This window comes from Hyaena hyaena, unplaced genomic scaffold, assembly GCF_003009895.1.
Source record: "Hyaena hyaena isolate Hyena2069 unplaced genomic scaffold, ASM300989v1 scaffold_906, whole genome shotgun sequence".
Taxonomy (NCBI): Eukaryota; Metazoa; Chordata; class Mammalia; order Carnivora; family Hyaenidae; genus Hyaena; species Hyaena hyaena.
In genome coordinates this window covers 631,572-703,660 of record NW_024081532.1, presented here as the reverse complement: position 1 = coordinate 703,660, position 72,089 = coordinate 631,572, and the positions used below count along the sequence as shown (strand labels likewise).

At 43.5% G+C, this 72,089-nt stretch overlaps 1 pseudogene; it reads left to right on the top strand.

The window, feature by feature from the left end:
* Positions 1–38,960: 38,960 nt before the first annotated feature.
* On the top strand, positions 38,961–42,382 carry LOC120222667 (annotated as a pseudogene).
* The last annotated feature ends 29,707 nt before the right edge of the window (positions 42,383–72,089 follow it).

Genomic DNA, 72,089 nt, shown 5'->3' with positions numbered 1-72,089 from the left:
CACCCACATTTGATGTTGTTGATGTAACAATTTACATGGTTTGCTATGGTGTACTCATTAATCAAGTATTGTAGCTATAGTTATTTTTAACAGTTTTGTCTTCTAACCTTTGTAGTAGAGTTAAAATGATTTACACTCCACCATTCAGTACAGAGTATTGTGACTTTGAGTATATATTTCCTTTTACCATTGAATTCACACTTCTATACATTATCATGTCATTAGTTAGTGTCTTTTCCTCTATGTTTGAAGATATCCATTTAGCATTTCTTGTAAGGCAGGTCTAGTGGAGATCAACACCCTTCATTTCTGAAAGACAGTTTTCCTGGGGAAAATATTCTTGTTTAGCAATTTTTACTTTGAGCACTTTCAATATAGCAAACCTGCTGTCATGGCCTGTAAAGTTTCTGTGTTAATATCTTCAATCTTGCTGAGCTTCCTTAAAATAAGTATTTTGAATTCCTTTTCAGGTAACTCACAGATCTCCATCCCTTTGGGATCGGATGCTGGAAAATGATTGTGTTCCTTTGGTGGTGTCCTACTCCCTGGTTTTTAGTGTTTTGGGGCTTTGTGTCATGCATTGCAGGAGTAGTCATGTCTTCCAGCCTTTTCAGACTGACCTCAGTGGGAAAAACTTTCTTTCTTTCTTTCTTTTTTTTTTTTTTTTTACAAATAGTTTATTGTCAAATTGGTTTCCACATAACACCCAGTGCTCTTCCCCACAAGTGCCCTCCTCCACGTCCATCTCCCCCCTCCCCCCCACATCCATCAGTCCTTAGTTTGTTTCTCAGCATTCAAGAGTCTCTCATGGTTTGCCTCTCTCCCTTTACCCCACCATTTCCCCCCTTCTTCTCCCCCATGGTCCTCAGTTAAGTTCCTCCTAATCCTCCTATATGTGCAAACATATGATATTTGTCCTTCTCTGCCTGACTTATTTCGCTCAGCATAACACCCTCAAGGTCCATCCATGTTGCTACACATGGCCAGATTTCATTGTTTCTCATTGCCATGTAGTATTCCATGGTATAGATAAATCACATCTTCTTGATCCATTCGTCCGTTGATGGACACTTAAGTTCTTTCCATGTTTTAGCTACAGTGGGAAAAACTTTCATGAGAAAGTAGTGCAAGAACACAGTCTAGGTGGATGCAACCTTGCAGACTCCATCAGCTGAGATCAACGTCTACAAAGACTAAGTGGGGTCCTTGGTTGGCAAAGCTGTCATCTGTCTGTAATGACAGTGGAAACTGGGGCTGTTGGGGTCCTCAGTAGAAGGTTGCTAGGGTCCTCCCCTCTTCTTGTCTGTGGGGAGAAATTGTAGTCAAGGGGATTCCTCCCAGTACCAGGTCTGGTGTGCTGGCACTCAGAGTGCAATGGAGCTGGAGTCTCCATTTTTCTGTGGCAATGGCACCAGGGTCTGAAGTCTGGGCATGGGCAGATCACCCAGAGAACCAGATATTCTGTGGCTTTCAGCAGTGCCTCAAGATCTAGGGAGGGAGCAAGACACAGTAGTGGCAGGGGCCCAGGACTAACAGGGTATGGCGGTGCCTGGGATTCAGAGGACATGGCCCAGAAAGGCATACCTCAGTGATGGGGGGTAAAAGCCTCACTAGATACCATAGGTGGGACACAGAACATTAGCACTATGACCTCAGTGACAGTGGGTCAAAGCTGTGACCCAAGACCCAGTAAGCAGGAGACAGCACAGTAGCAACATTACCATAGTGATGGTGGGTCAAAGCCCCGATAAGGTGCACAGAGCACCTATATAGGTCATTGCTTCCATTCAGGACTCAGCGGGGAGGGATGTAGAATAGCAGCTGCATGGCCCTAGTATTTGTAGGTCAAACCTCCAATTCTAGAGCAAGGGGTGGAGCACAGTGCAGCTGCATCTCTAGTCCTTGTAGATGGTGAGGTTTTGTGATGTCCTAATCCTAGAAATTGGAGCACAGTAGGGACTTGGACACTGGGGGCAGGTCTCGCCGCAATAAGAGTTCCAGTGCTGGGAAGGAGATGAAGTGGCAGGGACTCCGGGCATCTCTATCAGCTGTGTTCAGCAATTGTCAAGATGTGGGGGTTCTTGGCAGCAAAAGATGCAGATGTACAAGGGAACAGGATGGCTACACTCCTCATGTTCTCTTCTCCCTGCAGGTGAAATCCTTCAGGAGGCATTTTCCTTGGTACTGAGCTGCTCCAGACTGAAATATGGAGTGACACAGGAAAAAATGCTCCCTGTGCTTTTCTATGAATCTATCTTTGATTTTTGTGCTGCACAGGGTTCCTCTCTTTCCTTTTGATAGTCCAGGGTTTTCCCAGAGCCATTGTCTTCAATTTGTGGTTATTTATTTATTTTTTGCATTGATGTTTTTTATAGAAGTAAGGATGGGGATGTCTGTGTGGCTCAGTCAGTTAAGCACCTGACTTCAGCTCAGGTTGTGATCTCCAAGATTCGTGAATTTGAGCACCGTGTCAGACTCTGTGCTAAGAGCTCAAGCCTGGAGCCTACTTGGGATTCTGTGTCTCCCTCTGTCCCTGTCCCTTCTCTGCTTGTGGTCTGTCTGTCTGTCTCTCTCTCTCAAAAATAAAATAAAATAAAATAAAATAAAATAAAATAAAATAAAATAAAATAAAATAAAAAACATTATAGAAACAAGAGTGTACCCTATTTATTTGCTTATTGTCATATTTTTACATTTTAATTTTTTGCTTTTGTTGTTTTTCTGGAGAAGCAAGCATTGGGAGCTCCAAGTCTCCATCTCTTAACTTCAGCTTGATTGCTTTAACGTGAGTAGGTTTGCCATCTGTTCTTTCTCAAAGATTGATTTTTTCCTTTCAATGGGTCGTACTTTCCTGTTTCTTTGTACGCCTGTGGTTTTTTTGTTTTGTTTTGTTTTGTTTTTGATAACTGGACATTTGAATTTATATGGTAACTATAGAAATCAGACTCTTTCCTTCCCCAGAGTTTGTGTACTTTTATGGTTATTGTTTTTTGCCTTTGTTTTTTGGTCTTCCTGTTGTGTAGAGTGTGTCTGTGCAAGGAATTAACCTAAGATGTAAATTTAGGAACCTCCCAGATCAGGGAGAGGCCAAGAAATCAGGGCAGCATGGATTTTCTCTTCTTCTCTCCTCAACATACAGCTAAATCAACATCAAATCATTTTGTACACCTAGAAAATTGATCTAAGGATTAACACAACAATCTGCATAACTTGAGCCAGAGAACTCTGTAGGTACATGGCATGGAGAGGTGAACCGGAGGAGAGAGAAGCCACAGAAGGTAGGGAATGGTATTTGTGGAGAGAGGACAGAGAAAGGGGCAAGTGTAAAGGTAAGGCACTCTCTCCAAAAGTAGCTGGAGAAAAATAGAAAAAGTGGAAACACTCACAGTTGCCTGAACAAGAAAGCGAGAAAGGAGAAAGGAGAGGGTTTCAGCATCGTTTGAACTCTATAAATAGGACAGAACAGCATCAGAAATTATGCAGCCCAATACCTGGCAGTACTCTGGTGGGCAGGGTGATCTGGCATTGAGATCTGAGTGGGGGTCCCCAGGCCACATGAGAAGTGGTTCCCCTGCTACCCTGCTAGGAGGGCATTTAGTAGAGGCTGTACAACTTAGAGGCAGAGAAGGTCGCCTGGGTGGCTCAGTCAGTTAAGCGTCCAACTTCGGCTCAGGTCATGATCTCACAGTTCATGGATTCGAGCCCCACATCGGGCTCTGTGCTGACAGCTAACTCAGAGCCTGGAGCCTGCTTCAGATTCTGTATCTCCCTCTCTCTCTGACCCTTCCCTGCTCATGCTGTCTCTCTCTCTCTCTCAGAAATAAATAAAACATTTAAAAAAAATTTTTTTAAAAACCCAGCTTAGAGGCAGAGATACCAAAAGACCCCAAAGAACACAATTGCTGGTATTGGAACAAAAACACCAAGGTACAGTGAAACCTAATGCAGGTTGTGTGTTGTGATTTACCATAATCCCTGAAATGCTGTCACTATGAGATCACATGAAATTATTATGGAGCAAGCCGGCATCCAGTCATAACCTCTGAGTCTCTACAGCAGTGCGGTCATAGGAATGTTCCCAAGGGGCAAGCCAGCATCAGGCCATTGCTCCACAAGACCCTCCCCTAGAGGGCAGGAACAGTTCCAAGCTGCAGGGCCCTCAAAAGAGAGGGGTTTGGAAACAGAGCCCCTTTGAGCTAAAATTAGGGAGCGAGGTGTTGCCTGGCACACTGATGGCTTGAACATGGACAGTGTAGAAACAGGGAGTAGATAGAAGCCAGAGACAATGGAGGGGTGCTTGATTCCCTGTGTGGTGGAGCACAGAGTTCTGATGCTAGAGACTGGGAAATTGGGTGACCCCATTTTCACCTCTCCCATGATGCGCACACATGTGCTGCACACTCACCACACCAACCCACCCCAGTAAGCTAAGCAACGACACCTAGTGGAGAAGAAAGCTGTTACACCAAGCCCTGTCCAACTGCACCAGCCAAGCCCCAGAGAATGACCACAAGTCTCTCCGCCTGCTTAGTGTACAGACTATAAAGTGCTTCATAGTTTGATTTCTAGGGGAAATTGGATGTAATTTCATTCATTCAGATTTCATTCTCTTCTCTGGTCCATCTATTTCTTCTTTTTGTTGTTGTTGGTTTTGTGTTTTCCTTTATTTTCTCTTCTTTTTTCTTTTCTTTGTTTTATTCATGTATACAGAGAGAGAAAAAAATTATTTTTATTTTCTGTTTTTATATAAAGTTATTTAAAATTTATTTACTATATATTTGGGGGGAAATTTATTTTTTATTCTATTTTACTTTCTCCAATTTATTCTATTCTATTCTATTCTATTTTAATTTTCTTAATTTTTAAGGTTTTTTTCTTTTATTTTCTTTCCCATTTATCTCTATTCAATCAAGCTTCTTTCAACAACCACACCAAAACATTCCTAGGATCTAGCTTCCTTTATTTGATTTTTTATGTTGTTTTTAATTTTTTTAATTTTCTTTATTTATTTTATTAATTCTTTGTCTTCCTCCAAAATGACAAAATGAAGGAATTCACCCAAAAGGAAGAACAGGAAGAAATGACAGCCAAGGTCTTAACACAGATAAAAGCAAGATGTCTGAACTTGAATTTAGAATCACAATAATAAGAATACTAGCTGGGGTTGAAAAAAGCATAGAATCCCTTTCTGCAGAGATAAAAGAAGTAAATTCTAGTCAGGACGAAATTAAAAACACTATAACTGAGATGCAATCTCATATTGATGCCATGGCAACAAGGATGGATGAAGCAGAGCAGTGAATCAATGGTATGGAAGACAAAATTATGGAAAATAATGAAGCAGAACAAAAAGGGAGACTAAGGTAAAAGAGCATTATATAAGAATTAGAGTACTCAGAGGTGCCAGTGTGGCTCAATCAGTTGAGTGTCTGACTTCGGCTCAGGTCATGATCTCCCAGTTCAGGAATTTGAGCCCTGTGTCAGGCTCCCCAGGGCCAGAAGCCTGTTTCAGATTCTGTGTCTCCCTCTCTCTGTCTGCCCCTCTCCCACTAGTGCTGTCTCTCTCTCTCTCTCTCTCAAAATTAAATAAACATTAAATATTTTAAAAAATAGGGGCACCTGGGTGGCTCAGTCAGTTGAGTGTCCAAGTTCAGTTCAGGTCATGATCTCAGTCTGTGAGCTCAAGGCCTGCATCAGGCTCTGCGCTGACAGCTTGGAACATGGAACCTGCTTAAGATTCTGTGTCTCCCTCTCTCTCTGCCCCTCCCCCACTCATACTCTGTCTCTGTCTCTCTCTCAAATTAAATAAACATTTAAATTTTTTAATTTAAAAATATATTTAAAAAAAAGATTTATAGTACTGAGTGACTCACTAAAAAGTAATAACATCTGAATCATAAGAGCCCCAGAAAATGAAAGAGAGAAAGAGGGGTAGAAGGTTTATGGAAGCAAATCATAGTGGAAAACTTTTCTAACCAGGGAAAAGACACAGACATCAAAATCCAAGAAGCACAGAGGATTCCTATTAGCCTCAACAAAAACTGACCGTCAACAAGGCATATCATAGTCAAAATACACAGACAATAAAAGAATTATGAAAGTAGCAAGGGAATAAAAGTCCTTAACCTATAAGGGAAGACAGATTAGGTTCCCAACAGACCTATGCACAGAAACTTGGAAGGCAAGAAAGAAGTGACAAGATATATTCAACGTGCTGACTGGGAAAAATATGCAGCCAAGAATTCTTTATTCAGCAACTATGTCATTCAACATGGAAGAATAAGTAAAGAGTTTCCCAGACAAACAAAACTAAATGAGTTTGTAACCACTAAATCAGTGTTGCAAGAAATTCTAAGGCGGACTCTCTGTGAGGAGTAAAGACAAAACAAACGAACAAAAAGACCAAAATCAGCAAAGATTAGAAAGGACCAGAGAACACCACCACTCTAAATATCAGTGGACTAAACACTCCAATCAAAATACGTAAAGTAACAGAATGGATAAGAAACAAGATTCGTCTATATGCTGTCTACAAGAGACCCATTTTAGACCTAAAGACACCTTTAGATTGAAAGAGATGGAGAACTATCTATCATGCTAATGATAGCCAAAGAAAGCCAGAGTAGCCATATTTATATCAGACCATTTAGATTTTAAAATAAACACTGTAGGGGCGCCTGGGTGGCTTAGTCGGCTAAGCGTCCGACTTTCATTTAGGTCATGATCTCGCAGTTCGTGGGTTCGACCCCGCGTCGGGCTCTGTGCTGACTGCCAGCTCAGGGCCTGGAGCCTGTTTCAGTCTGTGGCTCCCTCTCTCTCTGACCCTCCCCTGCTCATGCTGTCTCTCTCTCTCCTAGAAATAAATAAAAATATTAAAAAGATAAAAAATAAAAAAATAAAATAAAATAAACACTGTAATAAAAGTTGAATAAGGGCATTATATCATAATTAAGCGATCTATCCACCAAGAAATCTAACACATGTAAACATTTATGCCCCCAATGTGGAAAAGCCAATTATATAAATCAATTAATCACAAACATACAAAAACTCATTGATAATAATACCATAATAGTAGGGGGCTTAACACCCCACTTAGAGTAATTGAGATGTCATCAAGGCAGAAAATCAGCATGGTAACAATGACTTTGAATGGCACACTGGACCAGATGGACTTAATGGATGTATTCAGAACATTTTATCCTAAAAGCAGCAGAATACTTCTCGAGTACACATGGAACATTCTTCAGAATAGATCACATACTGGGTCACAAACTCAAAAAGACTGAGAAACTATCTTGCATATTTTCAGACCACAATGCTATGAAACTCGAAATCAAGCACAAGAAAAAATTTGGAAAGACAATGAATACTTGGAGATTAAAGAATATCTTACTAAGGAATGAATGGGTTAACGAGGAAATTAAAAAGTACAGGAAGGGAATGAAAATGATAACACAACAGCCCAAAACCTCTGGAATACAGCAAAGGTGGTCATAAGAGGGAAGTATATAGCAATACGGGCCTTCCTTAAGAAGGAAGAAAGATCTCGGATACACAATCTAACCTTACACACTAATGAGCTGGAAAAAGAACAGCAAATAAAACCCAAAAACAGCAGAAGACAGGAACTATTAAAGAGTAAAATGGAAATCAATGCTATCAAAAAAACAATAACAACAACAGTAGAACAGATCAGAGAAACCAGGAGATGGTTCTTTGAACGAATTAACAAAATTCACAAATCCCTAGCCAGAATGATCAATAAGAAACAGGAAAAGACCCAAGTAAATAAAATCAAGAATGAAAAGAGGAGAGATTTCAACCAACATTGCAGAAATACAAACAATAATAAGATAATATTATGAGCAATTATATGCCAATAAATTGGGCGATGTGGAAGAAATGGATAAATTCCTAGAAACACATAAGCTACCAAAACTGAAACAGAAAGAAATAGAACTTTTAAACAGACCCATAACCAGTAAAGAAAATGAATTAGTAATTTTAAAACTACTAAAAACAAGAGTCCACGGCCAGATGACTTTCCAGGGGGAATACTACCAAACATTTAAGGAAGAGTTAGTTTCTATTCTTTTGAAGCTATTCAAAAAAAAAAGAAAAGAAAAGAAAAAAGAAAGAAAGAAAACTTCCAAACTCATTCTATGAGGCCAGCATTACCTTGACACCAAAACCAGACAAAGATCCCACTAAAAAGGCGAACTACAGACCAATTTTCCTGATGAAAATACATGCAAAAATTCTCAAAAAGATACTAGCCAACTGGATTCAACAATGTATTAAAAGAATTATTCACCATGATCAAGTGGGATTTATACCTGGAATGCAGGACTGGTTCAATATCTACAAATCAATCAATGTGGTACATCACATTAATAAATGAAAGAACAAAAACCACATGATCCTCTTAATAGACACAGAGAAAGCATTTGACAAAATACAGCATTCTTTCATGATAAAAAACTCTCAAGAAACTAGATATAGAAGGATCATACCCAAAGGTCACAAAAGCCATATATGAAAGACCCACGCTAATATCATCCTCAATGGGGAAAACTGAGAGCTTTCACCCTAAAGTCCGGAACACAACAGGGATGTCGACTCTCACCACTGTCATTCAACATAGTATTGGAAGTCCTAGTCTCAGCAATTAGAAAACACAAAGAAATAAAAGGCATCCAAACTGGCAAAGAGAAAGTCAAACTTTCACTCTTTGCAGATGACATGATACTCCATATGGAAAACCCAAAAGATTCCACCAAAATGGAATAGAACTGCTAGTTGCTATAACTGATTCATGAATTTAGCAAAGTCACAGGATATAAAATGAATTCACAGAAATTGGTTGCATTTCTATACACCAATAATGGAACAGCTGACCAGGAAATCAGGAATCGATCCCATTTATAATTGCACCAAAACCCATAAAATACCTAGGAATAAGCATAACCAAAGAGGTGAAAAACCTATACCCTGAAAACTATAGAAAGTTTATGAAAGAAATTGAAAAGGACACAAAAATATGGAAAAATATTCCATGCTCCTGAACTGGAAGAACAAATATTGTTAAAACATCAATACTACCCAACACAATCTACACAATCTACATATTCAATGCATTCTCTATCAAAATAACACCAGGATTCTTCACAGAGCTAGGATGAACAATCCTAAATTTGTATGGAACCAGAAAAGACCCCAAATGGCCAAAGCAACCCTGAAAAAGAACACCAAAGCTGGAGGCATCATAATCCCGGACTTCAAGGCATACTACAAAGCTGTAATCATTAAGGCAGTATGGTACTGGCACAAAAACAGACACTTAGATCAATGGAACAGAATAGAGAACTCAGAAATAGACCCACAAATGTATGGGAAAAGAATACCCAATGGAATAAAGATGTCTCTTCAGCAAACGGTGCTGGGAATACTGGACAGCAACATGCTGAAAAATGAACATGGACCACTTTCTTACACCATACACAAAAAATAAATTCAAAACAGATGAAAGACCTAAATGTAAGAAAGGAAGCCATCAAAATCCTAGAGGAGAAAACAGGCAACTTCTCACTCAATATGTCTTTGACCTCACTCGCAACAACTTCTCACTCAACATGTCTCCAGAGGTAAGGGAAACAAAAGCAAAAATGAACTATTGAGACCTCATCAAAATAAAAAGCTTTTGCATGGTGAAGGAAGCAATCAGCAAACTAAAAGGCAATTGACAGAATGGGAGAAGGTATTTGCAAATGACATATCAGATAAAGGGCTAGTATCCAAAATTTATAAAGAACTTATCAAACTGATCACCCAAAAAACAAATGATCCAGTGAAGAAATGGGCAAACTACTTGAATAGACACTTTTCCAAAGAAGACATCCAGATGGCACACAGCACATGAAAAAATGCTCAACATCACTCATCATCAGAGAAATAAAAATCAAAACCACAATGAGATACCACCTCACACCAGTCAGAATGGCTAAAACTAACAACTCAGGCAATGACAGATGATGGTGAGGATGTGGAGAAAGAGGAACCCTTTTGCATTGCTGGTGGGAATGCAAAGTGGTGCAACCACTCTGGAAAACAGTATGAAAGCTCCTCAAAAAATTAAAAGTAAAAATACCCTACAATCCAGCAATTGCACTACTAGTTATTTATCAAAAAGATACAGGTGTACTGTTTCAAAGGGGCACAAGCACCCCAATGTTTAGGGCAGCACTATCGACAATAGTCAAAGTATGGAGCGAGCCCAAATGTCCATCTATAGATGAATGAATAAAGAAGATGTGGTATATATATACAATGGAGTATTACTTGGCAATCAAAAAGAATGAAATCTTGCCATTTGCAATAATGTGAATGGAACTAGAATGTAGTATGCTGTATTCTACTCCTGAAATCATTATTGCACTATATGCTAGCTAACTTGGTTGTAAGTTAGAAAACTAAAACTAAATAAATAAATAAAATTAAAAAATCAGAGAAGCTGGAAGAAAAAAGAACGTCTCGGATCATTTATGAGCCTGCACCCTTCCCTGGGTACATGTAACTTGAATGTCCCTGTACTTGCAGTTGCTTTTCGATGTTCTAGTCCTTATATGCTTTCCTCCCAAAATGGAAAAAAGGGAAAACAAAGTGGGGGATAGCCCCCAGGTTGTTAAATATCCTCAAAGTTACTTCAACCAGAGGAGAAAGGGCTTGTCATATTGGTGGTGGGAATTGCAAACATGGTTGCTTACATCTTTGCTGGATCCCCTTACCCAAAAGCAGCAAGCAACCATCAGAACACTTATTCTGATGTTTGGAGGACACTGTCCTAATGACTCACCTTGGCTTCTACATGCTGTGTTCAAATTGCTGTAGGAATCACTCTGGGTATTTGTAACAGGCCAGGAGGTCAGGGGATGATAGCCTCATCTATGGTGCCAGGCTGAAAATGACTGAAATCAACTGTAATTTACCATCCAAGTCTTCCCTCTGCAAGTTGCAAGCCTTCAATAAACTCTAGCTTTCTGAAATAGTTCTATCAGACAGTTCCATCAGTGCACCTGTTGTCCAGGCGGAGATGTGGATTACTGATGCCTCCAGTCCACCATCTGCCCTGACACCACTTCTTCACAGTCAGTCAGTGTGACTTAGAGATTCTAGTGAATTTAACATATATCTCATTATGGGTTTTTTATTACAGCTTTACTAAGATCTGATTCATATACCAATCACTGATTTAAGTGCACAATTGAGTCGTTTTAGTATATTCACAGAGTTGTGCAACTATCACAACAACCAATTTTAGAACATTTTCATCACCCCTAAAAGAAACCTTGTACTCATTAGCAGCCACCCCCCTTTTCTCCTATCTCCTTTCCCTCAGTCCTAGGCAACCACGAATCTACTTTCTGTCTCTGTAGATTTGCCTATTATAGACATTTATTAATACTGGATTCATACAACACATGGTCCTTTGTGACTGAGTTCTTCCACACAGCATGTTGTCAGGTGCATTCATGCTGTTATCATGGTGATAATCTGCATTTCCCTCAGTGAAGAAGATAAACCACATTTCCATATCCAAGTTTATTAGATTTCTTCTTTGTAACTTTCCCATTCCTCCACTTTCCCATGCTCACAGTGTTACTGGCCACTTATGGAACGGACTCCTGTATCTCGAAATGTTCCCTTGCCTTCTGGCTTCCATTTGAGTGTGGCAAATGGGAAGCGTTAGGTCATCTATTCACTAAGTAGTCTGTGTTGTGCTCACTGATCTCAGCAGTGTTGACATATTCTGTGTACTAGTCCTTGGTGCTAACATGTGTGGCCAATAATTTCTCCTAATGTGTGGTTTGTTTTATCAGTTTCTTTAATGATGTCTTTTGATGAACAGTGTTATTAGTTTTAAGCTAATAACATATAGGAATTTTTTCTCTATTGCAAATGTCTTCTGTGTTCTTTTTAACAAATTCTTTCATATCATAGTCATAAAGATATTTTCTGTAATTTATTTTCTGAAATATATAGATTTTAATTTGTTTTTGCACGTGTATGCTGTGAAGAAATGTTCTAATTCATTTTTTCCTTCATGAATAGTCAATAGTCAATTCACTTTTAGTTGAATTATTTTGTATATTTATCTCTTTCTTCATTGTGTGACAATTTTGTGCTGATTATCCCAGCTCTATACTTCGTGTTTCATTAGATAAAGTAAAGCCATAAATTTTGTGTTCTGGCATTGAGAGTGTCTTTGCAACTTTTTAAGTTTGAGAAGTACTTTCCCAAGTATCACAAAAAAATGTGACCTCAGCTGGGAACGTGTATGTCAGGTGACTAGATATTTTGCTGCTCTGGGCATGTTCCTGAATGATGGTGAAGTACCATGAGTATTGATTTTGGGGTTAATACAATTTTTAGCAAATAGGCAGATTTGCAAATATAGAAACTGTGAATGATGATGATTAACCTAAATGAGTTCTTTGGCCAAAGTAGTTATGTCCCTGATGGATACCAAGGGGCTGACCATGAGGGAGGTGGGGGCTGCTATGATGTTCCATGGCTGGCATGGTCAGATTGTCAATAAATTAAAATTCCAATAGGTAAAGCAAACCTCAAAATATAAAAACTTCAAAAAGTTTAAATTCTTTAATTTTTATTTTATTTTACTTATTTTTTGAGAGGGAAAGTGAGATTGGGTACAAGTCATGTAGGGCAGAGAGAGTGTGAGAGAGATTCCCAAGAGAGGCAGAGGGAGAGATAGAAAGAGAAGCAGAGCTCACCCAAAGTGGGCTAAAGCTCATCTGAAGCAGGGCTCGAACCCACCCAATGTGGGACTCAAACACATGAACCATATGATCATGACCCAAGCCGAAGTCAGATGCTTAATGACTGAGCCACCCAGGTGCCCTCCAAGGATTTAAATTCTTAAAAATCCCAACCTACAATGGCTGTGTTAGAGTTCTTAAATGAGTTTATTTTTTTCTTGTATCACTCCCTGAGAAGAATTCTCTCAGCTTACTGACTGTGGAAATTATTTACACTCTCAGGATTAGAGTAGACCTTAGGTTTAATATTTCATAACAGGGATATTGTTCATGGTTGTTCCAGAGCCTAGTTCCAGTATTTAGCCCTTTTTCATGGAGTACCTCATTCCTGTCTCCTAACATGTCTGCCAAACTTGGTTGCTGTTCTCTGTATCTTCTCAGAGGCCAATCTGCTCATGAAAATCAGAACCAAAGGAGAGAAAGAACGAGTAAAAAAGAGCAAAAAAGTTACCATGTAGTGGAGAGTAAGAGGGACATAGAGGGATTCATGTAGAGGGTGTACTTCCTGAAATCCCTGACTCTGGCACATTGTCTCTCTCCCCTCCACACACGCACCCCTGGGCCCACATCCCCCTACTTTCCACATACAGGCAGAGATCTCTGTAAAGTCTGTGCAGCATTGCACTGCCCTGGCTCAGGACCTGGTGGAGCAAAACCTTCCAGCCATTGCCATCCACCATGGGATGCCTCAGGGGGAGAGGTGAGTCAGAGATGGTAAGATGTTTTGTGTCTTTGAGGAGAAATGAGTTACCTGAGAGAAAAGACTGTCAATATTTTTCTAATTTCTTGGGGCGCCTGGGTGGCTTAGTCGGTTAAGCGTCCGACTTTCGCTTAGGTCATGATCTCGCGGTTCGTGGGTTCGAGCCCCGCGTCAGGCTCTGTGCTGACTGCCCGCTCAGAGCCTGGAGCCTGTTTCAGTCTGTGACTCCCTCTGTCTCTGACCCTTCCCTGCTCACGCTGTCTCTCTCTCTCTTCTAGAAATAAATAAAAATATTTAAAAAAATTAAAAAAATATTTTTCTAATTTCTTTTCTGATATAGACTTTCTTGATAACAGTAGTTTAAATATCTTCACGGGGCACCTGGGTGGCTCAGTCAGTTGAGCTCCGACTTCAGTTTAGGTCATGATCTCACCATACGTAGGTTCAAGCCCTGCTCAGGCTCTTTGCTGACAACTAGCTCAGAGCCTGTCGCCTGTCTTTGGATTCTGTATCTCTCTCTCTCTCTTTCTCTCTCTCTCTGTCCCTCCCCTGTTCGTGCTGTCTCTCTCTGACTCTCAAAAATAAAAATAAATAAATAAATAATAAATAAATATCTTCAATGATGAATTCTTGTGGCTGCTAACCTATGTGGCTGAGGCATGGACATGCTTAATAGCAGGTGAACACTGCCATCAAACTACCCCCTGCCTGAGGAATCCCACACCTATCTTCATCCGGTAAGCTGCACACCTACATGGGCAACAGTGTCCCCTCCCATCCCCCTGATTTCCTATGTCTTCATACCTTACATCCTCATCTCTCCTTTTGGGTGTCTTCCTACTTTGGGGTCTTCCCAGTGCCACCCTCTGTCTACTTCCAGGAAGCCCGAGCAGGCCAGTTTGGCCACAAGGGCTTGGCCATCACATTTGTATCAGATTATAATACCGCCAAGATCCTCAGTGACGTGCAGGGTCACACTGAGGTCAGTGGTAGTGAGCTACCTGATGAGATGGACATTTCCTCCTCCAGTGAGTATTGACCTCAAGAAACTGGTTCCTCCAACTCTTCACAGTCTCCTTGTTCCTCGGTGAGTTTGTCTTGAACCCTGTAGTGCAGGTAATCGTGCCTAATGGGTGCCTGACATGTTTATGTCCGGATCTTGTAGCATGTTGGGGTGTTTTGTTTATTTCTATGTGGGATCCCTTTCCTCTCTCAATCCATTATTTCTTTTTTTGCACCCCCGTCTCTTCTCTGACCCCACACCCCACACAAACTCCTGCATGTATAGGGGTCTTTGTTTCTGCCAATCTCACTTAGACTTACCATGCCTTATTATAACTGTGCATCTTTTCTCTCCAATTGCAGCCATGGGAGAGGATGCACCTATCATATTGAAAGGTAACTGCTAGAGTCCAGCTTCAGCCAGTCCAGGGTTCCCTGAAGGATGAACAGTGTCGGCAAGAGAGTGATGAGAGAGCCCTGAGATTCTTTCTAATCACCAGGCAGGCATCTCTACTCACTCTGGGTTCTCAACTTTATTTATATGTGAAGGTACAGGGAACAAGAAAAGTGGCATTGCCTTAGTATATAATGTTTCCAGCACAGCCTTGAGAAAAACCTTTTACCAAGAAGAAAACAGAATTTTTACATAAAGATCAATCTTTTATGAGTAAGGGTCATTAGCCTGTTTATAGCTCAAGGGAAGTATTGAGGAAAACAGGATCATATCGAGGAAAACAGGATCGGCAGGAGACACAATGTCTGCTCTTACAGCCTCAAAAGAAGAAGATATTTTTAGCATTAGCCACAGGGCCCATAGTCCCACAACATCATCCATGCCCAGGAATAGCGTGTTACTCTATATGGGAATATTTTATTAATTGTTAAATGAAGGGCGGGATCTGACCTTTTGAAGTTATCAATTGCTTAGTTCTAATCATGATTTCCAGGCTACTTCACATTAATGTCTCTCCATATCACAAGTCCCTAACCAGATGCAATCATCATACCAGGGATGAAACAAGGGGACAAGCCATTTCTGATCTCAATCAACAAAGCACTCGGGGGTACGGTGCTCAAGCAGAAATGATAAGAAAAGGGGCAGCTATCAGTCACCACCCGATTGCAGGAGACCTTGCAAGCCTGCCTTAACCTCACAAGGAGTATTCTCAACTAGTGAGTTCAGAATGGCTCCCAACAGGGGCGCCTGGGTGGCTTAGTCGGTTAAGCGTCCGACTTTCGCTTAGGTCATGATTTCGAGGTTCATGGGTTCGAGCCCCTCGTCGGGCTCTGTGCTGACAGCCAGCTCAGAGCCTGGAGCCTGTTTCAGTCTGTGACTCCCTCTCTCTCTGACCCTCCCCTACTCACGCTGTCTCTCTTCCTCTCTCTCTCTTAGAAATAAATAAAACATTAAAAAAAATTAAAAAAAAAAAAAAAAGAATAGCTCCCAACAGGTAACAGTGTGTCCCTCTTCAGGAGATGACAGTAGGCATGGGGGTGAAGGAGGCACTACTGCCACCTGCCCCTGACAACTCCCAACCTTCACCCTATGGCTTCACTCTTTCATGTCACCACCTCTTCTAAACACCCAACTCTTGTATTGTCAAATTTTTTTCAAACATTAAAATGAAAAATGCATGCATTGGTGGTATCTGTAAATTACTGAGTTTGGGGTCCGGTTATTTTAGAGCAGGATTCAGGGTTGGTATCTGTAAGGGCTTGGGACTCACATACTGTGCTGTGGAGCCTGGGTCCAAGGGCAGTGAAGGTGGTTTTCTTTTCTTGTAGTGTCTTTGTCTGCACTGAGGATCTTGGTAATGCTGGCAACATAGACAAGTCAGGAAGTGTTCCCCCCTTTTCAATTTGGAAGACTTTGGGGAGAGTGGTGTTTATTCTTCCTGAAATATTTGGTAGAATTCTCCAATGAAGCCATCTGATCCAGGAAGTGTCTTTGTGTTTTGATTACTGATTCAATCTTCTTACTAGTTATGGGTCTTGTTAGGTTTTTCCATGATTAAGTCCTTGTAGGTTGTCTATTCTTTTTTTTTTTTAATGTTTTATTTATTTCTAGGAGAGAGAGAGAGAGACAGCGTGAGCAGGGGAGAGTCAGAGAGAGAGGGAGTCACAGACTGAAACAGGCTCCAGGCTCTGAGCTGGCAGTCAGCACAGAGCCGACTCGGGGCTCGAACCCACGAACCGCGAGATCATGACCTAAGCGAAAGTCGGACGCTTAACCGACTAAGCCACCCAGGCGCCCCTGTAGGTTGTCTATTCTTACAAATTTGTCTATTTCATCTAGGTTTTCTAATTTTTTCATGTACACTTATTATTTCAGTGTGACTTTTCCTCCTTCATTAATTGTTGGCTTTTGATTGTTAAACTATTTTACTTCACAAAATGTGTAGTTTTTTAAAGTTATGCAATTAAGAGAAGTTTTTCAGGGGCGACTGGGTGGCTCAGTCCGTTGGGCAGTCGACTTTGGCTCAGGTCACAATCTCACAGCTCATGAGTTGGAGCCCCGCATCAGGCTCTGTGCTGACAGCTCAGAGCCAGGAGCCTGCTTTGAATTCTGTGTCTCCCTCTCTCTGCCCCTTCCCCACTCGTGCTCTGTTTCTCTCTGTCACAATAATAAATAAAGGATTTTTAAAAATTAAAAAAAGAGAAGTTTTTCACAGAATGTAAAAAGTAACTGAATATCCACGACCTATTAATAAAAATTGGTATTTTTACAGTTTATTCTTTCTAATTAATTTCCTTATTTTTGCAAGATGCTAGATGATTTAAATTTTCTTTTAAAAATTGTTTCAAAGTTGAATATAGTTGATACAAGATTACATTAATTTCATTACATTAGGTGTACAACACAGTGACTCACTTTCTGTCTACACCATCCTGTGCTCACCACAGTGTAGCTGCCATGTGTTACCACACAATTGTGTTACAGTATGCTGATGACATTCCCTGTGCTGTGCCTCTTTTTCCTATGACCTATTCCTTCCATTATTGGAGCCTGTGTCTCCCACTCCCTTCATCCATTTTTCCCAACCTCCCAAACCCCTTCCCTCTGGCAATCATCAGTTTGTTCTCTGTATTTATAGGTCTGATTCTTCTGTTTCTTTCTTTATTCATTTGTATTGTTTTTTTAGATTTCACATAGGAGTGAAATCATATGGTATTTGTCTTTCTCAGTCTGACTTATTTCACTTAGCATACACACTACCCTATTTGTCCATGTTGTCACAAGTGGCAAGATCTCATCCCTTTTGTGTCTGCATAATATTCTCTCGTGTGTATTTATATATGTGCGTATATACCACACATCTTCCTTATCCATCTGTCCGTGGGGTGACACAGGTTGTATCAGTGTGGCTTTTGGAAAGAACCTCACACCTTCAACATCATCTGGGATGATGGCGCCCCCTGGTGTCCGAGCCCATGTTCAGGTGCTGGGAGCTAAAGGAGACCCTAGGAAGGGCCTGGCTGAGGAGAAAGGGCACCTGGGTCTTCTCTCCTTAGTCCTGTGGCCACACATCTGATGGAAGGTAATAGGACACCCCCCCACTGCTCTGCTCTCAGGTGGATTCGGACTGAGAAGCCTAAGTGGGGTCTGGACTGGAAGTCAGACAGAGATGTCTGAGCAGAAGCCTGGGCGTCAGTAGGGAGAGGAAGAAGTTTCTGAGCAGCGCTGGACACCACAGGGGTGGGGCTCAGGAGTGAGGCAGGATTGCAGGAGAGGAGAGCTCAGGAGCCCTGTGCCATTGTTGAGGTTTCTATGTCCCTGTGCACCTCCTCCTCCAGCCCCTTAATGGTAATACAGGGAAAACTGGAAAGTAGAAACACTTCTTTGAACTCCTATTTCTATACATTTCAAAATTCGGTTAAACAAAACTTATTTCTTATTTGGAAATAGCATCTCAAAGTCTATATAGTACTCTACAGTGTAAACGTGCACACCAGGGCTATAGGACTAAGATGACAACTTCCCTAAAACTCCTGCCAGAAAGTGTAAAAGGGGTCTCTGTGGTTAAGCCACAACCTAGTGCCCCAGAACTCTCTCTCCCAAGGCATGTGAGGCCCAATTGACACCTGATGTGAGTCTATTCCTCCCCTACAAGGGTCAAGAGTGAACCCACCCACTTCATTTAACACCCAGTCTATCCCAGGGATTGCTCCCGATTATCTGGGGGTGTGGGGGGGATAATAGGTCCACACATTAGAACTAAGACCCAACCATTCCAAACCTCCTTGTCCCATTGACAGAGCCCAAGTGAGAGCCCCAAACCCTTGTGCCTCCCCCAGTCATTTCTCACACACTCACCACCACGACCTGCCTGGAATCCACCAGGACTAATCTCATTAAGTCTTTTTCCTCATTTGTACCAGTCACGCATGCTCCCCAGACATTCTACACTCTCTTTCACAAGGCTCTGCACACCTCTACTGTGCCTCCTCTCACACCCCCTTCCTGCTCCAGAACCTTGCACTGCACCCCCTGGAATACCCAGAACATGATCAGCAAGTATCCAGAGTTGTCTCAGGATGTTCCCTCACGTCACAGCTCTGACAGAAACCAGGCCTCCCTGAACAAACAGCTGCCTGTGCAGTCCTCTCCCAAGGGGTGATTCTTTCCCATGGTCCTTGCACCTCTGGGCTGGGTGTACGGGCCTCATTACACCCAACTCCCCTCCTCATGCTCATTTCTCCTAATGATCCTGTATCCTACTTCTCTGAACAAACTGAACACAGTGGAGGACAGTATTTACAGATTTCTACACCACCTACTCATATGCCGTCATCTGAACCTGCCCAATGGGCTCTCCAGTTCCGTAGCACAGGTTACCCATTCATGGTTGGGGCAGCCAGAGCCAATCCTCTGCTGGGGCCCTTCATCTCACCCCTTCTTGTCTACTTACAGGTATTGGTCCAGTGTTCTTCTCCTTATATTGTTTTTATCATCAATCTTTGTTCTCAACCAGACTATTGCAGTGGCTGTAAGAACACACATCCCTAACCCTCAGTTTGAGGAAGAGTAACTGACCCAGGGCCTTGGCTCTGTGTACTCAGATCTGACGCCCTATTTGCTCTGAGATGACACTTCCTGTGGAACTCTTTCAGCCAATGCTTGCAAACAGCAAGGAAACTAAGACAAGACTCTTCCTCTTCTGGAAGCTGACCTAGGCTCTAGGGCTCCCTGACACCCTGATGAACTTGCCTTACTCCACATGTGTCTAGAACGCTTCCAGCCAATCTTCCTTCTCTCTCTCCTTCCCTCAAATTCAGACTTGCATCAAGATTTGATATTCTCCCAGCCTTTCTGGCTCCTTCCCCATTTTTTTGCACAAGGGCTTTTGCTAGCAAATTCCTCACATTATAATACCATACTGGTGTCTGCTCCTCACAGGACACTACACAAGTCATGTCAGGAATGGCCCGACAATGCAGGTAAAAGGATGGGGGTCTGGGACTAACTCACCCCCTGCCTGACAAGCCACAAGGACACCATCCAGGCAGGTAAGTGGGACACAAATGGCAACTAAACTGCTACAGATTTTTCTGGCAGTGACCTGAGAAAATGTGCTGGTTGGGAGAAGGCTATGGCATGTGTGCTGTTAGAGCCTATGAAAAACAATGGGGAGGGTGGTGCCTACAGAACCAGTGGAGTTAGCAGGTTACTGCTAAGCTGTATTGATGCTTCACAGAAAGGTAATGAGAATCTGAAAACAGTTAACAGGCAGTTAGTGGATAACATGAGACCCTCTGCCATATCTTATGGAGGAATTCGTGTCCTGTAGAGGAAAGGCAGATCGAGTTGAATGGCATCTGAAGACATAATTGTGAGAGTCACAGAACTCCAGAGAGGTGTGGACACTCAGCCACAGCAGACCTGTGACATAAAACTCAGGGTCCTGGTGAAGAAAAACTAAGATCTTGAAACACAGATTTTTATCCCAATAGATGCCCTTCAGGGCCTTCCAGAGAAGCAGAGGAGGCTTGCCCTGATCTCATAATGATTAACGCTTCCTGTGCTGAACGGTGATGCAGAAGTCTCACCCCTAGGACCCAAGTGGTATCCACTCAGGTGTGGGAGCCCGACAGTGACCACAAGAAAGCGTGGTTAGGGACGCGGGGATGTGCCTGCACGCGGGGCTCCCTGCCTGGGCAAAGCATGCCTGCAAACAGGATGCTCTGCCAGGAGGCCTGCACACAATATCCAAGTTGAATGCTCCGCTCGCAAACGAGGGAACATGCCCTCCTTAGAAGTAAGGAGAAGGCTGGAATTGTGGGCAGGCCTCTTAGTAAACATGTTGCGGTTGCTTCCTCCCTTCGCTCCCCCCTGTCCTTGACATGGGTTTGCCTACGTGCCCTTCATTGGTAAAGGAATGCATCTTGTAGGGTTCACTTTGTATCCAGTTACCGGGGTATAAAATCAACCGCAAGAGGGGCTTGCGTAGAATCGGTCGTCCGGCCGGAGTTGTGTCTGTGTCTGTCTTGTGTGTGTGTCTTGTCCTTTGTGTCATTCCGTCCGCAACATCTGGCGCCCACACGCGGGGCAGAGGGTGAACGAAACCGAAAGGGTGAGGACCCCTCGGGGACTGTAGGTCCAAGGCAGGGGAACTTTCGGGAAAATTATGGGGAATTCCCCATCAGCAAAGGCACAAAACATGGAGCTACTCAGAGGACTTCTGCACCCCATCGGGGTGAAGGCATCTAGTCGCCGTTTATCTGAGTTATTTTGCCTTGTGGAGCAGCATTGTGACGGGTTTAAGTGCCTACCCGAAGCACAATTAAACTTAAAGGAATGGAAATTAATGCAGAAGGAATTACGGCAACAGCATCAGAAGGGTAACATAATCCCTTTGAAATTGTGGACTCTGTGTAGTGCTATCACTCAAGCCCTTGCATTGCATTCTGCAGTTCAGGAGTTGGTGGCAAGAGCAAGCCCGAAAGCAGGCTCAAATTAATGAGGGACAGAACCCTCCTGGTCCCCTGGAGGAGAAATTGATGGGAGCGAGACAGTTTCGAGCCTTGAGAGAACAGGCTCGGTTTTCCGGCCAGGATTTACAGCAGGTGCGCCAGGGATTGCTGAGGGCTTGGCGCTGTGTTGCACCTACTGGCCACGCTCAGCCTTCTTTTACAAAAAACTTTACAAGGACCCGATGAACCCTATCCTGATTTTCTTGCTAGATTGCGGGTGGCTGTTGAGCGGGATGTTGGACGTGATGAAATCTCGGAGATACTTTTGCAGACACTTGCTTGTGAAAATGGAAACCCGGAATGTAAACGTGTTTGGGGCCCTTTCAAAGGGCAGGGCGCTTCCACAGCTGAATATGTGAGAGCTTGTTCAGGAGTGGGGGGGGACATGAACAGAACGCTGCTGTTTCTGCTACTGCTTTGGCTCAGGCTATGAAGCCCTCCAAGGGTGGAAACGGTTAAAACAGTGCCGGGGACTCAAGTGGCTACGCCTCCCACTCCTCAAGTAACCCCTTTGTTTTTCAACAACCCTTAGAGATGACTGCTCCATCAGGAATCGCGAACTAAACCTTTATTGGTGTCAGATTTACTCTCTGCCACTTCAGGGAGTGTGGCTGCTGATTTACCTCTCGCTGAAAATGTTCTTTTGTCTCAGGGAGGTGGCATTTGTAAATTAAGAACAAACGTTTTTGGCCCATTGCCTAAAGGCACCTGTGGCTTAATATCGGGCCGCGGCAGCGCAGCTTTACGAGGCCTAACCATAATTCCTGGAGTTGTAGACTCTGATTGTGTTGGAGAAATTTGAATCTTGGGGTCTACTTCTATTACACTTTCACGATTGGCTGGAGAACGTATAGCACGAATACTTACCTTCTCTTTCCCACGGGGGCTTCTGTCACCATTCCGTCGGAAAACTAGTGGCCACTGCTCACGTTCCTCGAGCACTCCCATTTGCGTTATAAAGAACAAAATGAGGTAAATCAACTTATCATCTGGATCCTTAAATGCACATGTGCTTCTGTCTGGGGGATTACATGAAAAGCTGGACACAGCTATTTCTCTCCCCCAGGGCACCCCAAAACGTCGCTTGGCCCTTCAGCAAACTCATAAACCTGTCTTGTGGCCACTTCTGTATCTGTTTTGTCCTGTTTGTCATTGTCATTGTGAGTCTTATCTGTAGAATTTCTGTGAGAGGGAATCTAGTAGCCTCTAGGATAGATAGATAGATAGATAGATAGATAGATAGATAGATAGATAGAGGTGAATATGCAATTCTGTCTGGGTTGCCTGCTGGGTTTGATTCTGTGGGTCCGCCGGTGGGCACCCTTAAGGTCCCAAAGAGCCTATGGAGTCTGTCTGTGCCTGTCTGCGATTTTGTGGTAAATGGCATACAGTCTATGGTGGCATCGGAATAGTTTCCAAAGCTGAGACCACTACAGCTAAGCTTCCCTTCAGTTCTTTGGGGACACGACCAAACTGACATCTGACTGGTCTCCTCATTAGAGAGGGCACCCCCAACCCTTTGTCTGTCTTGGTGACATTGCCTCACTAAAAGAGTGCCCAACCAATATCCGGAAAAACCTCATAAAAGGGACCTTATTGGTCTGCCTGAAGAAATTGAGACTGAACGGGATGTTAACTCTCTCCTGTTCTCTGTTCCTCTTTCGAGTAAATGTTGAGGGCTTCTCACTCATTCTTTTCCCAGATTAATGGCTGTAATTGAAGCCAACTGTGGCTGGTGTACCTCGGGACGGGGACTTTAAGGAATATTCCCAAGCAGCTGCCGAAACTCCTTTTGCTTCGGGGAAGTTCCTTGTCTTCTCCAGACTGATATAGACTGCCCAACAAACCTTAAGTCTTCTCCTCTGTCTAATAAGCTCACAAAAGTTAAAACTGCGAATTCTCTTTCTCTGCCTCCTGCTGTCAACTTGCCTCTTCTGCCTTCCCCATTCGTTTTGCTCTGTGCAGCCTGTTGAGCTGTGGCCTATTTACTTAGCTTTGCAAGACTTTCCTCAACTCCCTGTCAACATTGTTTCGGATTCCCGGTATGCTGTTGTCTCTTATCTGCAGCTTCCTCAGGCTTCACTGCCTATAAGTCTTCAAACAGATACTGACAAATTGTTTCATCACGTACGACGATCACTTCTGCGGCGTTCAGAATTAATTTTCTTTCCCCATATCCGTGCACATCCCGCCCTTCCTGGACCCTTGTCATTCGGAAATGCTGTAATGGATGCATTACTTTATCCTATAGAAGCAGCAAAACAAGAGCATCGTCTGCAACATACTAACTCTAAAGGATTAAAAAAAAAAATAGGGGCGCCTGGGTGGCTAAGTTGGTTAAGCGTCCGACTTTCGCTTAGGTCATGATCTCGCGGTTCGTGGGTTCGAGCCCCGCGTCGGGCTCTGTGCTGACTGCCAGCTCAGAGTCTGGAGCCTGTTTCAGTCTATGACTCCCTCTCTCTCTGACCCTCCCCTGCCCACGCTGTCTCTCTCTCTCTCCTAGAAATAAATAAAACATTAAAAAAATTAAAAAAAAATCTTATTGTTCGCTCTTGTTCTATTTGTGCACCTTTTACCTTACCATTTACCCCACCAGGTGTCAACATAAGAGGATTGCAAGCAAATCAGGTATGGCAAATGGATGTAATTTTTATTTCATCCTTTGGACAACAAAAATGCGTCCATCATACTATAGATACATGCACACATTTCCAATGGGCTACTGCATTACATTCTGAAAAGGCTGACGCTGTTATTACTCATTTATTATCTTGTTTTGCAGTTATGGGGGTCCCAATTGAATTGAAAACTGATAATGCACCCGCCTACCAATCTGCAAAATTAGCTCATTTTTTATCCCAATATCATGTAATTCATACTTTTGGTATCCCTTATAATAGTCAAGGACAAGCTATTATTGAAAGGGCTAATCGTACTTTACGTGAGTATGTTGAAAAAATAAAAAAGGGGGAACAGGAGAGATTTATGAAACCAAAAGACATCTTGAATAAAACCTTACTAACTTTAAATTTTCTGAATATTTGGAGCAAAGAAAATCTATCAGCAGCAGAATTGCATTTTCGAAGGAAAGAAGAGGATAAGATGGCTGTGGTTACCTGTCAGGTAATGTATGCGCAAGCGATAGAATATACTTATTGGGCTTATGTTCCTAATCCTCCTCTTGTGAGAGCTGTCTTTTGGGGTGAACCTGAAGTACAGGTATGCACCAATGAAACTGCATTCTTCCCACCACCCGCGTGTGGAGGAATTGAGCATCTGTATCATCATAATAATCAATATAACATAAGTAATGTTACTGTTGCAGTGGAGGGTCTCCCCTTGTGCATCGGAGGACATCCCTTTTGCCTCTCTACAAGAAAGCATAATCATTACTCTTATAATACCTGGGGAGTAACATATAATAATTATCATCCTGCTGTCTTTACTGTACTTGTTTCCACCAGGGGATTCAACACCTCTACGACGCCGATGAGTCACCATCCTGATACCTTTATACCATTATGCCCTTCTAATTTTTTTATTCCTTCTCTAGAATCTTTGGAATGGGAAAACTGCCGAGGTCATCGGCCCTTTAAGGTCATGAATTATTCTGGATTTGTCATTGTAGATTAGAGTCCTGATCATGGTCAAATTTTGGAAAAATGGTCTAACAAAACTTTTAAATGGCATCGAATTAATGGTACTTTAATGGGTAACGGTAATGAAACCGTAAAATGGCAGCAATTTGCATTCGTTCCCCCTCAGTTGCAATTGTTAGGGTATCCCCACTTTCAAGGGAATATTTGGAAATTATGGGCAGTTTCAGGGAATCTCACTATATAGTCAGGAAACTATACTTTGGATAAGACTGACAGTTCAGGTCCCTTTCATGTTAACTTGCATGTTAATAAATCCTATTCTGCTACGGCTTGTCTAAAATACCCCTTTGCATTGCTGTATGGGAATTGGACTTGGAATGCTACAGAGGGATCTATATCATGTAATCATTGTAATTTAACACAATGTGTAAATCAGTCATGGTGGAAAAGTTTTGAAACACAAATCAATAACTCTAATTTTTCATTGGTGATTGTTAAAACTCGTACCGAAGTATGGTTGCCTGTAAATTTGACAAGACCTTGGTCGGACTCTTTTGCTGTATCTCATTTGGTGACTGCTATACAAACTTTGCTTCACCGGTCCCGACGCATGCTTGGACTAATCATAGCTTCAGTTCTTGCAGTGGCTGCAGTTACTGCAACAGCTGCCGTGGCTAGACTTGCTTTGCATCAAGGATTCTAAACAGCAGACTTTGTACGGGAATGGCATAAAGACTCTTATTATGGCAACAACAACGAGATCTGGATGCACAACTTGCAACTGATGTACTCAATCTTCAACATACTGTTTCATGGCTTAGGGATCAATTAACTGTCTTATCCACAAAAAGTGTATTGAAAGGTGATTGGAACTCCTCTCAATTAGTATAACATCTGTGCCTTTTAACATGAGTGAAGGTTGGGAAAAGGTGAAACGGTCATTAACAGGGTATCAAAACCTAACTAAGGAAATTATGGAGTTAGAGCAGAAAATTTTGTCTACATTTAGCAAAACACTACCTGACATTACTGGGTCCGATCTGTTAAGGGATTTACAGAAAGGGATGAATAATTTGAACCCTCTTGGACATGTGTCTGTGTTGCAGGATTCTCGCTCAGAGAGTCGTGACACCGAGACTTTTCTTTCCAGGAAGCAACTTTATTATGCCGGCACCGCTCAGTTGGGTTCGTACCCAAAAGAACTGAGCGGCCCACATCATATGGCATAGGGTTTTTTATGCATTTTCTATTTCTTTGTCTCCCATATATGGTAATACACATAAACATGTAGTCTGATTAAGTTGTTTCAGTTTACAAGAACATGGGGGATGTAGGCAGCTGGACTCATATCTAGGTGACCTTGAAGTCTTCTCTTCTCTCTTCTTCAATTTTTTCTTTCTCCTTAGGGAGGGGTTCCTACCACATCTGCCCTAATTGGAACTGTTCTCGTGAATACTTTATTCATAATACTTTTATGCTGTGTTATTATTTTAGTCTTCCGGTGCTGGCGAAGAAGGCAACAACTAAAAAAGGATAGACAACGCATTCTCGCCGCCTTACAGTTTGCTACCGCTTCTCAGAAAAAAGGGGGAGATGTGGGAGCCCAACAGTGACCAGAAGAAAGCGTGTTTAGGGACGCGGGGATGTGCCTGCACACGGGGCTCCCTGCCTGGGCAAAGCATGCCTGCAAACCGGGTGCTCTGCCAGGAGGCTTGCACACAATATCCAAGTTTAATGGTCCGCTCGCAAACGAGGGAACATGCCCTCCTTAGAAGCAAGGAGAAGGCTGGAATTGTGGGCAGGCCTCTTAGTAAACATGTTGTGGTCACTTCCTCCCTTTGCTCCCCCCTGTCCTTGAAATGTGTTTGGCTACTTGCCCTTAATTGGTAAAGGAATGCATCTTGTAGATTTCAGTTTGTATCCAGTTACCGGGGTATAAAATAAACCGCAAGAGGGGCTTGCATAGAATTGTTCCTCCGGCCGGAGTTGTGTCTGTGTCTGTCTTTTGTGTGTGTCTTGTCCTTTGTGTCATTTCGTCCGCAACACTCAGGAGCTTTGCAAGAACTAACCAGCATGTAGGTGTAGGAACATGAGCAGCACCTCTGGGTTGGATTTTGATGGTGTTTCATCAAGGGGCCAAAATGTCAGGCTGGGTAAGGAAAAATGCATTCACTGAGGGCACTTTCTTAGGACATGGGTTCATCCAGGTACCCAGGGCCTGGGGCAATCTCACTGTTGAGGTGGCTCTACATAGACTGGGAAAAGTGATGACCAGTTCAAAACAATGTAGACATGACTTTGTTGCCCCAGTAGAAACACAGTAAAGGATGGGGTAAAAATTAACAATAGAACTCCCCAATGATCCAGCAATAGCACTGCTAGGGATATACCCAAAGGATACAGGAGTGCTGATGCATAGGGGCACATATGCCCCAATGTTCATAGCAGCACTTTCAACAACAGCCAAATCATGGAAAGAGCATAAGTGTCCATCAACTGACGAATGGATCAAGAAGATGTGGTTTATCTATACGATGGAACACTACATGGCAATGAGAAAGAATGAAATCTGGCCATGTGTTGCAACATGGATGGACCTTGAGGGTGTTATGCTGAGTGAAATAAGTCAGGCAGAGAAGGACAGATACCATATGTTTGCACGTATAGGTGGATTAGGGAGAACTTAACGGGGGACCATGGGGGAGGAGAAGGAGAAAAATAGTTGGGGAGAGGGAGGGAGGCAAACCATGAGAGACTCTTGAATGCTGAGAACAAACTGAGAGCTGATGGGGGTGGGGGAGAGGGGAAGGGGGGTGACGGGCATGGAGGAGGGCACTAGTTGGGATGAGTACTGGGTGTTATATGGAAACAAACTTGACAATGAACTACAAAAGAAAAAAAATAATTTTAAAAAATAAAAAAATATTTGCAAATCAATCAAGATACATCACATTAATTTAAAAAAAGGATAAAAACCACAGGATTCCCTCAATAGATGCAAAAAAAATTTGATAAATTATAGCATCCTTTCTTCATAAAAACCCTCAAGAAAGTAGGGATAAAAGGAACATACCTCAACATCACAAAGGCCATATATGGAAGACCCATAGCTAATATCATCCTCAAGGGGGGGAAACTGAGAGTTTTTTCCCTAAGGTCTGGAACACTACAGGGATGTCCACTCTCACCACTGCTGTTCAACTTAGTGTTGGAAGTCTTAGCTTCAGCAATCAGAAAACAAAAAGAGATAAAAAAGTATCCACGTCATCAAAGAAGAAGTCAAACTTTCACTCTTTACAGATGATATGATATTCTATGTAGAAAACTCAAAAGACCACCAAAAACCTGCTAGAACTGATACATGAATTCAGCAAAGTCACAGGATATAAAAATCAACGTGCAGAAATCTGTTGCATTTCCATACACCAATAATGAAGCAGCAAAGAGAGAAATGAAGGAGTTGATACCATTTACAATTGCACCCAAAACCAAAACCATAAGCTACCTAGGAGTAAACCTTACCAAAGAGGTAAAAGATCTGTACTCTGAAAACTATAGAACACTTATGAAATAAACAGAAGGAGATTCAAAGAAAAGGGAAAACAGGGGCACCTGGGTGGCTCAGTGGGTTAAGCATCTATTATTGAGTTGGGTTCAGGTCATGATGTCACCATCATGAGATCAAGTCCTGCATTGGACTCCATGCTGAATGCTGAAACTGCTTTGGATTATCACTCTCCCTCTCTCTCCCCTCCCCCACTCATTCTAACTCTCTCTCTTTGTCTCTCTCAAAATAAATAAACATTTAGGGGCACCTGGGTGGCTCAGTCAGTTAAGCGTCCGACTTCGGCTCAGGTCATGATCTCGTGGTTCATGGGTTCTAGCCCCTCATCGGGCTCTGTGCTGACAGCCAGCTCAGAGCCTGGAGCCTGTTTCAGACTCTGTGTCCCCCTCTCTCTCTGATCCTCCCCTGCTCATTTTCTCTCTCTCTCTCAGAAATAAATAAGACGTTTTAAAAATTTTTAATAAAGTAAAATAAACATTTTAAAAATGAAAAATATTGCATGATCATGGGTTGAAAGAACAAATATTTCTTAGATGTCTATACTACCCAAAGCAATCTACACATCCAATGCAATCTCTATCAAAATAACACCAGTATTCTTCATAGAGCTAGAAAAAACAATTCTAAAATTTGTATGGAACCAGAAAAGACACAATATAGCCAAAGTAATGTTGAAAAAGAAAACCAGGGGCGCCTGGGTGGCTTAGTTGGTTAAGCGTCCGACTTTTTCTTAGGTCATGATCTTGCGGTTTGTGGGTTCGAGCCCCGCGTCTGGCTCTGTGCTGACTGCCAGCTCGGAGCCTGGAGCCTGTTTCAGTCTGTGACTCCCTCTCTCTCTGACCGTCCCCTGCTCACGCTGTCTCGCTTTTTCCTAGAAATAAATAAAACATTTAAAAAAAAAAAGAAAAGAAAAAAAAAACAAACCAAGAGGAATCATAAATCCATACTTCAGGCTGTATTACAAACCTGTAGTCATCAAGACAGTATGGTACTGGCACAAAAAACAGACACATAGATTAATGGAATAGAATAAAGGACCCAGACATGTACCCACAACTATATGGTCAACTAATCTTTGACATAGCAGGAAAGACAGTCTCTTCTTCAACAAGTGGTGCTGGGAAAACTGGACAGAGAAATGCAGAAGAATGAAACTGGGCCACTTTCTTACACCATACACAAAAATAACTTAAAAATGGATAAAAGGACTAAATGTGAAACAGGAAACCAGCAAAATCCTAGAGAAGAACACAGGCAGCAACTTCTTTGACCTTAGCCGCAGCAACTTCTTAGTAGATATGTCTCTGGAGGCAAGGGAAACAAAAGCAAAAATGAATCTTGAGACTTCATCAACATAAAAAGCTTCTGTGCAACAAAGGAAACAATCAACAAAACTAAAAGGCAATCAACAGAATGGGAGAAGATATTTGAAATGACATCAGATAAAGAGCTAGTATCCAAACTCAACACCCCAAAAAATACATAATCCAAGTTGAGAAATGGGCAGAAGACATGAACAGACATTTCTCCAAAGCAGACATACAAATGGCTAACAAACACATGAAAAAATGCTGAACATTACCCATAATGAGGGAAATACAAATCAAACCACAATGAGATACCACCTCGCACCTGTCAGAATGGCTAAAATTTAAAACTCAGGAAACAATAGATGTTGGTTAGGATGTGGAGAAGGGGAACCCTCTTACACTGTTGGGGTGGGGAATGCAAACTGGCGCAGCCACTCTGGAAAACAGTATGGAGGTTCCTCAAAACTTAAATAGAAATACCCTATAATCCAGCAACTATACTATTTATCCAAAGAATACAAAAATACTGATTGAAAGGGTATAGGCACCCCCTATGTTTATAGCAGCACTATCCAAATTGTGAAATGCCAAATTGTGAAAAGAGCCCAAATGCCCATTGACCGATGAATGGATAAAGATGTGGTATATATACAATGGAACATTACTCGGCCATCAAAAAGAATGAAATCTTGCCATTTGCAATAATGTGGATGGAACTAGAGTGTATTATGCTAAGTAAAATAAGTCGGTCAGAGAAAGGAAAATACCTTATGATTTCACTCATATGTGGATTTTAAGAGGTGAAACAGATGAACATAGGGGAATGGATGGAAAAATAAAATAAGATACAGAGAGGGAGGCAAACCATCAGAGACTCTTAACATAGAAAACAAACTGACAGTTGCTGAAGATGAGGAGGAAGGAGGAATGGGCTAAATGGGTGATGGGAAGTAAGGAGGGCACTTGTTGGGATGAGCACTGGGTTTCATATGTAAGAGATGGATGAATCACTAAATTCTACTCCCGAAACCAAAACTACATTATCTGTTAACTAACTTGAATTTAAGTAAAATCTTGGAAGGAAAAAAAGAAATACTAATTTGGGTTGGTCTTTCAACATGTGTTTTTTCCCTGTCAACTCTGAGGAATATTGTTGAAATTGTTTTTTATCATGTCATACTCTCCATTCGTTTTAAAACTACTATTATTAACTTACTGGAGTCTCTTGATTGAGAACCAAACAGATCTTCTCTCCTGCTGCCATCACCTTCTTGACTGTACTACCTCGGGGAAGTACAACTGTAATCATCCACTTTATTGACTAAATTATCCATTTCTATGGTCATATTTTTTTAAGTTTGTTTATTTATTTATTTTAAGAGAGAAAGTGCAAATGGGGGAGGGACAGAGAGAGAGGAAGAGAGGGAGAGAAAGAGAATCCCAAGCAGCTCTGCACTATCAGCTCAGAGCCCAATATGGGGCTCAAACCCACGAACCACCAAGATCATGACCCAAGCCAAAATCAAGAGTCAGACACTCAACCGAGCCAGCCGGACACCCCTCTATGGTCACATTCTTAATTTCCAAGAGCTCTTTCCTATTCTATTCTAGTTCCTATTCTATACACTGTATAATTGTATTTTTGTTTCATATCCTTATGTCTTTTACATACTGTAGATATAATTGATACTAGTGGTAGGGGACCTTTAGGTCTCCTGGTCATCAGCTTTCATGATATCATGACCTTTTATCCATACACCACTTATTTCAGGAGTGACTTAAATTTATCTCTGTCATTTCTGCTAAATGTCCATCTCCCACATGATAGTGCCAGTGTTACATGACCAGGGTCTCACACTTGCTCTTAGTTTTGTATGGAGTCCAGCTGATCCTGAGCCACTGGATTCCTTGAGATGTACAGTGGATGATGGGCTTTAGTTTGATTTGAGCAGATAAGTTACTCTGCCACTTGATGTCCTCCTAGATTCTGAGCTTAACAGCCTCCCAACACAGAACATTCGGAAACATTGCAATAGTTCACTTGCATGGAGTGCACAGTCCTACCCACCTCCTGATGGACAGGGAACCAAGGAAAGACAAGTAAACAAGGCCTCCGAGTGCAAACTTTCTGGTTTTAACCCTGGTTCCACCACCTCCTTATTCCTCTGAATCTCCCTTTCCCTGTCTGTACAAAGGAATCCCCTCTTGGATTTACTTTGATGATTAACTTTGACCTTTTGCATACATCACATGGTGACAATGCCTGAGACATATTCTACTCTTTATACTTACCATCATCATATTGATTATAGCACTTAGATAAGTTTGTTCTTTGTTTTTTTTTTTAGTTTATTGTCAAGTTGGTGTACATATAACACCCAGTGCTCATCCCAACAAGTGCCCTCCTCCATGCCCATCACCTCCCTTCCCCTTTCCCCCACCCCCTTAGCCCTCAGTTTGTTCTCAGCATTCAAGAGTGTCTCATGTTCTTTGTTTTTATAAACCACAATTCAAGAAACATCCTTGAAAATATACTTTTGAAAACAATGTGATTATCTCCTTAAAATAAACTCCTAAAAGAAAATGTCTGTGTTACAATATAAGCAGATGTAGATTGTGGAGACATTTTTCAGAAGAACCTTTTAAAAATTTTATTTTATTTTATTTTATTTTATTTTAATTTTTATTTATTTCTAGGAGAGAGAGAGAGAGACAGCATGAGCAGGGGAGGGTCAGAGAGAGAGGGAGTCACAGACTGAAACAGGCTCCAGGCTCTGAGCTGGCAGTCAGCACAGAGCCCGACGCGGGGCCCGAACCCACGAACCGCGAGATCATGACCTAAGCGAAAGTCGGACGCCTAACCGACTAAGCCACCCAGGCGCCCCGAACCTTTTAAAAATTTTATACCAGTGGGGCACCTTGGTGGCTCAGTTGGTTAAGAATCTGACTTCAGTTTAAGTCATGATATCGTGGTTCATGAGCTTGAGCTCCGTGTCAGGCTTTGTGCTGACAGCTCAGAACCTGGAGCCTGCTTCAAATTCTGTCTCTCTCTCTCCTTCTGCCCATCCCCTGCTTGCACACACACACTCTCTCTCACTCAAAAATAATTAAACATTAAAAAATTTTTTTTTAACTTTATACCAGTTTTCACTACCATCATTCTTTATGATGGTGTATTTTCCCAACCATCTGTTAGACACTCTCATCATCTACCTTCAATCTCCCAAGTTGATAGATTCTAAGTTTTATTCCCATTTCTTATCCACATTCTCATTTTTCTTTATGTATATTTATCACCAATATATTTGTTTGATGTTTCATTGCTTCCTTTCTGAATTGTTTTCTAATATTCTTGATTCTCTTTTCTATTTTCTGTTGTTGTTGTTTTTTTTATTTGATTACAGTTGAAACACACTTTCAACTGTTTACAAAATAGTGATTTGCCACATCATCCAATGATTCCACTCTTGGGTATTTACCCAAAGAAATGAAAACACCAATTCTTTAATAATTTTTTAATGAATTGTAGCTATTTTTAAATATGGAATTGAATAGAGAAGAAACAGCAGCCTCCACATTGGGAACAGGTCTGACACTGACAGCTGGGCCTCAGTGTGGTCAGAAGCTATTCTCCTGGGACATGACCAGTCATCTCACAGGACATCAGCATCACACAAGGACACTCGGAGACCATGACACACTTTGTCTAATTACGGACAAAAACAAGGTACTGTATGACCCACAAAATACCCAACCTCTCCCTGTGCTGCTTAATGTGAGCAATCACTGCTTCTTTACCCTTACTGCTTTATCGTCACTCTGGTCTGTCCTGCCTAGAAATGAGAGATTCACTGAGATGGTCAAGCATGGAATTGCCCACATGTCCTGATGACATGCAATCAGGAGTGTGCCCCAGCTTCCAGAGACTCTCCCCAAAACACCCATCCAAAGCTCATGTCCTTAGAGGTTCCAACACCTTCATATTAAGGTGCCTCATGACCCCAAAGGAATGTGTTCTCTCTCACTGCAACAAGTAATAGATCTAGCTTGAATGCCCACAGCTGCTCCTGGTGGTCTTCGGCTGGAGAACACTGAAGCATGCTACCCTTTTGTCTGTCAAAATTGATTTTACATCTTTTAGTTTGATCATGACATGTTTGTATCTTTGTGCAGAAATTTTGTTTTTCTTTATTATTTTCTTTTCTTTTAATTTTTTTAATGTTTTATTTATTTCTGAGAGAGAGAGACAGCATGAGCAGGGGAGGGTCAGAGAGAGAGGGAGACACAGAATCTGAAACTGGCTCCAGGCTCTGAGCTAGCTGTCAGCACAGAGCCCGATGCGGGGCTCGAACCCAAGAACCGTGAGATCATGACCTGAGCCGAACTCGGACGCTCAACTGACTGAGCCACCCAGGCACCCCTTTATTATTTTCATATCATTATTTTTAAATCATTGGGCCACACTTAGAAAATTCTTCATCCCACAATTGTAAACATTTCATGTATATTTTCACCTTGGTAGAAATGAAGAGCAGAGGGTTTTAAGGGTGAAGGAAAACACAGAGAAATGTCTGTATTTGTGCAAAAGTATGGGGAGGAGCAACAGGTAAAAGATTCTAAGGTGGTAGAATCTAAGATGTACATCTTCTGCTTTAGGATTTTTACAAGTATATAGAGGGCCTACAAGGTATCTCATATATGTTGTGTTCAATAAATCCTCTCATTTGGGCTCAGTGAAGACTTATGTGCCTGCTTATGCTTACCAGGTTAACACAAACAACACCAAGGCATCAAAGGTAATAAAAACTAAAATTACCTCCACAGAAGGGCATTTTTGAACAGTTAATTTGATTTGATACATCATGTTTTGGTTAATCTCTATACACTTTAGCAGTTATAACGCATTATTAATTAAACTTTCAGACTGTATTTTAAGGGTATGTCTCAAACACACATAGACAAATCCATGATTTCTTTTTTTTAAATTTTTTAATGTTTATTTATTTTTGAGAGACAGAGCATGAGCAAGAGAGGAGCAGAGAAAGAGAGAGACACAAAATCTGAAGCAGGCTCCAGGTTCTGAGCTGTCAGCACAGAACCAGATGCTGGGCTCTAACCCACAAACTGTGAGATCATGACTGGAGCCAAAGTCGAATGCTCAACTGACTGAGCCACCCAGGCACCCCAATCCATGACTTCTATATAAAGATAAATTTAATATACATATACCTATGAGTCACACAGTACTTTCTTGAAGAGGATTCTAAAACTAAAAATGTTCTAGATATGTACTGTCTAAATGGAGACCACTAGGGACACCTGGGTTGCTCAGTTGGTTAAGCGTCTGCCTCTTGATTTCAGCACAGGTCTTTATCCCACAGTTGTGGGATCGAGCCCCATGTGGCGCTCTGCACTAACAGCACGGAGCCTGCCTGGGATTCTCTCTGCCCCTCCCCACCTCTCAAAAGAAATTAATTAATTTTTAAAAAGAGTAGTTACTAGCCACATATGGTTACTTATATTCAAATTACTTTGAAACAATTAAAAATGCAACTGCTCAGCACACTAGCCCCATTTCAAGTGCCACCTGTATCTCAAGAGTCACATGCAGTTCGTGGCCACCATGCTGGACAGGGCAGATATAGAACAATTCCTTCATCACAGAATGTTATATTGGACGGTACTGCACTGCATGCTTTGTGGGCCTCAAGTCAGATGCATTAGACACATGTAAAATGTAAAGACCAATATTATTTCTCTTACAGACACAGGAAATCTCTGTCTGGGATGTCAATATATAGTAAGGTTGTGTATCACAAAATCAAAGTCGGTCATGTATGGGTCTGGTGCCTTCAGGCACAAACTGTTCCCAATTACAAAAGGGAAATACCTGCCCCTCCACCTCCCTTCCCAGACTGAGGACACTTTCCAGCAGCAAACTTCCAGGGGGGGGAGTTCTGTTCCAATTGCCCTCAGGGGATAAACTCAGAGCTAAATTATCAGAGGTCAGAAGTCCAGCTCAGAGAAAGGGATTCTGCTAAGTGAAGAGGAGGTCAGGGCAGGGATTAGCTGGGAGACCCTCACAGGGTTTGTTTGTCTGTTTTTTCAATATTTTTATTTATTTCTAGGAGAGAGAGAGACAGCATGAGCAGGGAAGGGTCAGAGAGAGAGGGAGACACAGACTCTGAAACAGGCTCCAGGCTCTGAGCTAGCAGTCAGCATAGAGCCCGATGAGGGGCTCGAACCCACGAACTGCGAGATCATGACATAAGCGAAAGTCGGACGCTTAACCGACTAAGCCACCCAGGCGCCCCGAGACCCTCACAGGTTTATTCAGAGCAGCAGTTCTCAAAGTGTGCTCTGTGGAACACCTGAAGTCACTGAGGCCCTTTCACAGAATCCATGAGGTTTTTTTTTTTTAATTTTTAATGTTTTATTTATTTTTTAATTTTTAAAAATGTTTTATTTATTTCTGAGAGAGAGAGAGAGAGAGGCAGCGTGAGCAGGGGAGGATCAGAGAGAGAGGGAGAAACAGAATCTGTGCTAGCTGTCAGCACAGAGCCCGAAGCGGGGCTCAAACCCACCAACCGTGAGATCATGACCTGAGCTGAAGTCGGACGCTTAGTCGACTGAGCCACCCAGGAGCCCCTGAAAATAGTTTAAACCTCATGGACTCTGAGGCGCTTGGATGGCTCAGTCGGATAAGTGTCCGATTTCAGCTCAGGTCATGATCTCACGGTTGGTGGGTTTGAGCCCCGCGTGGGGCTCTGTGATGACAGCTAGCTCAGAGCCTGAAGCCTGTCTTCCAATTCTGTGTCTCCCTCTTTCTCTTACCCTCCCCTGCTCACACTGTCTCTGTCTCTCTCTCAGAAATAAATAAAACATTAAAAAAAATTTTTTAACTAATTTCATATTGGTACATATACAGTATTTGTCTTCTTACTATGTTGGCATTCACAGTGAGGTAAAACTTGGCCAGAATGGAGGTTATAGGTCCAAACTACAATAGTTGTAATTCTTTACCACTACTTACTTCCATTAAAAAAACAAAAACAAAAACAAAACATATTAGTTTCACTTTAAAACGCCCTTGTTGAAGCCTTAAAAATTATCATCTTTACCAAAATATTCTAAAATCTACATGTTCTTTATTTTTTTATTTTTTACAAAGAGAGTGAAAGTGCAAGCAGGGGAGAGGGGCAGAGAGATAGGGAGAGAGAATCTTAAGCAGGCTCTACACTCAGTGCAGAGCCCAACGTGGGACTCGATCCCACGACCCTGGGACCATGACCTGAGCCCATATCAAGAGTCAGAGTCAGATGCTCAACAGACTGAGCCACCCAGGCACCCCTTATATCCACATTTTAAACATGTGTTACAGTGCTCACTTTGGCAGCACATATACTAAACATGTGTTACATAATCACTTGGGCTATATAGCACTTCTGCTACATCCCTAAGCCCCAAAGGAAAATAATCTCCATGATCTTAACTGGAAAGTTTTGTGTGTGTGTTTCTTTTACAGAATGCCATCTTTACTTGACAGAATGAACGACACAGAAACTTGGGTTATTTAAGCCAGGATATTTGGCAGATGGTTTCTTGAAAAAGGACATGAACTTTTCCCTTCACAAAAATCAGCTCACATGAGACAGCTGGCAGTACTTGTTGCCTTGATAAAAAGTAAGCTCTCGGGGCGCCTGGGTGGCTTAGTCGGTTAAGCGTCCGACTTTCGCTTAGGTCATGATCTCGCGGTTTGTGGGTTCGAGCCCCGCGTCGGGCTCTATGCTGACTGCCAGCTCAGAGCCTGGAGGCTGTTTCAGTCTGTGACTCCCTCTCTCTCTGACCCTCCCCTGTTCATGCTGTCTCTCTCTCTCTCTCTCTCCTAGAAATAAATTAAAAAAAAAAAAAAGTAAGCTCTCAAGGGAAAATCAGGACTTTGGAAAACCTGTGATCCACCAATAAGCCTGACAGCTTTTCATACTGACAAACTTTTCTGTTGGGACTTGTGGTAGTATTAAAACAAATGTGACTTTCTGATAATTTCCATTCTGGTCTAAGCATACTATCTATATCAAATAGTGAAATGACACTTACTTAAAACCAATCATGCATTAGTACAAGATCTGTTCAATGTACAGATGGGCCTACGGATTTAATGTAACACAGAAGGAGACAGTCAATGATGCTGTTTCAGGATCCAGTTTGCAAGTTACTTCAGAGAGAGTACAACTTGTGTAGTTTTAATATAGTGTCAAATATGAATATTCATAATTATCTGAAAAGGTTATGAAACACACTATTCTTATATTTTTTCAAGGTTGTAAACTACTTCAACCAAGCAATACAATAAACGCAGAAGCAAATTTGAACATCCAATGGTCTTCTAATGAGACAGACAAGAAAGAGACCTGCAAAAATGGAAAATACAACAAAATTCACTCCTCACACTACCCTGTTTATTTGGGGAACTGGTTCTTTTTCATGAAGACAGTATTTCTGTTATCATGCCATGGGTTATCAATATGACCATAAATGAATTGATAAATTTTAAACCTGTTTATGGTAAATATTGATATATATAATCCATAGACACACAATTATCCTTGGGATCCTCAGTAATTTGTAAGACTGTATAGACAACCTGAGAACAAAATGTTGAAGAATCACTGACTCACACAGCTCCTGGGCCACGACTCAGGTCGACAGTGTGACAAAGAGCTCTCTGTGAAGTAGGTGAGGGGGTCCAGGCAAAGTCCCAGGTCCCTGGGCCTGGCTCACAGGGTTTCAGGCCCCAGGGCGGTGTTGAGGAGTCCCCATCTCCACTTCTCCCTCTCTACAACCAGTGTCAGGTATTTCTGCCTGGATACTTATGACACGATTCAGTTCACACACCTATTGGTGTCGAGTTTCCGAAGAAGCCAATCAGCGGCACCACGGTTCCCTTTACCAAATCTCTGCACCCGCCCCAGGTACCAGCTGCGACTCACATTCTCTCCAGACCCTGAAGAAGTGCGTCATGATACCCCGAACCATCCTCCTGCTGCTCTCGGAGGCCCTGGCCATGACCCAGACCTGGGCGGGTGTGTGCGGGATCCGGAAGAAAGGGACTCAGGAGCGAGGGGACCGCCCGGCGAGGACTCAGGACCCTCGGGGGAGGCGCCTGTCCGCCGCCCCCACCCGCCCCGACTCCGCCCTGCTCTCCCCTCATCCCCCCCAGCCCCGTGCCCTCCCGACCACCTCCTGGGACCCGGGACCAGCGCTGGGAGGGTCGGACGGGGTCTCATCCCTCCGCGCCCACAGGCTCCCACTCCCTGAGGTATTTCTCCACCGTCGTGTCCCGGCCCGGCCGCGGGGAACCCCGCTACTTGGAAGTCGGCTATGTGGACGACACGCAGTTCGTGCGATTCGACAGCGACGCCACGAGTCCGAGGGTAGAGCCGCGGGCGCGGTGGTTGGAGCAGAAGGGGCAGGAGTGTTGAGACCGGGAGACTCGGAGGGTCAAGGAGACAGCACGGATGTTCCGAGTGAGCCTGCAGACCGCCCTCGGGTAGCGAGTCCAGTGAGCGGGCCATGACCCCTATTCCCACGGGGGCCGGGGTCGCCCCGAGTCTGAGTCCGAGCGCCACCCTGAGTCTGAGGGAAACCTCCACCCCTCCCCTCCCCCACCCGTGGCCGTCCCTCAACCCCGGAGAACCCGCGGTAGCTTTTAAGCGGTTTCACTTTCGGTTTGGACTTAGCGCTGGCCTGTTGAGACTGGGAAGTCTGGGGGCAGACCTCCGGGGCAGGGCTCTGAGGGCGGGGCTGACTGCGGGGGCGGGGTGGGGGCCAGGCTCTCATACCTTACAGGATACGTACGGCTGTGACTTAGGGCCCGACGGGCGCTTCCTCCGCGGCTACAGTCAGTGGGCCTACGACGGCGCGGACTACATCGCCCTGAACGAGGACCTGCGCTCCTGGACCGCGGCGGACACGGCGGCGCAGATCACCCGCCGCAAGTGGGAGGTGGCCGGGGAGGCAGAGCGCTACAGGAAGTACCTGGAGGACAAGTGCTTGGAGGGGCTCCGCAGGTACCTGGAGATGGGGAAGGAGACGCTGCTGCGCGCAGGTACAGGGGCCGCGGGGACGCCTCGATCTCCCCTCCACTAGGGCTGGCTGCCCACGAGGAAGGGAAAGTGGACTCAGAGGCAAAACAGCGCCCCTCGCTGGGTGGGAAGAGGGAGACCCGCCTCGGTGTTCATATTCCTACTAGAGGGTGACTCACCTAGAGGGCGCTTTTCTCTAAAGGACACTGAGGGATCCAGTCTCCCCCTAGGGCGCAGGCTGAGACCATCCCTGATATAACCCATCAGCAGGTCCCTGTGACCTTGGCAGCCACCTGGTGAGCCCTGACCTTCCCTCTCAAGGCCTTGTTCTCCCTGAGAACATCTTTGGAGATCTGACTCCGGGTTTTTTAAGTTATTCACCCTCCACCACAGTCAATGGTGTGGTCCCCACCTTAGACCTGCAGTCTCCTCCCCAGGCTCTCTGCATGATTCCAGAACCTAACAAGGACCAGGAGATCCCAAAAGCTAGACTGGTGTCTCTGTCTTGTGCTTGTTGCCCTGTCCACCTCAGGATGCTCACATGGATGCAGTCTCAGTGGCCTCTAAAGGTAAACCCCAGGGTGCATTTTCTGCTTCTTCTTCCTCAGAATCTCCCAGCACACACGTGACCCGCCACCCCATCTCTGACCATGAGGTGACCCTGAGGTGCTGGGCCCTGGGCTTCTACCCTGCGGAGATCACCTTGACCTGGCAGCGGGATGGGGAGGATCACACCCAGGACACAGAGCTTGTGGACACCAGGCCTGCGGGAGATGGGACCTTCCAAAAGTGGGCGGCTGTGGTGGTGCCTTCTGGACAGGAGCAGAGATACACGTGCCATGTGCGGCACGAGGGCTGCCCGCGCCCATCACCTTGAGATGGGGTAAGGAGGGTTTGGGGTAGAGCCTGGTGTCAGGGAGAGCAGGGCCCTTCTGGAGAAGTTCACAAAGTCAGGACTGAAGCCGGAGGTGTGGGCCCCTCACCTTCCTTCCCTTTCCAGAGCCGCCTCCTCAGCCCTCCATCCCCATCCCGGGCATCATTGCTGGTGTGGCTGTCACTGTCCTTGTGGTCACTGTGGTGGTTGGAGCTGTGGTCTGGAGGAAGAAGTACTCAGGTAGGAACAGAGTGGGGAGATCTGAGTTCTCTTGTCCCGCTGGGGGGTTCCTAGGTAGCACGTGGTCCTGCCTTGTTCCTGGAAAGTCCCATCCACACCATGCACCTGCCCACTCTGGAGCCGTTACTGACCTTCACTCTGCAGCAAAGCACTTGTGAAAATGGACAGATCTTCACTTGTTAGTTCTGGTGATGGGGACCTGATTCCCAGCAGTGATGGGACAAAGAGGAAGGTTCCTGCTGAGATCAGACCTCCAGCAAGTTAGGTGGGCCAGAGACCCCACACCTCTTTCTTCATGTTTCCCCATCCTGTCCTATGTGTTCAGTCAGAATTCTGGAAACTTCATTGTGGACCAGAACTAGGAGGTTGCTGTAGGACCTCATGGCCCAGCTGTCCCAGGTCTCTAGCATGATATTGTCTTCCCACAGGAGGAAAAGTACCAAGCTACTTTCATGCTGCACGTAAGTATAGAGGGGTGATCCCTGAAACCCTAGGGTAGTGTAGGCAGGACCCCATGGGGAGCTCACTCCCTTCCCCCCTATAGCTCCTCTTTTAGTCTCATCTCCTGTGGCTCTGATCATGTCCTGTTTGTTCTACCCCAGGTGATGACAGTGCCCAGGGCTCTGATGTGTCTCCCACAGCTCCTAAAAGTAAGACTCTCGAGGGCCTGAAGTGGGGAGGAGTGGGGGCACTAGGGACACTTTGACATGGGAGGGGCTGTTGAGGATGAGGCACTTATGTGACTGACCTAAATGTCTTCATGATTATTTTTTTGTCACAGTGGAAGGCCAGTGGCCCGTCGTAGACTGAGCAATACAGGATCTATTCGCACTCTCACTTGGTGACAAGAACCCCGACTTCTCTGTCTGCAGATGGTGTCAGAATGTGTCTGTGCTCCTATTAGCATAGTGTGAGACGCAAGAGACTGGCCCACCCTGCTCACCGTGACCCCTCCCCATACTGATTACTGTTCCCTCTCTGATCTGCTCTCCTGTTCCTGCAGAGACAGGGCTGGACCGTCTCCATCCTCATCTTTATTTCATGTTGGATAGAGTACTGACGCGTTACTTCCCTATTGAAAATGAGAATCCAGATATGAATCTGTGTTTTTAAATTCTGGGTATATGGGGGTGATGAGGAAATAAAAGAGATTTGTAAAGTTGCAACAGAAAGTAAATAAAGCACTGAGAACCTTCTAGACCCGCATGTTTGCTATGCTGTGTCTGTTACAGGTACAGACAGGAGAGGGCTGTGAGGAGCCGAGCGTTGATGGGGCCTGTGCCCAGTCGGTGCTCAGTGCATCATTAGTGTGGCATGTTTACTCCTCAGCTGGGTCCTGTCCCTGCTTCTTGTCCTTGACCCTTCTGTGGAACTTTGTCTCCCCAGGACCTGTGATCACAGGGACTTGGATGTCACCTGTCACTAGGACCTTGTGCAGCAAGAGCTTCCTGTGACTGGATCAGCCCAGGCTCCATCCTGGGTCTCAGCCCCATCTTTTGGGTGTTTTTTTCCCCTTTTTTATGTGGAGCATCAGGCCTCTTCTTGCTTTTGTGTACGAGTTCCGGTCCCATTCTACCTGGATAACCCTGGCAGTAGCTGCTGTAGCACCAGGAGTCCTTTGGGCTACTGTTCCCACAGGCCTAGTTGGGCCCTGCACACAGGAGTCTCTGTGGTATGGATAGGTAGGTGAGTTTCAGATTCATCTATCTCTTCCCCTCCCTCTAGAGTTGTCTCCTGGATCATTCTTTAGATTCTGGAGGTAGAGAGGAGGAGTCTGAGAGTTTCTCTTGGTTATTAAACTTCAGTTAGTTTCTACCTTCCCTGCCTCTCTGCCCCCTCTCCCTGCCCTAGTTCTAGTGATGCTGGTGCTGGCTCCCATCCAGATTCATGGATTTATAAAGCAGGGTCTCACGGAGATTTCTATTTGGTTGGAGAAAGGGCTCTATAGAGCCTAAGTACAGTGTTTCTGAAGACAGGACTGTAACTAACTGTGTGCTGTGCTGTGCTGTGCAGGGGAACTGCTGTGGGAGGGGGGAGCTGAGCTGAGAGGCGAGGGAAACAGCCCTGGGGGAGAAGTAGAAGTGGCACTGAGAGTAAGGGGCACTTTGTGTGGGAGCTGCCACGGACCAGCTGTGCCTGAGGCTTATCCAGAAGGGAAAGGTCCTGTCTGCTGATCACTCGTTCCACGGGTAATGTTGTGTGCCATATACAGGTCCCTATTTTTTCATCTAGGACACCTCAGTGACTAAGAAGAGGCAAATGTGCTGAGCTTGTGGAGGATATATTCTAGTAGTGAGGGCCAGACTCCACTTGACCCTGGAACAATGTGGGGATTGAGGGCAGTGACCCCACTGTGCAGTCAAAAATTTAAGTATAACTTTTGAGACCCCCTAGAACTTAAGTGGTAATAGCCTTCTGTTGACTGGAAGCCTTTTGATAACATAAACAGTTCTTTAACACATATTTTGTATGTTACATGTATTACATACTATATTCTTATAAAAAATTAAGCTAGAGAAAATACTAAGAAGTCGTAAGGAAGAAAACATACATTTGACAATACTGTCAAAAAAGTCACGTATCAGTGGACATGCACAGTCCAAACCAGTACAATTCAGAGTCTACTGTATATTGTACAAACGTGGTAAATAAGGGATGTGTTTAAATTGGAAGTTGGCAGGTGCTTTGAGGAAGGTGAACCATAGAGTTACCTGTGCAGGGACAGGGAAGGTGGCTACTTTACTGTGGTGGTAAGTGTGAGCCTCACTAGGGAGCGGACCTCTGAGAGACATGAAGGACACGAGGAATCGATGAAGAGTGTCTCAGGGAGTTCTTTCCAGGCAGGGGAACCTCCAGGGCACATGCACTAGGGCAGGAGTGTGTCCTGTGTTCAAGGAAGGGTGTTGTGACTGGAGCAGGGAGCATGTGAAAATGGGGTCAGATGTCTAGGCCTTAGGATATTAGAAGGGGTTTGAGTTTTCTCTGAGTGAAATTTGGGGTTAAAAGAATGGGCAGGTATGTGATTGACATTTCTTTAGAAGCATCTGTGTGCTCTCATGCAGAATTGAGAGGTGAAGATCAAGTGAGCAATAGGGGAAAGTGTAGGAAACTAGTGCAGCATTCCAGGAGGGGGATATCAGATGTATGCCTGAGGTGTGAGGAGGGAAAATCATAGGAAGTGATGGGGTTCTGGATATATTTAAAATTGGACTTTGTTGCATTTCCTAATGCACTAATTTTCATTGTGGGAATGTGTCTTATATACATATTTAAATTGCTTTTTGAGGCACCTGGGTGGCTCAGTCGGTTGGGCGGCTGACTTCGGCTCAGGTCATGATCCTGCGGTTTGTGGGTTCGAGCCCCGTGTCGGGCTCTGTGCTGACAGCTAGCTCAGAGCCTGGAGCCTGTTTCAGATTCTGTGTCTCCCTCTGTCTCTGACCCTCCCCTTCTCACGCTGTCTCTCTCTCTCTCAGAAATAAATAAAAAAATAAATTAAATAAATTGGGGTTTTTTGTAGGAATAAAAATGGAAGACATGCTGGGTGATACATATTTTCTCTCCATGGGGCAGAGATAAAATCTCTGAGATACTAAGAGTGTAGATCTTAAATGTTTGCACCACACAAAATGGAATTGTAACTATGTGATACAGGTTAATACTGTGATGCTAAAACTGTGATAGTAATCATTTTGCAGTATAGAAATGTATCAGATCGAAAGCTTGTACTCTTAAACTTACACAATAGTTTATGTCAATTATATTTCCATAAATCTGGAAAAAGATTTCTGTAAAGTCTTGCTCTCTATAACTATTCCCTACATCGATTTCTTTTTTGTTTTTGATTTTGTTTTAATTTTTTTAATGTTTTATTTATTTTTGAGAAAGAGAAAGACCACGTGAGCAGGGGAGGGTCAGAGACAGAGGGAGACACAGAATCTGAAACAGGCTCCAGGCTCTGAGCTAGCTGTGAGCACAGAGCCCAACACGGGGCTTGAACCCATGAACCATGAGATCATGACCTGAGCCAAAGTCGGATGCTTAACCGACTGAGCCACCCAGCCACCCCCCTACATCGATTTCTGACTCTTTATTGACACACATATAGTTACAGAGACTTAGAGATGAAAGAGAATATGGGGCCTTGTTCTATTTCAAGGAAAGTCACAAAACAGGCTTGAGGCTACAACCCAGGAACAGAATCCACAGTGGACCCAGGATGGAGGCCCATATACAATGAGGGCCCTGCTGCTGGGTATAGATGCCACATGTCCTCTGACATGAGACACTGGACCCTGAGGCTAGGACTGCTATTCCTGCTGTCCCTTGCAACTACATGACCCCACTCTCACTCGAAGACCTGTACCAAATGCATATAGTGCTGTATGAGCCTATCTGTCACATGTCTTGAATCAAAGTCTGACAGTTGGTCACGTGAGTGTTGAAGCTTCATGCCCTGTCAGATGCAAGACTAGCAAAGTGAGTTCTCTCTATGAATGGAGGTGGTCTCTGTCCCCCCATCAAGATTCTTTAAGTGTGGGGGCACTTGGCTCGCTCAGTTGGTGGAGCATGTGACTCTTGATCTCAAGGTTGTAAGTCTGAGCCCCACACTGGATGTAGACATTACTTAAATATAAAATGTTTAAAAAGAGGTTCTTTAATGATGGAATTCCTTTATGTGGGCAGAAACGTGCAAGTTCTGGGAATGGACACTGGGGAACAGGAATGGAAAAGAATGACAAGTTTCAACATTTGGAGCAGTGATTGAGTATAGAACTTGATATGGTACATTGTAGGCACTCAAGTTGGTTTGGATGAAGGAGTGACTAATAAATGGCATCTTTCAGCTTATTCCCTTAATAGTTGTTATGGGATCCAGCTTTGTCTACTCCAGTCCTACTCACAAATAAGTGGCATAGCATTGTTGGGTGGTGAAGTGATTGTTCAAAATGTCTTCTCCCAGCCTTTTGTCTCTTCCTAGGATTAAAAAAAAATCAAATCTATAACACTTGAGATGATCTGTGTATATACATTGACATTTTATATTTCTTTGTACACGCCTATATTCTGGAGAGAGTATCCATAAATTTATCACTATTTATGTTACCTCCACAAAAGTCCAAAACCTTATTCCACTTTAGACACTGTGCTTCTCCACCTCTGGTCCACGAACAGCCAATAATCAAACCGTCTTTAGCAGATCCAGTGACTTGGTATGAAGCTCGTTTTTGTCTTGCTGATTACCAGTCAGACAGGATAAGGTGGACAGTTACTTGCTTACATTCACTTCCAATTTCTGTCTATTTTTTTTGGCCTGATGAACAGTTCACAGACCAGTGCTGGCTCACAGAAGATGCAGATCACCACCAGGTTAGGTGGAACTATACACTAGCACCTACTCTGGTGCCAGATAAATAGCAGAAGTGAAAAAATAGTTAATTGGAATGCCATTTCCAATAACAAAGTAGACTAAGTTTTAAGACTCCCTCTCCCCCTAAAAACAACTAAAAATGATAGAAAAAATATAAGTATCTAAGAGTATAGTAGAATAATCAAGAGAATAATAATTTAGGCCAAACTATAAATGTGGGCAATAGACCAAAGAGAAAATTGTTCTGATCCTTAGGCCATTTTTCAAATCTAGAAAATCTTAGCTTGGTTTCTCAGATTCACATTTTATTAGACAGGAAATGATGCCCAGAGCTTATTCATGGGAGGAGCATGAAAGACATCCTCTCCCTGAACATCTGGGAAATAGGTTCATATCCTCAGAATAGGGTAAAACATCAAAATCTGCTCTATCTGGGTGCCTGGGTGGCTCAGTTGTTGAGCATCCAATGACAACTTCGGCTCAAGTCATGATCTCCTGGTTTGTGAGTTTAAGCCCCATGTCAGTTCTGTCAGTGCAGAGCCTACTGCAGATCCTTTGTCCCCCTCTACCTCTGTCCCTCCCTGGCTGGCGCGCTCATTCGCATTACGTCTAAAAACATTATGTGAGGGGCACCTGGGTGGCTCAGTCGGTTAAGCATCAGACTTCAGCTCAGGTCATGATCTCACAGTTAGTGGGTTTGAGCCCCACATCAGGGTCTGTGCTGACAGCCAGCTCAGAGCCTGGAGCTGCTCCAGATTCTCTCTCTCTCTCTCTCTCTCTCTCTCTGACCCTCCCCTGCTCATGCTGTCTCTCTCTCTGAATAAATAAAACATTTAAGAAAAATATTATGTGAATAAACCAAATTCACTTTTTTAAAAAAAATCTGTTCTAACTTCAAGTACCAGAGTATTCTAAGGAAATTTGCCATTGAGCCAGCAAAAAAAAAAAAAAAAAAATCAGCAAACAACAGTTTCAAAAATTTTGCAGTCACAGACTAACCTTTCTGTGATCAGTGGTCCAAATTTTCTTTACCATTGGCCATTGGACCAAAGTTCATGTCATTAGTTTAGTTTATAATTGTCCTGGATTGGTGATGACTCTAAAATTATAAGAAAGGGGCGCCTGGGTGGCTCAGTCAGTTAAGCATCTGGCTTCAGCTCAGGTCATGATCTCACAGTTCGTGGGTTTGAGCCCCGCGCCCCGCATCAGGGTCTGTGCTGACAGCCAGCTCAGAGCCTGGAGCCTGTTTCAGATTCTGTGTCTCCCTCTCTCTCTGACTCTCCCTTGCTTGCTCACGCTCGTGCTCTCTCTCTCTTAGAAATAAATAAAATATTTTTAAAAATTTTTAAATAAAATTATAATTAATAAGTTTTGGGGCACCAGGTGATTCTCAATCATGAGTTTAAGCCCCACATTTGGCATATAGCTTACTTAAAAAATAAAATATTAAATTTAATTATATTTTTAAGAAAGAAATTTAACATTTTCTTTTATTTTTAAGTTTATTTTTGAGAGAGAGCATGAGCAGGGGTAAGGCAGAGAGAGAGGTATGTAGAGAATCCCAAGCAGAGCCCAACATTGGGCTCAGTGTCACAAACCATGAGATCATGACCTGAGCTGAAATCAAAAGTCAGATGCTTAACCGTCTGGACCACCAGGTGTCCCAGAAAAAACGATATTTTTTAAAATTTTATTTTATTTAAAATTTATTTTAAAATTATTTTTTTAAAAAAAGAAAGAGAGGTGCCTGGGTGACTTAGTCAGTTGAGCATCCAACTTTGGCTCAGGTCATGATCTCAGGTGGGTTCCTGTTCCCCCCCACATACCCCCACCCCATCCCCCTTCAGGCAAGCCAGTCAGCTGGAGCCCATTTTGATCCTCTGTTCCTTCCCTCTCTGCCTCTCCCTCCTCTAGCTCTTTCTCTCAAAAATAAATGTTTTTTTTTTAAGGGTCAAATCACCATAAAAATGAAACATAAAGACAAAACAATTCTAATCATATATCACCTAATGACTCAGCACCAAATACATGAAAACAAAACTGACAGAAATTGAGAGAGAAATGACAAAAATACTTCAGTATATCACTTCAGTATATCACTTTTGATAATGGATAGAACAACTATGCAGAGATCAATAAAGAAGACTTCAACCACACTATAACCAACAGTAGAAATTCCATATCTATAGAACACTCCAGCCATCAATAGAATATACATTCTTTTCAAATGCGCATGGAGCTTTCTTGAAGATAAAGCATATGCTAGGCTGTAAACCTCAGTGAATTTAAAAGGGTAAAAATAATAATAAAATATATTCTCTTATCACAGGGATATGATACTAAAAATCAATCAATAACTGAAAGAACTTTAGGAAACTCAAACCTACGCAGAATTAAACAACACACTTCTACATATTCAAAGGGTCAAAGAGATATCATAATGATCTCACAGGTTCATGAGATGAAGCTGTGCTTCCGGCCCCACCCTGACAGGGTGGAATTTGCTTGGGATTCTCTCTCTGCCCCTCACCAGCTCATGTGTTCTCTCTCTCTCTCTCAAAATAAATAAAACATTTAAAAAAATGATGTCCTGGACTACTAGAAAACCACCAAAGTGATTTATTTTCTGATCTCAATGGGACCTTGAGCCCATGTGAACACTAGAGGGCGTACTGAGATTGGTAGAGCTATAAAGAAGGTGTCTGACCACCAAAAAAGTCTTCTAGATTGGGCTTTCCTGCTTAAAACAAGATTTGGTCCATTTTCTAGACCAAACAGATTGGTCATATGTTGAGTAATCATGCCCTTATTTTACCTTTTAATGAATAATAGACAAAATATAAAGTAAGATAAGGGATTTTAAAAGAAAAAGTGGGTGCCTGGGTGACTCAGTCTGTTAATCATGGACTCTTGATTTCAGCTCAGGGTTGATGAGTGGGAGCCCTGCATCGGGCTCTACGCTGACAGCATGGAGCCTACTTAGTATCTTCTCTCTGCCTCTACCTTGCTTGCACGCTTTCTCTCTCAAAATAAATAAATAAGCTTTAAAACATTATTTAAAAAGAAAAAGAAAATAACACGCTGAATTAAAATGATAGTAAACATCCTCCTTCAAGGACAGATAAAATTTTCAGGCATTTTTTTTTATTTTAATGAAGGTAAAGCAATTATTCCTCTTATTTTTTTAAATTTTTTATTTTGAGGGTTTTTTTTTTTTAATGTTTAGTTTTTATTTTTTGAGAGACAGCACTCAAGCAGGGAAGGGAAAGAGAGAGAGAGAGAGAGAGACAGGATCTGAAGTGGACTTTGTGCTGACAGCAGAGAGCCTGACACGGGGCTTGAACTCAAGAACAGTGAGATCACACCCTGGGCTGAAGTCAGATGCTTAACTGACTGAGCCACCCAGGTGCCCCTATTTTAAGTTTTTCAGTTTCAGAGTGCCTGGGTGGTTCAGTTGGTTGAGCATCCAACCTCAGCTCAGATCATGATCTCATGGTTCATGAGTCCAAGCCCTGCGTCATTCTCCATGCTGACAGCTCAGAGCCTGGAGCCTGCTTCAGATTCTGTATCTCCCTCTCTCTCTGCCCCTCCCATGATCATGTTCTGTCTCTCTCTGTCTCTCGATGATTTAAAAAAAAAAAGATCCTTAAGTTTTTCAGTTTCATTTGTTTTGTCTCCTTTGGAAATATTATTTCTGTTATGTTTTTTGGTCTTCATTTTATGTTTTGATTCAGTTCAAAAATCAAAATCTTCACAAAGATAAGAAGTCTCTCTCTCAGCTTTGTCCCATTCCTGATAGGCAACCACTGATATTAGTTCCTTGCTTATTCTTCAAAAGACATTGTATGCCTATGGAAGCAAACATTAATTAATTAACATATACATTATTTTCCTTTTCACATAAATGTTGACATATACTTTTCCTTTTTTTTAATTTTTAATGTTTTTATTTATTTCTGAGAGAGACAGCATGAGCAGAGGACGGTCAGAGAGAGAGGGAGACACAATCTGAAACAGGCTCCAGGCTCTGAGCTGGCTGTCAGCACAGAGCCCGATGAGGGGCTAGAACCCATGAACCGCGAAATCCTGACCTGAGCCGAAGTCAGACGCTTAACTGACTGAGCCACCCAGGTGCCCCGCTTTTTTACTCTTACCCATAAACCAAAGAGACCATCCCATAAGGATGTATTAAGAACTTCCTGTGTCTTTTTATTTTTTAATCCATTGTGTAGATACACAGTGCTGCTTGTTTTAATGTTTATTTATTTTGAGAGAGAGAGAGAGAGAGAGGCACTCAAGGCAGGAGAGGGGGAGGGACTGAGGTGGGGAGAGAGAGAGGCTATTAAGCAGGCTCCACACTGAGCCCCAGGTGGAGCCTGAGCCCATGACCCTGAGAATGTGACCTGAGAGAAATCAAGAGTCAGTTAACCTACCCAGGCGCCCTTGGAAACACAATACTTCTTAACTAATTCCTTACTGATAGATATTTAGATTGTTTATAAGGTTATATATATATTTAAATGTGTATTTAATTTTGAGAGAGAGAGACAGTGTGAGCAGTGTAGGCAGAGAGAGAGGGAGACAAAATCAAAGGCAGGCTCCAGGCTCTAAGCTGTCAGCACAGAGCCCAACATGGGGCTTGAACCCACAAACTGCAAGATCATGACCTGAGCCAAAGCCTGATGCTCAACTGAATGAGCCACCCAGGAGGCTGAGATTTTTTTTAAGTTTATTTATTTATTTTTGAGAGAGACAGTGTGTGTGTGTGAGAGAGAGAGAGCAAACAGGAGAGGAGCAGAAGAGAGGGATTGAGAAAATCCCAAGAAGGTTCTGCATTGTCCACACAGAACCCACTCTTCGCTCAATCCCACAAACTGTGAGATCATGACCTAGGCTGAAATCGAGAGTTGGACACTTAATTGACTGAGCCACCCCAGGTGTCCCTAGAGTTTTTTTGTTTTTAAAACCTAGGCTGCAATATATAGTTTTGAATACAGTCATTTTACAGGTATGTGAGTTTATTTTTGGACACATTCCTAGAAGTGGGACTTCTGGGTGTATATATTTTTTAATTTGGACAGAAATTACCATATTGCCATTCATAAAAATGTGACCAGTTTGGAATTCAATCTACAATATATTTGTTTACCTGTTTTGGTATGCTATTTTTTTTTTAAACTAAATATGTAGATACATATTTTGGGGCCATTTCTGTATAGATGATATTTGAAATCCTGGAACTGGATGAAACTGGAGTGATTAAGAAGACAGTAAAAGCAGAGCAAGCAGCCCAGATACAGTTCTTAAACATGCCAGTATTTAAAGCAAAGGGTCAGCAAAGGAGACTGGGAAGGAGCAATCAGGAAGAAAACTAGAACTGTATGATGTCCCAGAAGCTTAAGGAGAGGCGAGGAGAGTATAAAATAATACAGTCACTTCAGAGAACAGTTTGGCATCATGTGGTAGAGATGTGCAGTAATTCCACTCCTGTAAACATCCTAGGGGAATTCACACAAGGAACCATAGAGAGATGCACCAGAGCATTCATCATAGAAACAAACTAGAGGTTAATGAAGAGAGGGGATAAATTGTAGCATATTCACACCATAGATCTCAACTAGCAATGAAAATAAATGAACTATTTGTATAAACATGGATTCATCTCAAATATAATGTTAACTGAAAAAGCAAGCTACAGAATGATACATTCAGAGAGAAACAATTTATTCAAAGTCTCAAAGCATGCCAAATAAGAGATTCTTTTAAAAAGTCTTGATATGGGAGCCTGGGTGGCTCAGTTGGTTAAGTATCCAACTTCAGCTCAGGTCATGATCTCACAGCCTATGAGTTCAAGCCTCATGTTGTTCTCTGTGTTGACAGCCTGGAACCTGCCTGGGATTCTGTGTCTCTCTCTCTTTCTCTCTCTGTCTCTCTCAAGAATAAATAAACAAAAAAAACTAAAATAAATAAAGTCTTGATAAAAGGGTATCTGGCTAGCTCAGTGGATAGAGCATGCAACTCTTGATCTCAGAGTCATAAGTTGGAGCCCCAAGTTGGGCATAGAGTTTACTTTTAAAAAATGGGGGCACCTGGGTGGCTCAGTCGGTTAAGCGCCCAACTTCCGCTCAAGTAATGATCTCATGGTTCATAGGTTCTGGCCTCTGAGCTGTCAGCACAGAGCCTGGAGCCTGCTTTGGATTCTGTGTCTCTCTCTCTTTCTGCCCCTCCCCCACTCATGCTGTGTTTCTCTGTCTCAATAATAAATAAACATAAAAAAATTTTTATTAAAAAATGAAATGAAATTTACACCCCACGGTTAGGCCTTGCCTTGGCAGTGTTAATGGAACCCGATGCATATCAGAACCATACAAAATGAGGACCATTTGCATATATTTCTATTCACTTTGTATATTGCTTATAGCAGATAATAAAAAAATGTTAAAAATTGACAAACCTGAGTGGTAACTCTATAAAGTTTTCTTTTAATTCTCTGTTGTTTTCCTATAAAAATAAAATAGTGAGATTTGTGAAGTAAATCCAAAGGAATTGAGCAAAATAAATAAAAGGAAAGAGTTGTCAAGTATGGCAAAAGCCGCTGAGAGTGAAGATGAAGCCATACATAGGCATCTCCATTCATACTGGGTATGTATGTTCATGACCTTGACCACAGCAAATTTTCTGGAGAAAAGTGAGCAAAAGCCAGAATGAAGTGGATAGAACAAGAAGGAAGGATGAGGAAGTGTGGATTACAGGGGCAAACACGGCCTTAGGTGTCAACCTCTGGGTGTGTGACAGGGTGTGGAGGACCGGGAGGCAGGATTGGATTCTGAACGTGCTTCTTTGGGTCCAAAGCTTAGAAGTAAAGGAACGAGCTCTTATTTCTTCTTTTCACAGTCTTCAGAAAGATCTTCGGAAATCGTTTTTACATGCCGAAAGTATACAAACTGTTTTTCCAACAGTTCCTGGGTCCCTCAAAGAAACTAAGTACTTTGGTGGACTTCTGAATACAAAGACAAGGATGTGAAGTTCCTGGGGTTAGACTTCACCATCTGGGCCATGATTTTCAACAACATGTGAAAAATTAGTAGATTTTGCTTTCCAGAAGATTTATTTTTAATTCTTCATTAGAATATTTGCAATGAATGTATGTGCGACAAAGGATTTGGATGTGGAGTATATAAGTAACGCCTATAATCTGACAACGAAAAAAACAAAAACAAAAGGAACAACAACAACAAACATGAGTAAAAGAGTTAACTAGGTGTTTTACAAATGAAGATACATCAATGGTCCATGGTCAATACATATATGAAAAAGTTTCAACATCAATAGTTATCAGGGGAAAATGCAAAGTAAAACCACAATGAGAAACCAGTATGCACCCATTAGAATGGCTAAAAATAAAAATATTAATAAACTATGTGTGGCTCAATGATCATCCGACTCTTGATTTTGGCTCAGATCAGGATCCCAGAGTGATGGGATCGAGCCTCTAGACAGACTCCTTGCTGACCATGGAAGCGGCTTAAGGCTCTCTCCCGCTCTGCTTCTTCCTCTCTCTCACTTATTCACTCTCTCTCTCACTCTCTCTCAAATATAAATAAATAAATAAATAAATAAATAAATAAATAAATAAAATGTTTGTAAGGATGTTCATCGACCTGAACTCTCATCTGTTGCCTATAGGAATACAAAACAATTGGGGCTCCTAGCTGGCTCAGTTAGTAGAGCATACAACTCTTGATCTCAGAGTTGTGAGTTCAAGCTCCATGTTGGGTGTGAAGATTACTTTTTTTTTAAAAAAGGAATATAAAACAATCACTTTGGAAATCAGTTTTGCTTCTTCTAATAAAGTTAACAAGGACTCCATGACTTGTATTTACATTCCTAAGTACTAACTCAAGACAAGTGGAGATGCATGTCCATTAAAATGGTGTACAGGAATGTTCACAGTTGATTTATTTGTAATAATCACAAACTGGGAAAACCCCAAATGTTCAAAAATTGTTGTACGATCTACAATGGAATACTACCCAGCAATAAAAATGAAGAACTACTGATACATGCAACAACATGGACAGATCACATAGATACTATGCCAAATGCATAAGTCAGACACAAAGAAGGCTATGCTCTATAAGTGCATTTGTATGATTAAAAAATTTTTTTTAATGTTTTTTATTTAATTCTGAGAGAGAGAGAGAGAGAGAGAGAGAGAGAGAGACAGCATGAGTAGGGGAGGGTCAGAGAGAGAGGGAGACACAGAATCTGAAAGAGGCTCCAGGCTCTGAGCTAGCTGTCAGCACAGAGCTGGTCACGGGGCTCTAACCCACTAACCGTGAGATCATGACCTGAGCTGAAGTCCGACGCTTCACCGACTGAGCCACCCAGGCGCCCCTGTATGATGTTTTTAAACAGGCAAAAGTACTGTATGGAAATAGTGGTCAGCTCAGTGGATGCTTGGTGGGGGAAGGGAGGATGACTGAAAGGGGGCAAAGGGAACTTCCTAGAGTGAAGGAAGCATTCTATATTTTGGGCGACATGGCTGTATGTATTTGTTAAACCTCATTGGTAGATTCACTAAAAAATCTGTTCATTTCACTTTATGTAAATCATACCTCAATTTTAAAATATTTATAATAGGGGCGTCTGGGTGGCTCAGTCGGTGAAGCGTCCGATTTCAGCTCAGGTCATGATCTCACGGTTCGTGGTTGCAAGCCCCGCGTCAGGCCATTTGCTGACAGCTAGCTCAGAGCCTGGAGCCTGCTTCAGATTCTGTGTCTCCCTCTCTCTCTGACCCTCCTCTGCTCACACTGTCTCTCTCAGAAATAAATAAAAACATTTTTTAAAAAAATTAAATGTTTATAATAAACATTTTAAAATATTTTTTTATTTATTTTTGAGACAGAGAGAGACACCATGAGTGAGGGAGGGGCAGAGAGATAGAAGAAGACACAGAATCTGAAACACGTTCCAGGCTTTGGGCTATCAGCACAGAACCTAATGCGGAGCTTGAACCCACAAACTGTGAGACCATGACCTGAGCCAAAGTCAGAACCTTAACCTACTGAGCCACCCAGGCGCCCCTATAATAAACATTTTTTAATGTTAATAAAAATAAGCTAGTTGGAGGCAAGATGTATGAAGACATCTATTGCAGCATTGTAAAGGCAAAAACTGGAAATAACCAAATACACATCATTTCAGGGGCCAGTTAAGTAAATAAGAATGCATGGAATTCTCAGTTTTTGTGGCTCCTTTATCTTTTTTAGAATGTAACAGTATATTGTTGTCTACCGTTTAAAATATCTGTCTCCTTTCAATTGCAGATTCTTTGACGGCAGGGGCCACACCTATTTTTGCTAGTCTGAAAGTAAAATATTCTGCCTTGTTATGCCCATAAATACAGGCATCATTTCTTTTTGAGCTCTGGGGCTCTCTTTGGAGCCCACCCCATTCCCTTTCAATCTATCAAATACCATCTATATGAGGCTGAAGCTCCACAGAGAGTTGCACAGACTGCTTTTTCAGGGTGGATTCACAACTGGTAACATGAAATACCAGAAAGGCACTGAAATTAGGCCAGAGAAAAGAGAAGTGGAAAGAGCTCAAAACTCTTAACCTCTGGTACCTCCACATTGTAAGAGAAAAGGGAACATGTGTCATACAACCACAGGATAACAATATAAGATCATATATATCCTCAAGCCAACATTTTGTGACTTGTATGATTTCAGGAAATATAGATGAATGTGACCAGAAGAGGAATTAAGGGTTTGGGGGGCAGAGGGAAGAATGGATGGGCGGAAGTAGCTCGCTTCTTTGTAGCATATACTGTTTGTCAGGAACTTTATATCTCTTTTAATCTTCACAATGTTCATGTGAGGAGGAACCTTCCATTTTAGAATTCTATAACTGAGTGTCAAGGGTTGATTTTTTTTTTAATGTTTTCTTATTTTTGAGAGAGAGACAGAGACAGAGAGAGAGCTGGAGGAGGGGCAGAAAGAGGAGGTCAGAGGATCTGAATCAGGCTCTGCTTGGTCAGCAACAAGAGCCCCAATGTGAACTCACAATCTGTGAGACTGTGATCTGAGCTGAAGTTGGACACTCAACTGACTGGGCCACCCAGGTGCCCCCTGAGACTCAATGGTTTAAATAAGCATTCTACAAAATCACCAGGAGCAAAGACAGATTGATACCCAGGACTCTTGCCTCCAAGCCTACCCTGTTTCCATTAATTCCACCTCAGGACTCCTAAGAAGGGGAAGATTTTGAATGGGTCATGAGGCTGGGAATAATGCATGTGCTGATCTCCACTAAAACCACAGAGAAGCGGAACACCCGGGTGGCTCAGTCAGTTAAGCATCTACTTCAGCTAAGATCAGGATCTTGCTGTTCACTGGGTTGAGCCCCACATCAAGCCTCACATCAAGCTTTGCACTGATAGTGTGGAGCCTGCTTGGGATTCTCTCTTTCTCCTTCTCTCTCTCTCTTTGTCCCTTCCCTACTTGGGCTTGTGTGCATACACTCAGGCAAGCACTAGCTCTCTCTCTCTCTCTCTCTAAAAATTAATTAATTTATGGGGCGCCTGGGTGGCTTAGTCGGTTAAGCGTCCGGCTTTCGCTTAGGTCATGATCTCGCAGTTCGTGGGTTCGAGCCCTGCGTCGGGCTCTGTGCTGACTGCCAGCTCAGAGCCTGGAGGCTGTTTCAGTCTGTGACTCCCTCTCTCTCTGACCCTCCCCTGCTCACGCTGTCTCTCTCTGTCTCTCCTAGAAATAAATAAAACATTAATTTTTTTTTTTAATTTTAAAAAGAAAATGTGAAGAAGCTTCCTCTCCACATCCTGAAAACCCTCCTCAAAGAATTGGAACCTCCCCTCTGGTCCATTCAGTACCTCTTCCTTCCTCTTCCTCTCCCCAGAATGGCTGGAAGAATAAAGAAGGAAAGAAGAAAAAACTGCTTTTGCCCTTCTTGGGTCCTCCTTTTCCTGGGATCTCAGCCTTTCTACCATCGACCTTTCCCTACATTAGCCCATTCACTTCATAATCAAGAGCCTGTTGAGACAGCCACTGCTCTCAAAGAGTTTAGGGTCAAAGATGGGAACAAAGACACTAAACTAGATTGTAATAATCTCCCTCTGTGTTAAAATTAGGTGTCACCCCCATCATTGGAGGGAGGACAGAGGTGATGTGGGGAAGGGGGCCTGGATAGAGCTGACACATAAGATATAGTAGGTTCCAGAACTCTTCTTACTGGAATTCAAGTCTGGACGCTGATAAATAACACCCTTCTGACTAAATTTCTTTCAGTCTTCCTGAGAGATGTGCAAGCTCATTCCAGAACAAGGAAGGCAGGTGAAGTGAAGAGACCAGTCTCCAAGGACATAGGTTCAGGACACTTGGGTTCTATTGGCCACCACTACCTACCCAGACTCTACGTAGGTCCACCCTCCTTCCAAACCTGTCATAGCCCTTGGTTTCATTCCATAGTGCTCACCACAGAGATCCTGGCCACAGAGAGCCTCAGAGCCAGACTGTTGAGAAATGAAGCAACCTATAGACCCTGGCTGAATTAATCAACCTGAGGCAGAGATAAACTTGGCACTTTTAGCCCCCTTTACAGATTTAATTACAAATCCAAATGGCCTGCAAACCTAAGAAAGGTCACTCAACTGATTAGCCACTATATCTACACCTGATAAAGATACAGAGAAAGGAGCATTCTTAAGAATGGAAACTGTGGAGGGGCGCCTGGGTGGCTCAGGCAGTTAAGCAGCCAACTCTTGATTTCAGCTCAGGTCATGATCTCAGGGATCATGAGATCAAGCCCTGCATCGGCCTCTGTGCTGACAGCATGGAGCTCACTTGGGATTCTCTCTCTGCCCCTGCCCCGAGCTTGCTATCTCACTCTCTCTTTCAAAATAAATAAACATTTAACAAAAATGGAAACTATGGAACTAGAAACTACTTCCATGGTTTGTGAATATAATCTGAAAATATAAATGAAAACACGCACTACCCTCCAACCCAGCAATCCACAATAGGGAATATTACTTTTAGAGAGAATTTGAGGTTACAAATATGTAAGGATTTTTTTTTTGGTAAGGATATTTTTTAAGATTTTTAAAAAGATTTTTATTTTATTTTATTTTTAACTGGATTTTAAAAAGTTTGTTTATTTATTTTGAAATAGAGAGAGCACAAGAGGGGCAGAGGGAGGAAGAGAGAGAGAATCCCAAGCAGGCTATGCTCAGTATGAGGAGGGTCTCAATCTCACAACCCCAAGATCATGACCTGAGCTGAAATCAAGAGTTGGTTGCTTAACCATCTGAGCCACCCAGGTGCCCCTGAAGATTTTATTTATAAGTAATCTCTGTTCCCAACCATGGGGCTCAAACTCACAACCCGGAGACCAAGAATCAACCACATGCTCTACCAACTGAGCCAGCCAGGCACCCCTGTAAGGATGTTTATTATAACTTTATTGAAGTGTTGAACTGGAAACAACACAAATGATCACCAAGAGTGAAAAGACTGGATAAAAGGTGATATGTTCATACTATGAACTATTATGCTGATATTAAAAAGGTGATTTATGTATATATATACATATATATGTATATATGTGAAGAGATGTCTGTAAGTTTATGTGTATCATGAGTAGTATTATCCTATCTTTGTAAGAGCACAAAGTAAAAAGCATGTGGATATCTGTTTGTATGGTCAGCAGAGAAACTTGTGGCCGGGTATATATAGCTGTTAATGTGGTTACTTCATGGTAGTGAAAACAGTACATTTGTTAACTTTTATAAAGTTTTGGATTCTTCACCTATAAGGGCAAGCATGCACTACTTTGTAATTTAAATTGTATACTCTATATACATCAAAAGCTTCTCGGTCATAGTTGCGCAACAATGTGAATATATGTAATGCCACTTAAGTGTATTTCATGTATACTTAAGAATAGTTAAAATGGGGAGACTCCTGGCTGACTCAGAGCCTGTAGCTCTTGATTTTAGGATTGTGAGCTCAAGCCCCACTATAGGTGTAGAGATTAGATAAATACATATATTAAAAAAAAAAAAAGTGCTACGGGCTTCCAGGTGGCTCAGTCTGTTGAGCCTTCTACTCTTGATTTCAGCTCAGGTCATGATCTCACGATTGGTTAGTTAGGCTTGGTGTCAGGCTCCTCCACGTTGACAGTCTGGACAGAGCCTGCTTGGGATTCTCTCTTTCCCTGTCTCTCTCTCTTCATTTCAAAAATAAATAAACTTTTTAAAAAGTGCTTTAAATGGTAACATTTTATGTTATGTATATTTTACCACAATTTAAAAACAAAACCAAAAAACTTAAGCTGCATCTTCAAATGATCCTGTGACTGAGAATGGAAGTTGGGATTGGTCGAGACTGGGAAATCAGAAATGAAAGTGAATTTTTAAAAACATGATATTTCCAGATGGCCAACAGACTCATGAAACGATGCTCAGCACCCCTCCTCATCAGGTAAATACAAATCAAAACCACACTGAGATACCACCTCATGCCAGTCAGAGTGGCTAAAATGAGCATATCAGAGAACTCTAGATGCTGGCGAGGATGTGGAGAAATGGTCACCCTCCTACACTGTTGGTGGGAATGTAAACTGGTGCAGCCCCTCTGGAAAACAGTGTGGAGGTTCCTCAGGAAACTAACAATAGAACTCCCCTATGACCCAGCAATAGCACTGCTAGGGAGTTTACCCAAGGGATACAGAAATGCTGATGCATAGGAGCATACGTACCCCAATGTTCATAGCAGCACTCTCAACAATAGCCAAATCATGGAAAGAGCCTAAGTGTCCATCAATGGACGAATGGATCAAGAAGATGTGGTTTATCTATACAATGGAATACTACATGGCAATGAGAAAGAATGAAACTGGCCATGTGTAGCAACATGGATGGACCTTGAGGGTGCTATGCTGAGCGAAATAAGTCAGGCAGAGAAGGACAAATATCATATGTTTGCATGTATAGGAGGATTAGGAGGAATTTAACAGAGGACCATGGGGGAGACGGGGGGAAATGGTGGGGCAAAGGGAGAGAGGCAAACCATGAGAGACTCTTGAATGCTGAGAACAAACTAAGGACTGATGGGTGTGGGGGGGAGGGGGGAGATGGACATGGAGCGGGGGCACTTGTGTGGATGAGCACTGGGTGTTATATGGAAACCAACCTGACAATAAACTATTTGTAAAAAAAAAAAAATTTTTTTTTAAAAGTCCTTTGAGAACTGAAAAAAAATTAAAAATAAAAATAAAAACATGATATTTAATTGGTGGAGTCCGAACATAAAAAAAAACTCATAATCCCACGGTGACAGGAGGGATTAAATCCAGAATTCCAAAATCTAGGTGGACCGGAGGCGGGATTTTGTGGTCTGCTGGTGGGGAGCACAATATCCCGCCTCTAACTGTATTTAGTCCAATGGGATACATGGAAAGAGGAAAGTCCCGCCTCTCAAGCAGCTACGGCCCTTTGGGAGGCTTCTGGGTCCTGCCGCAGGGGTCCTGACGGGACAGGTAAAGTGCGCTGCCCCTGAGCTCGGTTTGCGCGGGCGGCGGTTGCCAGAGACTTGAGTAGATTCGCGTCCCTGAACCCGGTGGCTTCCCGCGCTTCGGCCTGCTACAGTGCTTGCCGGGGGCGGCTCCTTCTGGAAGCCAGGCCGATGAGTGCGGAGGTCGAGTGTAAGGGGGTGCCTGCTCAGCCTTCCAAGCCTAATGACTTCCAGTCCCTCTAACGCCCTGCCCAGCAGCCGGTGGCTGCGAAACTGAGAAACTGAGGCCTGAGGCTGAGTGCTTCACTCCCACCACAGGGGGCCTGACAGTGCCTTACTTGGGCGCTGAGTTGTGAGGAGGAGTTGTGGGGGGCTCAATTCACTTCAAACACACCCTTCTCCAAACTGTGGCCTTTATGGGGCCCTTTGTGACCACTTCCTGGAGCCCAGCCAAAGAGGGCTGTGAGATGGAGGTTGCCAAGTCTGAGAGGATAGGGGGTAGGGTTTCCTCTGAAACCAGTTGCTTCTCATAAATAGATTACCCTGAATCCTTTCCCTACATTTGAAACTTAAATTTAACCCCTACATTTAGTCTTATGGAAGGGCAGGATATGAAGAGAAAAAATGGATTTTACATCAAACTGATTTTTGTATCACACGCACACACACACACACACACACACACACACCCCAACCCCCCCATCCCCGTAATGATTACTTTCCACTTGGGAAGAGAGTTGCAAAGGTCTGGGGGCGCTTGGGTGGCTCAGTCTGTTAAGCGTCCGACTTCAGCTCAGGTCATGATCTCAGGCTCATGGGTTCGAGCCCCATGTCCCGCTCTGTGCTGACAGCTAGCTCAGAACCTGGAGCCTGTCTTCGAATTCTGTGACTTCCTCTCTCTGACCCTTCCCTGCTCACTCTGTATCTATCTCTCTCTCAAAAATAAATAAAACATTTTTAAAACTTAAAAAAAGAGAGAAATAAAGTCTGGTCTTAAAGGGTGTCATTCTGGTGAAAACTACTGAGCAGATTAGTGCAATAAAATATTAGCGATAAATGGGGCGCCTGGGTGGCTTAGTCGGCTAAGCGTCCGACTTTCGCTTAGGTCTTGATCTCGTGGTTCGTGGGTTCGAGCCCCGCATCCGGCTCTGTGCTGACTGCCAGCTCAGAGCCTGGAGCCTGTTTCAGTCTGTGACTCCCTCTCTCTCTGGCCCTCCCCTGCTCACGCTGTCTCTCTCTCTCTCTCTCTCTCCTAGAAATAAATTAAAAAAAAACATTAAAAAAATATTAGCGATAAATGCTATCGCAGCAGAATGTGTAGGGTCTTGAGGCTTCCCAAGGGAGGAGTGAATTCTACATGTGGAGGCGCAGAAAGGCTTGAGAGGAAGTGGCTGACATTGACTGCAGAGATAAGACAAACTAGAGAGGAGAAAGAGCACTCCAGGCGACGGGCACAGCCAGAGTGGTGTTCTGGGAACCACAGGTAGGTCTGAAAACCAGGTGGGGGGTAGGGTGCAGGTGGGTATGGGGGTGTGGGGAGAGGACACAGGCTGAATCAGAGCACATGGATTGTTAAAGCACTCACCCTTGCTATTTGCTGTCTGGGTACTTAATAAACTTGAATCTCAGCCATATCACTTAAGGTCTTATTTTCCTGGGTTACAGATAAGAGACGCAAACTTAGAAGTTACGTCATTTCCTAAATTCACACTGTTGGTATGTTAGTGAGTGAGAAATATCAATCCAGGTATTTCTGATTACAAATTCTAGGCAATTCCCACTTCCTCACAGGAGCCAGGGCAAGAAATTAACTGTGTTTTTGAAGAGGGGTGGTTGGAGGAGGGGAAAGGCGGGAGACTGAAGGATCTCAGGCAAAGCAGTAAAATGATTAGATTTATATTGAAAACAGCTGCTAGGAACTGCATGCGAAGTCCAGAGATGAATGGGGTTCTTCCAGGGGGAAAACCCATTTAGTCATAACAAGCCCAGAGGGTAGGGCTTGAGGAAGTGATTTAGAAAATCTGATGTCACTGCTCTGGCTGGCACTGGAGCCAGTTGGGGAGACCTCAGGAGAAGAGTTAGCTCCCAAGCAGGAGAGTGAAAAGAGAAAGAGAAATCCAGCCAGGGTCACAGGCTGATGACAGAGCATCTAAGATAAGGGCTGCAAAGAGTCGGTGGATTTAGAAATTAGAAGGTGGCTGGTGACTGTATCCTTCTAAGGTGGAGACAGAAGCAAAATTTGATGAAATATGTATTTACTAAGTGGAAAAAAGTTTCAAGTGGAATCTTTTTTTTTTTTTTTTGTTTAAAAAAGTAGGTTACACGAATAGTAACCTGGAAGAACATTCACCAAGCTGACAACAGTGGTTATCTTGGGAGGAAGATTATTGGAGGGCCTATTACTTCCTTCATGATATTCTGAGATACTTGGTGTTACTTTTTGATTGGAAAAAATAAATCAATTAAAAGATTTTGTGTATTTAAAGTGAGTGGGGCTAAAGATGTTGAGACGGACAATTTATTCTGGAAGCTTGTTTGGGAAGAGAAAGAGTGAGACGAAACGCAGATGTTTCTGAAAAAGGAGCCAATGATAACAGCAGCTACATTTGTTTTTTTTTTTTTTAATTTTGTTTTTAATGTTTTTATTTATTTCTAGGAGAGAGAGAGAGAGACAGCATGAGCAGGGGAGGGTCAGAGAGAGAGGGAGTCACAGACTCTGAAACAGGCTCCAGGCTCTGAGCTGGCAGTCAGCACAGAGCCCGATGCGGGGCTCGAACCCACGAACCGCGAGATCATGACCCAAGCGAAAGTCGGACGCTTAACCGACTAAGCCACCCAGGCGCCCCAACAGCAGCTACATTTGATTAAGAATGTTTCAAGGAGGGGCACCTGGGTGGCCAAGCTGGTTGAGCCTCTGATACTTGATTTAGGCTCAGGTCATGATCTCACGATTTGTGAGTTTGGCCCCACATCAGGCTCTCTGCTGTCAGCCTGTCAGTGCAGAGCGGGCTTCAGATCCTCTGTTCTCTCTTTGTCCCTCACTCACTTGTGCTCTCCCCCCCACCAAATAAATAAATGAATATTTAAAAAAGAAAAATAAAGTTTTAAGGAGCATTTGGGTGGCTCAGTTTGGCACCCAACTCTCCATCTCAGGGTTGGTAGAGAGTTTGGGCCCAGTAGGGCCCCACGCTGTGCTCTAAGCTGGACATGGAGTCTCCTTTAAAAAAAAATGTTTTAAAATACCCTACTAGGTGCTTTTTTGGGTGTAGAGGAATTATCTCAAATCCTCTAAGGCATTCTCCCCTCATTTTTGTGCACGAAGAAAATAAGACTTGGTGAGTTAAAACCTTGTCCAAGACAGTACATCTCATAAGAATTATCAATGAGGTGCTTGTTAAAAATAGATTCTTAGGGGCGCCTGGGTGGCTTAGTCGGTTAATAGTCTGACTTTCGCTTAGGTCATGATCTCGCGGTTCGTGGGTTCGAGCCCCGCGTCGGGCTCTGTGCTGACTGCCAGCTCAGAGCCTGGAGCCTGTTTCAGTCTGTGACTCCCTCTCTCTCTGACCCTCCCCTGCTTACGCTGTCTCTCTCTCTCTCTCCTAGAAATAAATAAAACATTAAAAAAAAGTTTAAAAAAAAATAGATTCTTGGGCTTCCTCCAAATCTCCTGAGACAGGTTCTGGAGAGGAAAAGCCTGGAAAACAGATAGTCCAGGTGATTCTTAGGCTCTAGAAAGCTTGGGGAGCCCTGCACTGTACCCTCCAGTCTCTCTCAAGAGCTGACACTCAAGGAAGGTTTTCCTGCTAGATAGAAGGGAATAACCAAGGGATCAAAGGGAGGCCAAGGAGTTAACTTTGAACAAGAAAAGGGATGACCAATAGGGAAGTACAGCCATAGAGGAATGGGGAGGAGGTATGTGTATCACAGATTAGCCACAGACCTCTGAGTTAAGAGCCAAGCTCAGTTCTGAAATAAAGGGCTGTAGCAGTTTAATAGATGTTCTGAGGCCAGAGTAAGGGTTTAATGTGGCTAGTAGGTGGAGCAGAAGGGAAGAATAAATCTTCCCTTGACAGCGGACAGTCCCAGGAAGACTCTGGGACATGGAACAGCAGCAGGAGTACAGAGATCCTCAAATATTCCTGTCCCAAGATCATCAAATGAAGGCAGGGAGTAATGGGAGATGAAAGTAGAGAAGACAGTCTTTGAGGGGCCCTGTTTAGCCTGCTAAGGAACTTGGATGTCATCCTGAGGACAAAGGGAATCCTTGAAGAAGAGTGGTATGCAGTAAGATATGTGTTTCCAGATAGATCACTGATTATATCAGGAGGGCAGATTTTAAATGGTTAAGACTGGAGAGAGGGAGAAAAATAAAAAAGACTGGAGAGAGGAAGACCAACTGGAAAGACGCTGGCTATACCCCGGACAAGCCATGCTATGGGTTGGTTTGAACGGGAATAGAGAAGAATGTCCAGATTCAAGAAATAAGAAGTGAAAAATGGGCAAGGCTTGGTTATTGTTTGAACTTAGGAGGTGTTGAAGGAGGCAGCAATCTAGGATAAGTACCCATGTAAAATACACTTGCAGATTGCTTGGGAATACCCAGTTCTGCTATAGAAGACAAGAAAACAGGGGCGCCTGGGTGGCTCAGTCGGTTGAGCGTCCGACTTCAGCTCAGGTCATGATCTCACACTCATGGGTTTGAGCTCCATGTCAGGCTCTGAGCTGTCAGCACAGAGCCTGGAGCTTGCTTTGGATTCTTTCTCCCTCTCTCTCTCTGCCCCTCGCAACTCTCTCTCTCAAAAATAAACAAACATTTAAAAATTAAAAAAAAAAGAAAACAAATGGGATGGATGGAACTTATAAGAAGTGTTTCATGTGGGTAAGTAAGTTAGTAATCGGTGGGACACTTTAGACATTGACAAGAAAGTAGAATATATTTCTGTGAATTGAGATAGAAAGTGAGGGAAGACTCTAACAGGCAATCATGATATTCATGATAGCCTAAATATATGACACATCTGAAGCACTTGATATTCAGGAAGACTCAGTTTGACAGGACAGATGCACATTGAATAGCCTAGAATTTAGGCTGTACGATCTTTCCACCCATCTTGTACCCAATCCTAAATGTGTTACCCTACCCCATCACTTTCCCCATGCTCCTCACTCTGTGTTTTACATTTATCCAATAAACCATGTGAGTCAAACATTTCAGTTTGGTCTATGAGCCTTTTTATTCTGTGACCTCTGAGATAGCTTCTTGGTACTGCACCAGGCAGCTACCATGGCATCAAAGTAATTTCCCACACTAGAACCCAGCTTTGGCTTGGGTAAGTGGGTAGATTAGATGGTGACGCCACCTACTGGGAATATAGGGTGAGGGTCAGGTTGTTTTATAGTGGAGGCTAGGATATACTCAGTTTGGATGTGTTGAGTTTAAAAAATTTTTTTTAATGTTTTATTTATTTCTGAGAGAGAGAGAGACAGCGTGAGCAGGGGAGGGTGAGAGAGAGAGGGAGATACAGAATGTGAAACAGGCTCCAGGCTCTGAAGTGGCTGTTGGCACAGAGCCTGAAGCGGGGCTCAAACCCACAAACTGTGAGATCATGACCTGAGCCGGTCAGATGCTTAACCGACTGAGCCACCCAGGCGCCCCTGGATGTGTTGAGTTTGGGGCAATGTAGGGCATTAAGTTAAGATGGCCAACAGGTGGTTGGATATACTGATGTGGAGTACAAGGATTTAGATATTGGTAGTCATTATTATTTAAAGCAATGAGTTAGGATGAGATCCTATGGAAAAACAGTTTTTCTTCCCACTGTTCACTCCCCATTCCCTTTACCCCCTCTTTTGGTGCCCTAAAAATAGCCATACAGCCTCACAGGAAACTTGTGGGGCCATCTCCCATCTTGATGCCTGTTGAGAGATAAACCCTTTCCGCCATTTATTTTCCCTAAGTGACATATTCTGTGCAATAGAACTTTATTGCTCTTTTCCATCTCAGCCCTGGGTAAGCCACATAGGACTTCTTTTGTTTTTTTTTTTAATGTTTTATTTATTTCTGAGAGAGAGGGACAGAAACCGTGAGCATGGGAGGATCAGAGAGAGAGGGAGACCCAGAATCTGAAACAGGCTCCAGGCTCCGAGCTAGCTGTCAGCACAGAGCCTTACGCAGGGCTCGAACCCACAAACTGTGAGATTATGACCTGAGCTGAAGTTGGAGGCTTAACCAGCTGAGCCTCCCAGTTGCCCCCACATAGGACTTCTTGAGCTACTTGAATGACCAGCCTTCCTTAGGGTGCTGCAAGGAGGACAGGTGGGCAGAACCCTAGGCATGTGGATTTCAGGCTAGGGTCCAGGGGCTTGGGAGAAGCTGATTCCCAGACTGAAGGCCAGAGCTCAGCACCTTGGTCACCATGCTAAGGGGCATGATAAAGCAGAACAACTAAAGCCAAGGTGATTGATTGGGGCAGGGTTGGGGTGGTGGTGTTGGTGTGGGGAGGGAGTGGCTGTGATGGAAGACTCAATTCAGTTCTAAGGATATGGAGCTATGCATTCATTATTGTTCAACTATTTTTATTTATGTATTTATTTATCTATTAAAAATTTAAATTTATTTATTTTGAGAGAGACAGTGAACATGAACATGAATAGGGGACAGGCAGAGAGAGGGAGAGAGAGAATCCAAAGCAGGCTCCACGCTGTCAGGGCATAGCCGATGCAGGACTCAGACTCATGAACCGTGAGAACATGACCTGAGCCAAAGCCGAGTCGGATGCTTAACTGACTGTGTCACCAGGCGCCCCCTATTTTTTTAATTTAAAAAATTTTTTAAATTTATTTTGAGAGAGAGAGAGAACATGAACATAAGCAGGAGAGAGGCATAGAGAAAGAGGGAGAGAGACAGAATCCCAAGTTGACTTCATGATGCCAGCACAGAGCCTGACACGGGGCTTGAACCCACCAAACATGAGATCATGACCTGAGCTGAGATCAAGAGTCTGACACTCAACGGACTGAGCCACCCAGGCACCCCTATTCAACTATTATATTAAGTTTGGGCACTAAATTAATATGCTGGGCCCTCTAGATACAGCACCCTTTATTGAGATTCTGATATTATCTCCTCTTTCTTCTGAGGGATTTTGTCCCTGACTCCAAACCCTATTATGTACCCTGTGGTACCAGAAAGACTGGATATTAAGCATTGAGTATTGGCAAAGGTAGGACATAAGTATAACATCCCTGACCTTGCCCCAGCAAAGCAATAGGGCTAGAGAACTCCCCGTTGCCTCTGGGATCCCAAGCCTTCTTTTCAGGTGGGGAAATAAAATCCAACTGTTTCAAATCCAGAATCTGGGAAATAACTGGCCTTTTTCTGACATAGTCACCTCCCTACCCTCACCAGTAGTTTATAGCAACCTTGGAGACTGGTCAGGATCTGAAGTGAAGTGTACTTCTAACTTGTGTCTTTTCTTCTTTTTTTAATCTAATGAACATCTGAGGGTCTACAAGTGCTGTTCATTGTGCATTACCAATAAGAAACATTACAGTAGCAGGTACTAGTACTTGAATTCTTATTGATGGGTTCTCTCATTGGATCTTTACTTGTTAAGGTAAGGACTATTATTATCTCCAATTCCCAGCTGAGGAAAGTGCTGCTTAGAGTGGCTCATTTACACTTGCCGTGGGTATCACAGGGAGCAGTAGCATTTAGATCTGAGATTTAAGCAAGATGTTGTGCTGGGCTCGGTGTAAAGTTTCTGCCTTCAGGAAGTCTCAGTGTGGTAAGGTGTATGAGGACTTGGTGTAGTTAGTACCATTACTGTGGCATGAGCAATGCATGCTGGGAACACAGGAGGAAGCCACTTGCTGAAAAAGATAGAGGGTGGGATGCAGCATGACTTTGCCTGGATGCATGAGAGAGATATGTCTCCAAGAATGAGTGAAGGTTAATCAGCTGGAGAAGGGAATTCCAGGCATTTTGGGAAGTGGTGGGAGTGGAGGTGGAGAAAGCCACTGTTTGACTCTCTTGTAACTTTGGTGTTCTGGAGCTTTGGCATTTCAGAGTCACATATCCTGCAGGCAATGGTAGTCTGTGAGTTGTCAGGGAACCAGAGCATCTGGGAACACTGGCCAGGACTTCCTTCTCAGCACACTGGAGTCTTTCCACTCTGGCAAAAACAAGCCAAGAAAAAGCGGAAGTGCAGATGAGGAGAAGGGAAAAGAACAATCCCTTTTTTTTTTTTAATGCTTATTTATTTTGAGAGACAGAAAGAGAGAAGGAATTCCAAGCAGACTCTGTGCTATTAGCCTTGAACTCACATGTGATTGTGACCTGAGCCAAAATCAAGAGTTGAACACTCAACTGACTGAGTGACCCAGGTACCCTAAGGGCAATCCTTCTTGACCCAGAGCTGAATCTACTTGCTCCAGAAATACCTGGCAACAGGGGTGGGGCCCTGGCCTAGGATAGCAGTGACAGGTGTGCACTGATCAGTGTATTGGGGGGATGGAGGGTGCTGAGGGCACTGTGGGGAGGGGTGGGAAGCAGGCCTTTCAGACAATCATTACTTCCATTACATTACCTGTGTGCCTTTGTTGAGCATAGTTCCATTGCTGATCATTCTGCTTGCCTTCTCTCCTATGTACTTGATGAACCCTTTCTCCACTTGGCCTTCAAGTTCTGACCCAGGGCTTAGCACCTAAGAGCACTCAGGGTAGGGCATGACCTGGTGTGGAGGATGCATGGCAGTTTGGCACAACCGGAGGTGGGAGGTTCCCTGGTCCTGGTCTTTCAGTCTCCTTTGCCACTGCTGCTCCCTGTCCCACTAGCGTGTGTGTCTCTCTGTAAAGCCCCTGGAAAGGAGCCCATCGCAACCTGTGGGGCCCTTGCCTTCTGTCCTCCAGTAGTACTCCAACTAACCTAGTTGAAGAACAGGCTGCCTCTGAACCCTGAATCCCTGGGACCTCAAGCCACCTATTCCCAGGGGATGGGACTGCTTGGAGCCAGTAGTCCATTGAGATGCCCTTTGATATGAGCAGAGGCTCTCCTGTCCTGGGGAGCACCAAGCCAGTGCTAGGTCTCTGCAGGACCTCAGAGAGCAGGCAGGGTACACCAGGGAGAGGTGGAGGAAGGGGGAGTTCAGCTGATCTGTCAGTGGCCCACATGCCCTCACCTTTCAGAGCCTCCTTGTTCTAAGTTCCTGCCCTCAACACACACACAGTCTGGATCTTCTGTGGGCTCCTGTCTTCTGTGTTGACCATTATGGGTGCTGCAGTGCACCTTTCTCTGGAAGAAGTGGAAGAAGGGCAACAGGTATGTTCAGAGTATTAGAGCCAGGAGTGACCCTAAGGATGTTTTGGCATCCCTCTCTCTGGGAAGCTGAGGCAGGTATTTAAAGAGAATAATTGAAGGAATGTGAAAAGAGAAGGGAGTAGGTTAGGATTTTTGTTTCCTCTCTAGCTTTTGGCTTGGGTAGCTCCTTCCCAGTACACACACACACACACACACACATCCCAGTTCTGTTTTCCATGAGAAGTTTTGCCTCATGAAGCATGTTTCTTGTAACCCCCAAGCACTGAAAACCAAGTCCAAATTGGCCTGTCAAAATCCTCCTACATAACTCGATCAGACCTGATGGAAATACCTGCCAGATCTCCCAGGAAAGCTGCTTGGAGTTGGGAGATGGGGTGCAGAAAGGCCAGTTGCCAGCATCTTACTTAGTTCCTCCTTCCCTTACCCCTCCAACCCCAATTTCTATTCACAAGCGTACAGAGAGAAATCTATATTCCCATGGCAAAGAAGTGACAAAGGTAGATAGAAGGGTGTATGGGAATGAGGCAGCAATTTTATGTTCAGGCTGGAAGGAAATGTAGAGTTCATTTAGTCCAATTCCTCCTGATTAGGTGAGGAAACTGAGGCACGGATGGAGGAGGTGCCACTGGCTGGGGAGTCAGAGGCAAGGCCAAGAACCCTGCTCTACAGACGTTTAGTTTACTCCTGACTACTTCTCCCAGGCTCCTACCCCTCCCACTTTTCCCACAGACTACAATAAGCAAACTAGCTCCTATATTTGAGGTGAGTGTCCAGACTGGGGAAAGGAAGACATTGGTTTGCACACCTGGAGAGAGATTGGAGGATCACTGTGAGAAGGGCAGGTGATGGTTTACAGGGAGCGGGGAATAGGTATACATTGAGGTTAGGGAGATAATCTCTCAGGGTGGGCAAAGCCTGAACCCTTCTCTCCTCAGCCCTCCTTGCTTTCTTCTGCCTACAGACTGACAGAACCCTGAAATCAAAATAAGTGGTTTGCCATGCTGGTGTAGAGCAAGTCTCCATTGGTCTCCATCTGAGCCCTTTTAGCTGGTTTTCCCAAACAGCACCCCCATGCCCCAGCGAGGGGATGGTTAGGCTGACACCTCTTTGCAGCCACCCCAGCCAGCCACTCCTGGGGAGTGCTGGACCTCACCTGCTCTCCCTGCAACCAGATACTTGCATTTGTCTCTGTGCAGGGCCTTCACATTGCACTATAATGAAAGCGTATGTGGAGAGTTTGTGAGCCTGGTCCTGAATTGATTTTGGGGACTTGAAGATTTTTAGTGACTCTCTAAGACCCAGCAAAGTGAAGCCTGGTCTGATGACTTAACCTCGCTTCCAGTCTCTTCTAGGTCAAAAATATTGGCTGCCCTGCAGACGCTGGCTGGCAGAAGGGCAGCCCCCACCCCCCCCCTTCAGGATGAACAGGAGGGTGGAGAGGGGGAGGGGAGCATGTCTCAGCCTGGGTCAGCCCTAAGAACTCCAGGAGGGGCTGGCTAGGACTCCAGACAAACTTAACTTGCCGTTAAGGTTCTGACTCAGACTCCAGGCAAGCACAGGGCTGACCTGAAGCAGAGGTCCCACCACGGGCCAACAGGGATCCCAGCACCAGCTCTTCTGGTTCTCTCTCTGGAATGGGTCTCTTGTCCAGGCCAGCAACATCGCCTAGAGCTGCCACAATT